Source organism: Mercenaria mercenaria, chromosome 16 (genome assembly GCF_021730395.1).
Source record: "Mercenaria mercenaria strain notata chromosome 16, MADL_Memer_1, whole genome shotgun sequence".
Taxonomy (NCBI): Eukaryota; Metazoa; Mollusca; class Bivalvia; order Venerida; family Veneridae; genus Mercenaria; species Mercenaria mercenaria.
The window spans coordinates 26,353,395-26,424,025 of NC_069376.1; the positions used below are offsets into that span (position 1 = coordinate 26,353,395).

The following is a 70,631-nucleotide window of genomic DNA, read 5'->3' on the forward strand; positions in this document are numbered from 1 at the left end:
TACTGGTCAATTTGTCCTTGCCATTTTCGCACTCGTTTTTTTCTTTCTTTTGGACAAGGATACCAAACCAAAACAAACTTTTAACGATGTTAACTGTAAGAGCTAAACATTGTAAGTCAAATTTATTTGCTGATTAGTTACTCAAATAGTGTTTAAAAATTTGCATAGTCTTTACACTGTCTTTACACTGTTTATGTATTATTAGACATTCTGTCCAACTGGAGCATAACATGTATCGCCTAATGTAATTTATACGTTTATTATTGTATACATACACTTCTGCTTTTTAACTATTATATGTGTACACCTGTATTGTATCATTTGTTCATATGCCATGTTCCTATTATATTTGTTAATGGCCAAAGGTATGTATAATGCCGAATTTGCCGGATAAACCTTGAACCTTGAACTAAATTGATGTGTTTTCACAACTTCATCAGCAAACTTAGTCAATCTCTTTTCAGTATAGTTTTAAAAACATAGATAAACAATTATCTTACCTTACAGAAACACAATGTGGGCTAAACTCGGCTTAATACATCAAATACTGTGCACACTGCTATATCCTTTAAATAAAATGTTTACACGTTAAATACATTGTCTTGGCCTAATACATGTCACTGTCAGTTTGTAACTTTCTCATTTTTATCATGCAAATCATGTATAATTACCATTATGGAACTACAAAAGGATACAGTTATTTTGTGGCGCGTCTTTAAAAGTTATATAGTACTGACAGATTGAGGTGAACACTTTTATTTGTAGAGGACACAATTCGGTATGTTGTGAAATGTGCAAATCAAAGGATACCCCGTTTAATACGTAATGTTTGGTTACACTTCATTACCTCTCATAACAAGACAATATCAAACCGAGCCGGCTCTTATATTTTTTGATCGCATTCTATGCTTCCAACGGATCTTTGTATATATTTTGTTTATTAGAACTTTACAGCTGATTTCTACTAATAAAAAGATAGTTATAGTGAACGGTTTTTCCGAACAATGGCAAGTATAATGATCACAATGATGTACGTAGCTTTAGCAACACAAGTTATAAATGTAAACATATACATAAACAATTTATAATTAAGGTCAAATATGAAATTATTCACGTTTTTCATCGTCTGCTAAATATTTTGTCTCCAGTTCCCGGGTAGTTATTTTGCCGCGTTTTCTTCTTGCAATTCACGATTTTCTCATGTTTTCAGTGCACTATTTAAGTGATTGTTAACTGATAACTCTTCACTCGAGGTTGAATATTTGATAGCACAACAAGTATTTTTATTATTTGTTTATTCCCTCCGACCCACCCTTACAGACTTGCTGAGTTTCTTGATAGTTATTGTTGATGGCTTGTAGCAGTATTCGTATTAAAGGCAGATTTGACTTTGTGACTGTGATTTAAACGAGTATTCATCTAGTTCTGGATAGATTCCTCATGCCAAACAGTACATCACCTTTTAGTTCTTATAACAAGTAAGGTTCACAGTTACGTATCTTACAGGTATATCCATATATTTTAAGGGTTTTTAGGTATGAAAAGTTTCTTGATAATTATTACTACTGAGTAAGTGGTCGTGTATTATTAGAACATTAAAAGCAGATACATTTAACATTATATATAAGATTATTAAGATTCTTCATGCCAGACTCGTTATCTACATTTAGAAAAGTAACGTTCACAAGTACGCATTTAATTTTATATTAATATATTTTATGCTGTTTTTCCCATACAATGGTATTCTTTCGTTATCAAATCAAAAGCTAGTTTGCATGTTATTTTGATTATAACTTGAAAGAATGTTTTGTTTTACACACTAAACAATTTTTGTTTTATGGTTGTTCAAAGAAGCTGCAAGAGACCTGAGTGGTCATCTTATATGCTGTTTAACTATTCTAGATTTAATGAGTTCAAGTTATTACATTTTTCTGTTTCATTTGGGGCATAATAGAAAACCCATTTATACCATGAACATCTGATTGTATATTTGCCTTAAATTTTGATAGTATGATTTCAGGCCGAGTGGTGTACAAAGATAAAGATAACCGCATTTTACCCACTTCTACTGGTCGATCGTATTACCACACCGCACAACATCATACCAACTGGCATTTACAAGAAAAATTTATCCGTATTTTTTGTACATTGGAATGCTGTCAAATACTAAGACCTGTATGCTATATTATACAATTATTGACTTTTTTATAGGTTGATATCAGGATTTATCAACCCGAAAAGAGTTATATTCACCGAGCCGAAGGCGAGGTGAATATAACTTTTTGAGGGTTGATAAATCTTGATATCAACCTATGAAAAAGTCAATAATTGTTTATTACATGAATAAATGTAAAGTCAGTCTTATTATTACAATTGTAACTTTAATAAAGAAATAAAGAATAAATTCAGACCAAATCAGGTTGATATTGGTTTTCCAAGCACCTACTTCGATCTATTTTTATTTTCCTACTATTTATAGCCCAAGATAAGTTGATATGATATGTACTCATTACTTTTCGAACCGTTTTCAGCCAATCAGAGAAACAATGTAATGCAGTCATGTAATAACATTGTTTGTTATTTTTGTTTGTAGTAAGGAACATGAAATTAGTGAATAATTGGTTTACTCACGACATAGAGTGAGTGAGTTTAATTTTTGACACCTCATTAAAAGTTTTATACGCTTATTAAAAGTGAGTGTTTTGTTCGGGATTGAGCGACACTTTGAGAAGTAAAGTCATATTTAGGGCCATAACTAACCATTTTTGCATTATTTTAGGCACATATATGCACCATAACCTTTCGTAAAATCAGTCACTGACATGTAGATTCCTCTATAAACTAAGCGAGGTAGTGGTTCAAAGTCTGAAGCAAAATCACTTCGATTTATGAAATATTCTAATATGCTTTCTCTGTTAAAACACTCTTACGCTACAATGACGTCACGTTAACGTGAGGTGAAGCCAATGTTTTTGTTGTGACCAAGAAAGAGCGCTTCTATATTATATCTACTGTTTTTGATTAAGGGCATATTAGAATCGAAATAATTTATAGCAAAACTCGTGAAATTGTTCCGCCCGACGTACAACCGCCCATCGTGCATAAATAGTGTTAAAACAATCTTTTATCAATAAATCCTTTCTTAAATATAGCACTTTCAAGTTACTGAATATATTGGAGGCTGTAAAATATGGCTCTTTTCTTGCAACCCTCAAAACATTTATTTTGATTAAAACGATAAATTGTATCTACTAAGGACAGGTTTAATCGTGTTTATTAGCATCTAAAAACAGCTTATATTAGTTTTCTTGTTTAGAATGTGCATCCAGACATATAAATTCGTAGGTTTTGTTTAATTAACTAATTTTTGAAAACTACTGCGTAATAAGCTGCATAAATGAAGGGAATATATTATAGAAATGAAAGATAAGAAGCTGGAATCTGTTATTTCTGAAGGTAGTTATTTGTTTTGATGTAAAATCTGTAATATACTGTGAAATCAGTTAAATTCGCTGGCATGAAATTTCGCGCAAATGTGAAAAAGGACTGTTTCGCGCGGGCTTTAATTCGCGCATTTTCAATTTTAGAAATGAAAAAATAAAATAAAAAATAACAATAGCGCGGTCTTAAATTCGCGCATCGGCCCTAGCGCGAAATACGCGAACATTCGTCCTACGCGAATAAAAATGATTTCACAGTATCCGCAAGTAGTTATTTACCGATATTAACATTAATTACGAAGAAATCATAAGTCATAACAGATTTAGGCTGTTAATATGATGATGTAAAAGTTTTATTTCTTTCAAGTTTGATTTAAGAGTGACAACTGACAAGTGTGATACAGTATCAAAGAGTTAATTTACATTCAAGAGAAATAAATTTCTCTAGATTGTACAAGACGTACCAATATATATCTGGATACAGATGATTGCAGTCGGTTTTAACTTTGGATTTGACAGGCAGCAATCGGCGAGTCGGTATAAAAGTCATCAGGGGTAAGTGTTATAATCACGATTCTTATCTTGTCTATTCCTGATTGATTCTAAAAGTCGTATTAGTAAACCGCTGTTATTTATTTTCACTCTTAAAACAGTGTGTTGCTTTGAGGTATATCACTCGTAACATTGACGGCAATATATTTTCATCATTGATGTCCGGTCAAACATTTGCGTATTTCATTGTACTTGTTTAGTCTTCAAACATAATGATCTTTAGTAGTTTTACTGTGAAGGAATTTGTTTTCTCAGCATGTCGAGGTGTTATTAATAATAACTTATTATATATTAATGTACAATTTATAAATGTTCATATTTGTAAAAAAGATTTAGATAAACGTTGCGATTTGTAGATTTGAATATAATTTGTATAAACGTTGGCATTTGTAAATATATTTGGAAAACGTTGATACGAAATGAGGAGCGGAGGGAAAATATTAGAACGTTTTGTCTTCCAAAACCGTTCAATATTTTTTTTTTAAGTTTTTTTATTCTTTTTTAAAAGTATTCCCAACGTAAGTCTACACACTTTTGTCATCTTCTTGGGAGCATTAATGTTCCGTCTGCAATTCATGAAGCAGACCTACTGCTGTGATACCAAGTTGCAGCTGAAATCAAAGCCGCCCTTATCAAATATTTTTGCCAGCGATTCCTTTCTTTTTCAGTTCTGGAAACTAATAAAAGTTGCAGAGGGGGATTGGGTGGGAGGAGGGGCAAATTACTTCTGAACAGTATCTAGCAGTCACAGTCTAACATTTTACCAAGAATGAGCCAGTATTATTCTAAACAAGAAATCCCAAAAGGCAATCAGCATAACCCTACCAGCAGAGGGATACAGCTTAAATTTCTTGGGAAGTGGGGAACAAGCTCCTTTCCTTTGCTTTGACAGAGCTTTTGTTTCAAGTTAAGCAAAATAAACCCACATCTCAACCCCAGTTATAATAAAGTTCAGAAATGTATTTACATCACAGTTTAAACGTCCCCCAAATATTCTTTTGCTACGGTCACCTTTGATGCATTTTGGTCTTCTGTGAGCTTTTTCTGAACCAACTTAGCACTTACCTTGTTCATGCCTAATTTGTGTGAGATATCAGATGTGCCGACGCTTTACAAATCCTAAGCTGATTAGCTACTCTTGCAATGTCACTGCGATCTTTGTTGACAAAAACGTCAACATTCGCCACATTGACGGGTCACTGCCTCGGCGGGCCTCCCTGTCCCAGCCTTGTCCCAAGCTTTTCTTTGACCTTTAAAAATGTGGTAAAGCTCCCACTCTAAAAGCAGGAATTCTGTTACAGTTCTCTGTTTGTCAGCTAAGAATCCATCATTTGTTTGTCTGTTTGTTTTGGGTTTAACGTCGTTTTTCAACAGTATTTAAGTCATGTAACCTAACCAATTTTTTTTGTTGTTGTTTTTTATTTAATGTCGCACCGATACATGATAGGTCATATGGCGACTTTCCAGCTTTAATGGTGGCGGAAGACCCCAGGTGCCCCTCCGTGCATTATTTCATCATGAGCGGGAACCTTGATAGAACCGCCGACCTTTCGTAAGCCAGCCGGATGGCTTCCTCACATGAAGAATTCAACGCCCCGAGTGAGACTCGAACCCTCATCGATGAGGGGCAAGAGATTTGAAGTCAGCGACCTTAACCACTCGGCCACGGGGGCCCCTAACCTAACCAGTTTTCCTGGATTCTGTACCAGTACAAACCTGTTCTCCGCAAGTAACTGCAAACTTCCCCACATGAATCAGAGGTGGAGGACTAATGATTTCAGACATAATGTCGTTTATCAAATAGTCACGGAGAACATACGCCCCTCCCGAGGATCGAACTCACGACCCCGAGATCTGTAGACCAACGATCTACCTACTGAGATAACCGGGCGGACAGAATCCATCATAGCCCTAACATTTAGCTTCTTTAAGTGCTGAAAACGTCATGTATAAACACTTAATTAAAAGTAAACTGACCGATTTATAATCTATAAAATGTAGTTTTCACTAATGTTTGATATGTGTAGGTAGATGCACATGGGAAGACAGTAGCATGACAACTCCGGATATTTTTCAACCGCCCCTCGTATTTTTAATATTTGCTTCTTACAGAGGTAACAGGAGTTGCTGCAAGAAAAGTATGAAGTATAAATATCTGATAGTACTTTTATGGGCAATCTTGGCAGGTGCAACATCACATTTGGAGCTACCTGAGATTTTATACGAAAACTGCCCTTATTCCGATTTTTGCAATAGGACAGCATCAAGTTCTTTGAACCAAAAAGGGTTAATTCCTTGTTGTTCATCCTGCAAATGTGACGAAAAGTGTGGACTACGGCTGGATTGTTGCTTTGAAGACATGGACAAGTATCGCCTAAAAGAGAAAGGTATTGTAGCTTGTATAACTCCATATACTGGAGATAAAACAGACACTCTTTATGACGAAGGATATATGATGATCCAGACTTGCAAAAACGAATCGAAAGACGGTTTCCAGAACGATAAAAACATTCCATGTGAATTGTACAATGGAAAAGGTCAATCCGTTGTTGAACCTGTGTCTTCAAAGGAAACGGGCAACATCTACGTTAACGCAGCTTGCGCTGAATGTAACAATGTATCTGCTTACACAAAATGGAATTACGTGTTCCGATCATATTATCGTCAGAGGGGATCTTTGGTTTGGGAAATAGGAAACAATTTAGAAAATCATGTCGGAGCATTTGCTTACATTCCTCCGCAACGTGAGAATTGGTCTGTGATGAGATGTTTTAAAAATGTTAAGGAGGTCACCTGCAATAATAATTCAGCATTTGAGTGATTATGTAAATCGATGCAGGCGCCTTACCGGACAAATTATGGTCTGCGGTCAAAGAATCCATTTTGCATATTGTGTAAACAAGAAAAGTCAAGGTTACCAGACACTAAATGCGAAAAGGAGATTACGAAGACTAGTGATAGCTCGTTTACCGTTCTAATTGACAATTCTGTCACAGAATCTTCCAATTTCCGCAAAAATATAATGATGAACAAAGGACGAAAATCTGACTGTTCGAATGAAATGACAATATTCCCGAATATGGTATGTGTAACTCTTTATACCATAACATCCCATTATATGATGACTTAATTGATATTTAAAGACATGTAGGTTACAAAATCATATTTTAAGGTTATGCCTAATGGCAGACAGTGTTCAAATTAGTGAAGCAATGGCATTCAATTTAGTAGCAATATGATCATTTTGTCTTCAAACTTTAACTTGTTTTGATCTTATAGCACTTAACATTAAAACTATTTGGATTAATTACTTTACGGTTAGGTTAAAGTCGTACAATTTATAAACATTTAGCATTTGATGTCAAAGTATTTTCAGAACTTTCAGAACGTCCAGAATAGCTTTATCAGCGCGTTAAAATATTCATATTAGTGATCAAAATGAAAATTTAAGATATGTATCTACTGTTTCGCAATGTACATTTATGTGGTTACTAACGCCTTGGTCGATATACAAATTAAGTAGAAGTGGAATCCTGTACGAAATTTTACAGCTGTAAAAGACCTGTATTTTTGTTCAAAATAACAGTCATGATTATTTCAATTTTACACCTGTAGATTTTATATAACAACATTGATTTTACAGCTGTAGATTTCAATATACAGCTGTAAAACAGGTGGAATTATGCGAATGAGATACAGCTGTAAAAAAACTTAGTTGTAAAAATAAAAAGTTACAGCAGTAAATATGCCGAAAAGTTACAGCTGTAGAAATAGAACAGATGTTGAAAAAGAGAACATTATTTTAAAGTTTTGTAAAATGCACTAAATCAAGCATAATTTTTAACAAGATGAACATTAAAATAACACCCACTAAAAGTTAATTGCTATGATATTGAAATACTTTCTGACTATGCTATTTAAATAAGAAGTAAAATGATGTAAAATGGACTAAATTTAGGAATAATATAAAACTTAACAAACTTTAAAATAACTGGCGTTAAAGAATTGTGATTTGTTAAATTTCATATTGAAATAGTTTCTGACAGTGCAAATTAAATTCAGAAACAGAGTTATGCAAATTGAACTAAATTAAGAACTACATGTATATAAAACTAGATAAACTTACAGATAATGCTCGTTAAAGAATAGTGATCTTTTTATTGAAAGTTATAGGAGGAATGATTAATTTTCATTATGAATAGGATCTTTCATTTATTCATTAGGAAGGAATTACAAAAAGGGGAAATAATTGCTGCCACATCCGCTCAAAAAAAAAATGTAATAAGTGAATAGAAAAATCTGGTTAATTTTAATGTAAAATAGAAAGATACTACACATGAATTATAATTACTCATAAATTACTTTGTTTTGTTTGTTTTTTTCGCGTGTCACTACGTAAAATATAATTATCTTGCTTCATGTATTCTGAAATCTGTTCTTGGAGGTACTCGAAGACCTAATTATAGGTAATTATTTATTCGTCTCGGAGTCACTCGAAAGAACTGCGTCAAGTGACACGGAAACAAAATAAACTAATAAGGTGTGTATTCCGCTAATTTTCTTGCATACCAGACGGGGATTTCTGGTATTTTTACCGGTGCTGGAAAAAATCCATCTTACACCCCGGGGTGGTGTAAGATGACTCCCGTGCTGTAAATGACGTATTACGAACTACATATATATAGCAATTTACATTTAAATTCATAAAAACGAAATAAAATTCCGATACCTTGACAGTTCCTCTTGTTTCCTTATAGTTTATTTCTCGATTAGAAAAAGATTATGTCACTGGTTGTAAACGCAGATGGGAATATCCGGTGTAATGTAATGAAGTATTTCGACCCCCATAAAATAAAGACCCCCCCCCCCCCCCCCCCCCCCCCCCCGGTCATTATCTTATAGAAAATGTGACTCCTTTCCTATAAAATATTAACTCCCCTTAAAAAATACTGACTCCCTTTGAAAACTATATAGAATAACGACCCCCCGGTCATTATTCTATAGAAAAACTGACCCCTCCAAGTAAAATACTGACTCCCTAAAGATGACTCCCTTCGAATCTCATAAAATAACGACCCCTGTTATTATTCTATAGAAAAAGTGACTCCTTCCATGTAAAATATTCACTGCCGAAATTACTACATTCGAACTCTCATACAATATCGATTCCCGGACATTATTCTATTTAAAAAAGTTACTCTTTCCGTGTAAAACACCGGCACCTAAAAAGACTTTCGACGATAATATCTATTAAAAAGTGATCCCCACCAAACTTAACGGACAATTTTACTAGATCTACAACTCTAATACCCTTATTGCCAATAGTTAACATTTTGATTGTACTACTACTACTGATGCCGCTACTTCTATTGCTATTACTACATGTACTTCTTCTTCTTCTTCTTCTACTACTACTACTACTACTACTACAACAACTGCTACTACTGATACTACTATACCTGCTTCCACTAATACGTCTTGTACATCTACCTCTTCGTCTCCTGCTGCTGTTGTTGCTGTCACTTATTCCTCTGCTGCTGCTGCTGCTACTGCAACTGCCGCTATCACTGCCACTACTACTACTACTACTACTTTCCATTGTTACCGCTACCGTGCTTTACTGCCACTGCTAAGTATTGCAACTTCTATTAATACTAAGTTCTATGCTGGCAGTTTGTTGTGCAGTTTTCTTCTGAAGAATTACTTCATACCGAAGTTTGCAGGGATTATTGACACTGGTGTGTTTTGTGAACGTATTGTGAATTGTTATTTTCCCGAAAAAAATGTATACACCAAGATACAGCGTCTAGAAATAGAATCCCTTTTCCCGTTGCGGAATGCTCTGATTTCTGTGTCAAGTGATGGTACCTGGGGCTAATGGTCAAACGGAAGGACGGACGGACAAGGGCAAATCTATATGCCCCCCTCCCCCGAGTGGGGGCATACAATGCAGCAATTATGCCTTAGATACATCAGTTATCACTAAATTTGACCAAATGACCGGGGGTCGTTTTTTATGGGAGTCAACATTCTTCGTGAGGTTCAGTTTACTTCACGTGGGGGAGTCATAGTACTTTGATCTGGAGGTCATAATACTATGACCGGGGGGTCACTTTTTCTATAGAATAATGACCGGGGGTCATTATTCTATGAGGGTCGCTGGTTCCTACCCTCCTTCAACATTCAGTTCAGGCTGTGGACAACAGTCGGAAATGGTTTCTGTATTGAAACCTTGAAATCTCTTACTTTCGAGGAACGCAACAATCCATTAATATGGATGAAAATACCATGTCGCAAAGTGCGACCAACTGTCATAGAAGTATTTTATGGAACAGGAAAAGACGAAAATGAGACAGTTGAATCGTTTATTGTTCGTTTATGAAAGCTTACGCCAGATGGAATAGATCCATCTGTTGTGATTCCTACGCTACAGAAGTGTTTGAAGTACAAGTGGTACATGGACATCATAGGGAACACGTACTCATTTCATGCTACATTAGATGAACATTCAGGATATATTCAAGATGGCCGGCAGAGACTTTATGATAAATTATCAAACGTTTGGGAAGATGCCCCAAGACCCAAATTATATAAGCACGTTGCAACAGGTCCTGTGCAAGTACATTCGCTGGTTGATATGGGTTCCACTATACTGAAAACGTTTTTCTGTCACCAGGTTTGCTTATTTTTTATGCTAGTTAACATTTATTTGTGAGTAACAAGTAATATTAAAAGGTAAGAGTAGATACCACTGACATAACCAGAGCCGTATATCGTGGAGTAGGCCAACTACAAATAGAAACTTGTAGGAAAATATTGCTGAGAGGATGCTTCAGACAAGTATATTTTAATTATATTGAAGGTATAAAAAATGGAAATGGGGTAAAAATGGAACAAGAGGGCCATGATGACCCTGAATCCTACACCTGAGTAATATGAACTACATATTTCAAATGTCAAAACGATGCTAAAATATTAAGAAAGTAGATCAGTAGGTCACATTCATGGCCACTGAAAGTCAGTTTTAAGATCGGTGTACAAAACTGTATAAGTCATCCAAATTTCAAGATTGTATCTTGAAAAAACAAAACAGTAGGTCAAGGTCAAGGTCAAAGTCCACTTTAGTCAAGTGACCCCTAATTACTTGGGGTCATCAGGTAATTATAATTAAACAGTCTAGGAAATATGGTAAGATAATTTATGAAGTATTAGTTACTATATAACTCTTAACAGGTGACCCCAGGGGAAGGGCCTCTTTTCACCTCGGGGGCATATTTTGAACAATCCTGTTAGAAAACCACTAAGCAATGCCTAATATCAAAGGCCTAGGCCTTGCACTTTCAGACAAGAAGATCTTTAACGTTTTTTCCCTATATAAGTCTATATAAAACTTGTAACCCCCGGGGCGCGTCCTCTTTTCACCACAGGATAATAATTTGAACAATTGTGGTAGAGGACCATAAATAATGCAATGCTACATAACAAATATCAAAGGCCTACGTCTAGTGGTTTCAGGCAAGAAGATTTTTTTCCTATCTATGTAAAACTCCTTTCACACCAGGGGCATAATTTGAACAATCTTCATAGAGGACCACTAGATGGTGCCACATGCCAAATATCGAAGCTCTAAGCCTTGCGGGTTTGGACAAGAAGATTTTTAAAGTGTTTCCTTTCGGTTGCCATGTCAACCAGAGTTCTGTGTGGAAATCAATTCTTTGAAGAATTTTTAAAGAGGATCATCCAAGGAACATTCCTGGTGGTTTAGGTGGAAATGTTGTTTAAATGAAAGTATGGACGGACGGACAGACGCCGGACGGTGAGCGATCACAATAACTCACCATGAGCACTTTGTGAACAGGTGAACTAAAAATGCAAAATAGGGTTATAAAACCTGTACGTACAATGCATATTAGCCCATGACAGTGAACAATTGTGAAGTTCCAATCTATTCCCATTGGTGGGTACTGAGATACCAGCTTACATACAAAAACTTAACCAAAAACTGCTAAGTAGAAAAAGAGGCATAATTTTGAAAAATGCAAAGTAGAGTTATGGAACCTGTGCACTGCGTGTCAGATCAGGACAGTGAAAAAGTGTGTGAAGTTTCAATACGTCCCCATTAGTGAGTACTGAGATACCAGCTTACATACAAAAACTTAATAGAAAAAAAATCTGAGTCAAAAAGGGGCACTGTTTTGTAAAAAAGCAAAACAGAGTTATGGAACCTTTGCAATGTAAGTCAGTTTATCACAGTGAATAAGTGTGTTTCAATCAATTCCCACAAGTGGTTTCTGAGATACCAACTTACATAAAAGAAATCATATCCAATTCTGGACGCGGACGCCGACGCATGGGTGAGTCCATTAGCTCTACCAATTGTTTGAATAGTCGAGCTAATAACACCAAACAGGCATAAAACAGGTTCAAATTAGGGACGCTGCCTCGCTACGGACAGTTACCTACATAAAAAAAAAATATATATATATATATCTTCAACTAGTAAAAGAGTAAATAAAATAATTTCCAGCTGAGAGAATTTATAATATCTTCAACTAGTAAAAGAGTAAATAAAATAATTTCCAGCTGAGAGAATTTATAACATTTCTGACTGCAAAAAGTAAAGTATACAAATAAGGTCAATCCGAAGTGTCGGTGCACCAATATATTCAATATCTTGTCTGAAGTCAGGGCACCAAGAGCATATCTTACAAGACAAAAGTCACCTCCTTAAATTCCGTACGATTTTTGCAGGATTTAGGAGAAAAACATCAAAGTCTCGCACTTAATTACCCTTCACATCATGAATTAGCGAAGTGTAGCGATTATCTGCAGAGGAGCCAGTCGCCAAACATGCACTGTGAATAACAGATTTTGCATTGTATCCTCATACAATAAAATGTCTATCAGATTTTAAAAATATTGGATTAAAATTAGCATGTTTAATTTCTGTGGTTTATGAACTATATGTGTGTGCAATACCAAAGAAGAGTTAAGGATTTTACCGAGCTTTGTTTAAAATTTTGGACTGTCAGTGACAGCCTTCCGTAATTTGTGATAATGGGTATCCTGCTGTAACACTGCTTCAGGAACATCGTCCGTGTTTAAAAATAGATACTTAAGTGGCAATGAATATGCATTTGGGTGTTAATGTGGCTGAAGTCTCTTAGGTGGCTAGCCATGTAAGACCCATACTAGACAAGAAAGAGCCATATACAAACTGTATAAATGGTATGGGAGGGTGTAAACCTTGCACACTAAGAATTAAGCCTCTTAATATATGGGATTAATGTTTCCATCTGGATGAACATCCAAAGTATCCATAAAGATTACCATGTGGCTGTCTGTCCAAATATTCTGAGGCTTAGCTAGCCTCAGAAGGTTGGACAGACAACCACATAATGAAAACAGCATTTTATTGAGTGCACACCTGCATTATCTACTAACATTTACCTTAGCTACATAATTTCTGCTAATAGCAATAACGTAGATCTTAACTGGAGTACTTACACTTGATTTTAAATTGAACAGCCACAGACAATATCGACAGTGGGAGCCACTGATACATGGAGGGTTTAGCCACATAAAAGTTATAGTCGCATATCTTTAGAGGCACATAATGTTTTAGGTATTTTAGCCACCTAAGTACCTATTTGTTGGTTCTGATGGGGAAAATGAACAAATCCGAAGTAAATATAGTCTTTTTGATCATATAAATTTGTTTCTAAATTACAAAAATCAACAACTGTCAAATTATGTCTAAATCTGAGAATCAGCTTTATAACCAGATTCATGTCATAACACTGATGATTTTGTAAGTTTAAGCGGGCTCGTAACTGACGCTCCGTGATTTACCGTATGATTATGTACTTCCTTTATGCAATGCGGCACTCTTCAGACGTAAATGTAGCTTAATGCGCATATTGCTTTCCCTATAAGTCCGAGAATGCCGAAATCGCATACGGGTAACAGCTGATTCCCGAAATGTCAGTACGTGTCGACTGCTTTAAAAGTTATTGTTTTTAAGTCAACTTTGAAATACTGTTTACTCAGAATACTCAGCACAGACACCATCAATAATGCTCTTCTTTCAGGTAATACTAACACTGGATGACGTGGAAGTGATGCCCGGAGAACTTCGGATACTGTCAAATAATGTCACCTTGTGAAACAACGAATTCACGGTTAACTTTTTCAGAACACAGCTTAGTGATGCAGAATACACAAACAACATCAACAAAACAACTTTCTCTGTTTGTTTGGAAGATTTCAGAGCATCTTACTATGAAAGAAGCACTATGGGAAAATTGTCTGTGGTCAGGACCTTGGTGATGGCACAATTGGTTCTTTACTTTGTAATTTGATTTTTGGTATCATTTTCAGCTGTATTTGTGAGATGAGTATATAATTGCTAGAATAAACTTTCGGAAGATTTTTTTCTGTTTATCACAGTTTTGATTTATTTTTCATTGTAAAGGAATAACTTTCTGTTTTCCACTGGTTTCCCGAAACTAAATTTTTATCCTGAAGGGTATATCTACCACAATTATTTTCGAAATATACATATTTTCAAACCGATTTTTCAGTATGATTAGTCAGTGAAAACACAACGATTACACTGGTCAATCATTCTGAAAATTGTTTACCGTAAACTGAACATAAATCCAACCTGAAAATCATTTATAAAATCAGCACAAAGTAGATACATGGGGCATACTATTTTGGCTATTGTAAAAGCACATATTTTCGCTGTGTCAAAATTTCACGAATTTGAAATTTTGAGTAAGTTCGCGAGGTTTAATAATCGCGAAATTGTTAAAATGGTATCCTACTTTATTTTGAATTATACCAATGGTAAATATTTACGCGAGGATTAATTTTCGCGAGATGTAGGGCCTCGTGAATATGGCGAAAATTAAACCCTCGCGAAAATTTCTGCTTTCATAGTACTTGAAACATTGTTCTAAAATTTCTAGAGATCAAAGGAATAAAATAACACACTGTCCTGCTCTGGTACCGAGCACTATTGACATTATCAATAGTTGATAAGAATCTAATGTCCTAAATATTACTAGACATACAATTGTTTCTGGTATTTATAGTCGGGTGTCAACATTATAATATTAGCTATGAATAGCTGATCTTAAATGGTTCCTCTCCGCCAATGTACATGTGATAAACTATCCCCAATAGGCCTTCCTTAAAGACTTAAAAAAAGGGTCTGCAGTATTGGTTAAAGACATAAAATCTGGTTAACCGTTACTAAGAATAAGTTTAAATTTCATGAAATTCAAATATAAATAATAACATTAGATTTTTTTTTTCAGTTTACTAGTATTTTGAAATTTATATATCCAGTTAAGATTATATATATATAGCTTAATTCTCCACGAGTCTTATCAAACAAACCTAGGTTAAAATTAAGGCAAGAAATATAACATGATTAACTTCGGAGATGTATGTAAACTTACCACAAGATTGTCGATTTTTGTATGCAGCCGCGTTGAGCACAGAGTATTTTCTTACATTGCAAGTGAAATAAAGAAAAAACCTTATGGAAGGAAAATGACTGCCTTGGGCAATAAAAAAGATCACATGATATTGTGGCAAGGATTTATTGTATAATATAATACATCAACCAGTAAAACAACAATGCAATAGATTGCACACAAATTGATAAAAAATGACAAAACAATATGTATATATAAAGTCAACAACAACTAGATGCGCGTCCATACGACACTCTTGCCCTCCCAACACTTTCTGTCACTTACATGGTTTCATGACTAGGTGAAAAAGTTTTAAGGTATAAGCAACGTAAGTTTTTAAGAATTTTATGTGTACTTTTCACAAAGTCAAGGACCATAACTCTGCTCTGGCTGGTTGAAATCCCAAACAGAGCACAAGATGCACAAGTTCACATGCTACGTAACAATCCCTTGATGTTTTATGACTCTAGGTCAAACATTTCTTGAGATACATGGGACACAACCTTTTATGCCCTTAATGCATATTTTTAACTAAGTCAGCTCTCATAGCTCTGGTCTGACTGAATGTATTCTCAGAAAAAAAACAGGTGCACCATTTCACATGATGAATATCATTCCTATAACGTTTCATAATCCTGGATCAAATACTTTTTGAGGTACATGCGACACAATCTTTCGGGCCCTTTTTATACTTATTTCTGATTACTCTTCTCTGATTGTGTGAAATTCCAATTAATATATATCAGGTGCACAACTTTACATGATGACTGGGTCAAATATTTTTTGAGTTAAGCACGACACAAATTCGAACGGACAGACATGGGCACTTATACATGGGCAATAAGTGCCCTCCCAAAAGTTTTGGGGGCCACAAAAATGCAAAACAAACTTTCAACATTCCTGCCATTCAACAATTTCTTTCAACGGTTCAAACCATATAATGGTGGCATATATACTCTTTAATTGCTCTAGCTGACCTTTTAGATAATCCACCATACTTACTGTAGCATATTTAAACACAACAGATCTGCATGTGCATGTTTATCTCATAATAGCAATCCCCAAATGAAAATATGAATGAATTTGCCCAACATGTATATTCCCTTAATGTGTTAGCAGCAGATTTTTACCTTTCTTCTTTTTAACCCGTTATCTTCAATAACACGATCATTGTATCATCAAATTACAAACCTTTGCAGCGGTAAAGACGATATTACAAAAACATGAAATGACAGTTCGAAAACCCGTAACATGATACAACAGCACATCAACAAATTGTGATAGCACGAAATTAACACTGAGCAACTGCAGAATCGTGTTACTGTCTTGTCAACAGTGTGACATCAATATTGCACATTTGCATTGTTGTCATGCTGTTGCATGTTTTCATGTAATCGAAATCTCAAAATGTTATCGAAATCTCAAATCATGGTATCATGTACTAGTATTACACTGGGTTGTCGCGCTGTTGCATCATGTAACCATGATGTCGCATCAGATTGTCATGTTGTCGCATCATGTTATCATAATATCAAATTTTGGTTCCACATCTCATTTACATCGAAATAAAATTATAAGGTATGGAATCAAAATTTGCATACCTGCTGGAATCACAGAGTTACTGCAAAACCAAGTGTTAAGACCCTACTAGTCGCCTCTTGTGATCATACAAGGGTAAGGCAGTGGTTCCAATTCTTTTCATACACAGATCGTCCCAGAACCACATGGGGCACAAATCACGGTAGAAGGTACTTTCTATAAATCCAATAGATGTATACTTAAACATTCCATGACTTAGTGTGACAAAAGTTGTAGAACTGTGTGATCACTGACATAGTTTTTACAAGATAAGTGTATCAAAATTGTTCATTATTATAGTTACATCGAGTATATTTCTATATAAATAATCTCATCTAAATAAGGACAGCTACAATAAATGTTTGTGGTTGTTATTGCTGATTCTGTTATGTAAGTTACGAAATACTTGTCAATAAATGTTCCTTATAAAAAATTGTAAATATAGTTGCTTTTTTTACATTTACAAGAAAGACAAACATTTTAAAGTATACATATTATGTATCACATAACATTATTATGTAAGGGTTTGTTGGTTTTGCCTCCGCTAATCTCATTTAAGGAGACAAGTTGACTTTAACTACCAATAAAATGTAAGCAAATACAAATACCTGCTGTAATTCACCAAAGTCAGCAAAAAATTAAAGTATTTCGCAGAAACTTTACTGGGTATACATCCAGATGTAAAACTATCAAAATTTTATAAATAAACAACACTCGAACATCATAAATCTGTCTTATCTTTAGTTAACTGTATGAACACCAGATAAGATCACTCCAAACTGTTGCTGCTTGATTATAGAAGAAGGCTCAGTTTCAAAAATATTTTTGTGAAACAATTACTTTTTTAAAAATAAATTCTGTACAAATACATTTTCACTGTTTATAAATCAATAACTGCAAATGGAAGTGTCTACGACATTTTGAAAACTTTAACGTAAATCTACAAATATCAACTTTAAATTCAATTAAAATTGTTATATCGGAAATGTCAATGGATGAAACACATTTGGAAAACACGATCGCTACTTCATATCCTTATTTCTTACAATTGATAGCCACCATAGATACAACTACTTGGAACCTTCCTTTACAATTTGCATAAATCCTTCAAAATCATTATCAAGCTTTAACTTTTCTCTCAGGCCTTTTGGTATGGGTAAGCTTTCAATTGTCAGATCAATGTTTCTTGTGTGTGCTAAACATTGTCGTATCTTGTAGCGGCACTGTCGGAAAAGACTTATCTGCTCACAAACTTGATGTTTAAACCATTTTGCTCGCCAGTCGGGATAGTTCGGAAATGTTCCAGTCACCCATATATCTCGAGGATCTAACATAGCACCCGCAAGAATGAGGTAAGCTCGGATTTTTGCTTCAACTATAAAATAAAATATGATTTGTTATACGAGTTTTTTCTGTGAATTATTGAAATGATATGTTAATTTGTATTTTATAATTCTTACTGGTATAGAAGTGCTAAACTGGTTAAAACATTGCACACACATGGCATAAAAAGAACTGTGATTTTGCTTTAAATGTAAGATCAACTACCTTTCACTTGTGGATAACCTCTTTTGATTTCCTTTCGTGGCTTTGTTATTCACGAAAACATTGCATATGTTCAACCAGTGAAAGATATTTTGATCTAACACCGACAAAATTAATCACAACAGCTGCATCAGTTTGCAAATATATATCCATGCAATACATCAATAAAGAATTTTTGTCAACAAGTTCGATACACATATAAGTTTCTTAATACGAGAATTCAAAATCTTACATAAATCACGCATAAATCTGTTCTTACATTTCTTATATTACAACTGACATTCATAAGTAATTCGCACAAAAACTTATCTTAAAATTCAAATTATAAAAAAAATCAAATACAGCTGTTCGTAATAAAATACATGTATACATGTTCGAAGATCATTCCAAAACCAGTCAAAATACATTGTAATGGCAGACTAGGTTTGATAATTTTGTCTCCTGACCTGTTTCCTCTGGTCCTCAGGTGCTTTTTCTTGTTGCTCTGCTTTGTGCAACGCCATTGAGTGCGTACGTTGTTCTTTATGTTGGTTTTATTCTATATATGTTCACCCTATTTTTTTTTAAAACAAACTGTATGCTTATCCGTGGGTTCTGAGTCTGTACACAAGCGGTAATTAAATGTGCACAAAGCCACGCCCCCTAGCACTGGCTCAAGCGGAATTATAGTTACAATGAAGGTTCTCCATGATCCAAATGAACCAGAAAACACAACACGGGATCCAAGTACGGGGAGACTTTCTACAGTCTCTACAGATCGCTGTTGTGACTTGTAAAAAAATATCATAAAGATCTTTTCAGAAGCATAGAACTTAACCAAGCAAAGTAGAAACAGACTCGGTATGGCCGATTATGTTCACTAGAAGTATTATCCCCACCCCATCCCCCCACCGGCACTTCTATTACTGCAAAACTGAAATTTCTCCACGATCCCAAAGAACCATAAAATACCATATATTTTAATACTAGTATTAATCACACATTAATACTAGCATAAATCAAACAAAATTGTTCTTACATTTCTAATATGAGAAAGAAAATCTTAATTTCAAATACAAGAAAACTAAATACATCATAGTTAAAAATGTTCTTAAATTTCTTCTGCCAGACAGGACAATCTTGAATAAATATCAAAGTTCGTCTTACCTCCAAAAGTGTTACAAGCCATTTCATCTGAGGGATACTCTTTCGGATCAGCTCCGGCATTGATTAACATTTTCACACAGCTGAAACATTCATGATCTTCCAGGAAAAACCTCTGCTCTAAGTCATAAATAAGGTCCAGGAACTCTTCTGACGGAATAGACTTACTCCTTTCATAGAAATTGAAAGACGTAGCTAACGCAACTTTCTCCGGAAGATGACCTTCATGCAACGGAGCAATATTGTTGTAACAAGCAAGTTCAAGAAGAGTTTTACCATATAAATCATGCAAGTCTGCTCTTGCTCCATTTTCTATTAAGAACTGAGCCATTAAATTACTGCTAAAGAAAATACTGTGAAATAAAGGTGTCCATCCGTAATTATCGGTTATATTCACATCAATGCCTTTATCTATTAAAATCTGAGCTACATCTCGGTGTTGAAACTCGCATGCCCGGTGTAATACAGTTCTGCCACAGTCGTCTGCTGTTAACATGTCAGCAGAGTTTTCTAACAGGTACTTTACCATATCAACGTGTCCGTATCTAGCGGCAAAATGTAACGGTGTTGCTCCTCCTTTATCTGCTGCATTGATGTCACAATCTGACTTCTTACACCCTTCCAGAAACAGTTTTGCCAAGTCAACCTGACCCACTTTAGCAACAATATGTAATGGCCTTAAACCCCAAGGAGTAAAGTCTGCTAGATTAGGATCTGTACCTTTAGCTTTTAATAACGTTTCTATAATGCTGTACGAAACTTCATTTTGTTCTAATGCCTGAGTGAGAGGGGTTTTCACCAATATAATTGTTGCATTTGTGTTCACTCCTTTATCAATAAGTTCTTGTAGATGTCTAGTGTCTCCCCTCTCTATTGCGCCAACCATTAGAAACTGCAACTCTTTCTGATATCTTTTCTCTGAAAGTACATACAAAATATTAATAAAAAGTCCAAATATCATCTCTTTCAAAAAAAACGAAGTAAAATACTGAACTAGTTTTAAATGCAAAATGGCTAAAGTTCTAGCGTTCACACTAAAATCCACACGAAACCGAAAATATACAAAGATGATTATGATTTTTATAAATGTCCAAAAACATATGGCAATGTTGTTATATTTTGTGGTCATTTGGGATCATGGTGTCCATTCAACATGTTAATAGAGTTCCGCTCAAGCCAGTGCTAGGGCGCGTAAGATATAATTGCACATTTCATTACCTCTCATGAAGAGACTCAGTCAAACAGTCTGCTATTATACTTGGTTGCTTTCTTTGCTTCCAAAGGATCTTAATAGAGTTCCGCTTAAGCCAGTGCTAGGGCGCGTAAGAGATATTTGCACATTTCGTTACCTCTCATGAAGAGACTCGGTCAAACAGTCTGCTATTACACTTGGTTGCATTCTTTGCTTCCAAAGGATCTTAATAGAGTTCCGCTTAAGCCAGTGCTAGGGCGCGTAAGAGATATTTGCACATTTCGTTACCTCTCATGAAGAGACTCGGTCAAACAGTCTGCTATTATACTTGGTTGCATTCTTTGCTTCCAAAGGATCTTTGTACAGACTTTACTGAACAGATAATGCCTAGCTTTAGACTAATGTAATTTAATGTCTGCGTTAAGACTTTTTTAACCGCTGTGGTATAGGAATTTCATCAGATGACTGCCACAGAAAACACGAACAATACGCAATAACGTACCAAATTTACAACAGGCTAGACTTTGAAAGGATAAAAGAAGACCGTTTTTGTTTCCAAATTGTTACAGAACTGGAAAACAAATTCCAGGATAGGTAATTTACACTAGGTTTCCCAAAAATTAGCAGCTTTGTATTTTATTTTCAGGGTGCAACAGAAAAATCATTTTAAAATATTTGATCGATTCACACATAGTTTCGGTCATATAGCACATTTAGAAATTCCGAGGTACAGAAAAATCCCGCAGTTTCTTTTGGATGGTATTTAAATCAAAAGACAGGCATGCGGCTAGAACCATCGGTGGGCAATGCGCCTACTTGATAGATTCCTCACATCCAATGGTGATGTGTTTGTTTGTTTTGGGTTTAACGCCATTTTTCAACAGTATTTCATTCATGTAACGGCGGGCAGTTAACTTAATCAGTGTTTCTGTACAAACCTGTTCTCCGCAACTGCCAACCTTCCCACATGAATTATCAGAGGTGGAGGACGAATGATTTCAGACACAATGTCTTTTTTCAAATCGTCACGGAGAACATACGCCCCACCCGGGCCTCGATCCGTAGACCAACGCTCTCCCTACTGAGCTAAGCGGGCGGGCATGGTGGGTGGGAACTGATTCCAATATCGGTGGTGGTATAATAATAATAATCTCTCGGCCACATAAGACAGAAACGTATTCTTTAATTTTGTACCTGTAAATTCATCGTCTTCCAGGAGTTCAGGAGGTAGACTGTATGGTTTAGGTAGTGGAGGCACTGGCGGCGGTGGAGGTATTACACCTGACATAGTCCCTAACTGACAACCAACTCATCCAGACAACAACTTAACAAGCTGAGGATACCTATGATGATGAGCTTTATCTGTCAGAATACGCCACAGAGGTACTTGATCGTCTGAAAATTAAAAAAAAAACATGAAAATTTGTTAACTATGTAAACCGACACATTTATTACAAGATGGAATGAACTGGATCACATGAAAAACAGCAAGCGTCATTTTTTATCTTTCCTGATTTCTTTACGTTTCAAATCTCTTATTACCGTATAAGTGAATTAATTTTGCATCACAAAAAATTACAGATGGACAAAACAGGACATTTTGAGCGCTGTAATATCCGTAAGTACTGTAATATTATAACGCTGTGAAAACAGCATTTCGTTCGGGAGAATATTATGCATACAATAATCGTAATGCTTGTTGGCTATTCTATTTATCTCCGGTTATGTCAAATTAGTGGGCTTTCATCATAGACATCAGTTGCATAAACTTCTGTAAGACCTTTTGACACGGTGAACAAAATCCAACATTTTAAAAATATGACCATCCAGTCTTATGTAAATTCTCAGTGTCAGACACTGTCTTCTCCCAAACATACCGTAAGTGAAGTACTTAAAAACTATGAACAAATAACTTTAACTCTCATGGCATTAGCCGGGGAACTTGCAGTAATTGTTTGATCCTCAAAATCCGTGCTGGATTTCTTTTCATAACTTGCCCTTTATTTTGCAAGATTCAGATTACATCAACAGAATGTCTCCTGAGGTTGTAGCAGGATACTTGTGAATATTCAAGACATTGTATCTATGAAAATTATATCTAAATTTTATTACCCTGTATAAAGCTTAAGTCAATGACAAAATTTGAAAGAAACATTTTTTTTTGCAATTTAATTCAATTTTTACAACAATTTTTAAGTTTTATAACAATCCATCAACAAATGAGATACAGCTAAACTAAAATGTTTGCAAGTTTTGTCAACTGAAACGAAAAAACCCTATCGTTTTAAACGTTAAATTCCGGCGGATTTTTACTTTTTTGGTGCATCAACACAATACAGCTTATAAGGAGCAAACAAAAACTAAAAATTAGGTCTTTTTTGGTGCATCAACACAATACAGTTATAAGGCGCAAAAAAGAACTAAAAATTAGGTTTCCCATTAAAATGTGAGGTATGTAATCAAACTTTTATGCCTGTTGGAATCAGAGAGACACCAAAAAACCAAGCGTTCAGACCCCTCCATCATATACATTTTAATACATATCAACAAAAAGCCTTAAATGTGCTAGCCGCCGGTTTCTACCTTCATTCTTGTTAATCCATTGTCATTTTCATCATCTCTCATTGCAACATAAACGCTTCCTACAAATAACTTAATAACATCAAGTTGTAACATTATCATTCATTACTATTATTATACAACTACATGTCAGTATAGTTGGGCACTGTGCTCACTGCTACAAGCACACACCGTCGTTTATATGACTGAAAAATTGTTGAAAAAGACGTTAAATCCGAACACACACACACATGTCAGTATAAATAAATTTCATCTAAATAAAGACAGCTTACAGTTCATTTTTGTATTAACTTTTTTGTGAAAATGATGTATATAAGTTATGTGATACTAGTCAATGTATATTCTTTACCAAATTGTGTGAAAAAAAGTGCAATTATTTACAAGAAATAAGACTTAAAAGTATACATAACTCGTACAGATCATTCTTTTGCTTCCGCATTTTTTATTAAAGGAAATCAAAACCCTATGCCAAATGACTTGAAGTGAAAATCACCTTACCAATAAAAATGTAAATAAGACTGCATACCACTAAACAAGCAGAACTAGAAGCTCTTACGGGGCATGCCTCCAACGGTACACTATCTTTTTTTTTAAATAGACTGCAAACATCTACAATATCCACAAGAGCTGTCTTCTAATGACAGCTTGCTCGACTATTTGAAGCTTTTCCATCTAATACTAACTTACATACAAAAGCTTTAGCCAATGTTCTAAGTTGAAAAAGGTATATAATTTTGCAAAAACGTAAGCCAGAGCTATAACACTTGCCACATCAGGGAAAACCGTGATGCCATAGAATCTAAAAACACTTGGTGAAGTAATTCTTGAGAAACTTGCTTACATGCAAAATTGTCACAATTTTTTTAATGTTAAAAAGGGCATAATTTTGATAAAATCAAAGCTAGAGTTATGTAACTTGACCGCGATGGTCAACTCATGGTTGTGCTTCTGTGAAGTTTGTAAGCTTAGTAGTTTAAAACAAGAGGACCATCATGGTCATGAATCGCTTACCTGTTCCCACATGACCCAGTTTTGAGTATGACGTCGTTTTTTTATTATTTGACATAGTGACCTAGTTTTTGAGCTCATGTGACCCAGTTTTGAAATTGACCTAGATATTTTCAAGATAAAAATTCTGACTAATTTTCATGAAGATCTATTGAAAAATATGGTCTCTAGAGAGGTCACAAGGTTTTTCTATTATTTGACCTATTGACCTAGTTTTCGAAGGTACGTGACCCTGTTTTGAACTTTACCTAGATATCATGAAGGTGAACATTCTCACTAATTTTCATGAAGATCTCATGAAAAATATGGCCTCTAGAGAGGTCACAAGGTTTTTCTATTTTTATACCTATCGCCTAGTTTTTGACCCCACGTGACTCAGTTTCGAAACTGACCTAGATATCATCAAGGTGAACATTCAGATTAATTTTCATGAAGATCCATTGAAAAATATGGCCTCTAGAGTAGTCAAAATATTTTTCTAATTTTAGACCTACTGACCTAGTTTTTGACCGCAGTTGACCCAGTTTCAAAACTGACCTAGATATCATCAAGATGAACATTCAGACAAACTTTCATACAGATCCCATGACCTACTGACCTAGCTTTTGAAGGCACGTGACCCACTTTCAAACTTGACCTAGATATCATCAAGGTGAACATTCTGACCAATTCTCATGAAGATCCATTCAAGGGTATGGCCTCTAGAGAGGTCACAAGGTTTTTCTATTTTAAGATCTACTGACCTAGTTTTTGATCGCACATGACCCTGTTTCGAACTTGACCTAGATATCATCAAGATGAACATTCAGACCAACTTTCATACAGATCCCATGAAAATTATGGCCTCTAGAGAGATCACAAGGTTTTTCTATTATATGACCTACTGACCTAGCTTTTGAAGGCACGTGACCCACTTTCGAACTTGACCTAGATATCATCAAGATGAACATTCTGACCAATTTTCATGAAGATCTCATGAAATATATGGCCTCTAGAGAGGTCATAAGGTTTTTCTATTTTTAGACCTACTGACCTAATTTTTGACCGCACGTGACCCAGTTTCGAACTTGACCTAGATATCATCAAGGTGAACATTCTGACAAATTTTTACGAAGATCCATTCACAAGTATGGCCTCTAGAGAGGTCACAAGGTTTTTCTATTTTTACACCTACTGACCTAGTTTTTGACCGCACGTGACCCAGTTTCGAACTTGACCTAGATATCATCAAGATGAACATTCAGACGAACTTTCATACAGATCCCATGAAAAATATGGCCTCTAGAGAGGTCACAAGGTTTTTCTATTATTTGACCTACTGACCTTGTTTTTGATGCCACGTGACCCAGTTTCGAACTTGACCTAGATATCATCAAGATGAACATTCTGACTAATTTTCATGAAGATCTTGTGAAATATATGGCCTCTAGAGAGGTCACAAGGTTTTTCTATTTCTAGACCTACTGACCTAGTTTTTGACCGCACGTGACCCAGTATCGAACTTGACCTAGATATCATCAAGGGGAACATTCTGACCAATTTTCATAAAGATCCCATGAAAAATGTGACGTCTAGAGTGGTCACAAGCAAAAGTTTACGCACGCTCGCACGAACGGACTGACGGACGGACGACGGACGCTGCGCGATCACAAAGTGACAAGGTGAGCTAAAAAACAAGCTTATAAGCACAACTTTTGTGACACCAACGCCGACGAAATGGTGACTATATAAAACATTTCAAATAGCCCAGCAGAAAATCGACAGTCAATTTTATCTTTAGTTTGACTTTAAACAAGAGCTGTCAGATGACAGCGCTCGACTATTCGAAAAACTGATTGAAGAATGGGGTCAAAATATTACCATAGATTTTCAGAAAAAAGAAAAAATGGATTAAACACAAAAATGTTCCTGTACTTGTGAATTTTGATTAGTCTTCCACTAAATGGCAATGTGTGACCATGATGGCAAGTATGTTTGATATATGTTAGGCAAAATATGGACTTGTATGAAAAATTTAAGAAATTTCCAAGTCCAAAAGGGACTATAATTCAGTCAAAATAGTTGACAGAGTTATGTACTCTCGCCTAAAAATGGAAATCATGTTGATAAACTAGTGTTAAAAGTTTCAAAGACACAGATCTAATAGTTTTGAAAAAAAACGCTGACTTGTTAGAAAACCTGAACAAATTTCAAAGTTCAAAAAGGGCCATAATTCAGCCAAAATAGTTGTCAGAGTTATGTACTCTTGCCTACAGATGGAAATCATGATGATAAACTAGAAAATGCTTTTGTAAAAAAGCGCATGTCTCCCCCAATGCAAAGTCCTATAGGCAAGAAGTCAATAGGGGTCAGGAGCGAAAGTCAAAGAGACACTGATGGTTGGCTGCAATAGGGATCATCTACTTGGCATGTCCAGTCATCCCGCTAAATTTCAACACTCTTGGCCTAGTGGTTCTCAAGTCACTGTTCAGGCTCCTGTGACCGTGACCTTTGATCAAATGACCTCAAAATAAATAGGGGTCATCTACTCTGCATGTCCAATCATCCTATTAAGTTTCAACAATGTAGGTCAAGTGGTTCTCAAGTTATTTCCAAAAAATGATTTTACATGAACAGGCCACTGTGACCTTGACCTTTAATAGACTGACCCCAAAATCAATAGGGGTCATCTACTCTGCATGTTCAATCATCCTATGAAGTTTCAACATTCTGGGTCAAGTGGTTCTCAAGTTATTGATTGGAAATGGTTATCAATGTTCAAGCCCCTGTGACCTTGACCTTTAACGGAGTGACCCCAAAAACAATAGGGGTCATTTATTCTGCATGAACAATCATCCTATGAAGTTTCAACATTCTGGGTCGAGAGGTTCTCAAGTTATTGATTGGAAATGGTTTTCCATGTTCAGGCCCCTGTGGCCTTGACCTTTAACAGAGTGACCCTGAAATCGTTAGGGGTCATCTACTCTGCATGACCAATCATCCTATGAAGTTTCATCATTCTGGGTCAAGTGGTTCTCAAGTTATTGACCGGAAATGGTTTTCAATGTTCTGGCCCCTGTGACCTTGACCTTTGACGGAGTGATCCCAAAATTGTTAGGGGTCATCTACTCTGCATGACCAATCATCCTATGAAGTTTCAACATTCTGGGTCAAGTGGTTCTCTAGTTATTGATCGGAAATGGTTTTCAATGTTCAGGCCCCTGTGACCTTGACCTTTGACGGAGTGACCCCAATACCAATAGGGGTCATCTACTCTTCATGACCAATCATCCTATGAAGTTTCAACATTCTGGGTCAAGTGGTTCTCTAGTTATTGATCCGAAATGGTTTTCAATGTTCAGGCCCCTGTGACCTTGACCTTTGATGGAGTGACCCCAAAAACAATAGGGGTCGTCTACTCCAGCAGCCCTACAACCCTATGAAGTTTGAAGGTTTTAGGTCAAATGGTTCTCCAGTTATTGCTCGGAAATGAAGTGTGACGTACGTACGGACGGACGGACGGACAGGGCAAAACCAATATGTCTCCTGGGGGAGACATAATAAGTGTTTAAAGTTTAAAAGACGTATTTCAAAATTTCCAAGTCCAAAAAGGACTATAATTCAGTCAAAATAGTTGACAGAGTTATGTACTCTCGCCTAAAAATGGAAATCATGTTGATAAACTAGTGTTAAAAGTTTCAAAGACACAGATCTAATAGTTTTGAAAAAAAACGCTGACTTGTTAGAAAACCTGAACAAATTTCAAAGTTCAAAAAGGGCCATAATTCAGCCAAAATAGTTGTCAGAGTTATGTACTCTTGCCTACAGATGGAAATCATGATGATAAACTAGAAAATGCTTTTGTAAAAAAGCGCATGTCTCCCCCAATGCAAAGTCCTATAGGCAAGAAGTCAATAGGGGTCAGGAGCGAAAGTCAACGAGACACTGATGGTTGGCTGCAATAGGGATCATCTACTTGGCATGTCCAGTCATCCCGCTAAATTTCAACACTCTTGGCCTAGTGGTTCTCAAGTCACTGTTCAGGCTCCTGTGACCGTGACCTTTGATCAAATGACCTCAAAATAAATAGGGGTCATCTACTCTGCATGTCCAATCATCCTATAAAGTTTCAACATTATAGGTCAAGTGGTTCTCAAGTTATTTCCAAAAAATGATTTTACATGAACAGGCCACTGTGACCTTGACCTTTAATAGACTGACCCCAAAATCAATAGGGGTCATCTACTCTGCATGTTCAATCATCCTATGAAGTTTCAACATTCTGGGTCAAGTGGTTCTCAAGTTATTGACTGGAAATGGTTATCAATGTTCAGGCCCCTGTGACCTTGACCTTTAACGGAGTGACCCCAAAAACAATAGGGGTCATTTATTCTGCATGAACAATCATCCTATGAAGTTTCAACATTCTGGGTCGAGAGGTTCTCAAGTTATTGATTGGAAATGGTTTTCCATGTTCAGGCCCCTGTGGCCTTGACCTTTAACAGAGTGACCCTGAAATCGTTAGGGGTCATCTACTCTGCATGACCAATCATCCTATGAAGTTTCATCATTCTGGGTCAAGTGGTTCTCAAGTTATTGACCGGAAATGGTTTTCAATGTTCTGGCCCCTGTGACCTTGACCTTTGACGGAGTGATCCCAAAATTGTTAGGGGTCATCTACTCTGCATGACCAATCATCCTATGAAGTTTTAACATTCTGGGTCAAGTGGTTCTCTAGTTATTGATCGGAAATGGTTTTCAATGTTCAGGCCCCTGTGACCTTGACCTTTGACGGAGTGACCCCAAAACCAATAGGGGTCATCTACTCTTCATGACCAATCATCCTATGAAGTTTCAACATTCTGGGTCAAGTGGTTCTCTAGTTATTGATCCGAAATGGTTTTCAATGTTCAGGCCCCTGTGACCTTGACCTTTGATGGAGTGACCCCAAAAACAATAGGGGTCGTCTACTCCAGCAGCCCTACAACCCTATGAAGTTTGAAGGTTTTAGGTCAAATGGTTCTCCAGTTATTGCTCGGAAATGAAGTGTGACGTACGGACGGACGGACGGACAGGGCAAAAACAATATGTCTCCTGGGGGAGACATAATAAGTGTTTAAAGTTTAAAAGACGTATTTCAAATAATTTTGACAAAACGTGGACATGTACGAAAACAGAACCAATTTCCAAATCCAAAAAGGGTCATAATTCAGCCAAAATAGATGACAGAGTTATGTACTCTTGTCTACTGATAGATACTATTATAATGAACAAGTTATAAAAGTTTCAAAGCCATATGTCAAACACTATACACAAAATATGAACTGGTACGAAAAACTTAACCAAGATTTCTAAGTCAAAAGGGGCCATAATTCAGTCAAAATGCTTGACAGAGTTATGTACTCTTGCCTACAACTGGACATGGTGATGTTAAACAAGTGTTGAAAGTTTCAAAGCTTTATCTCAAAAGACTTTGTCAAAAAGTGGACTGGTACAAAAAACTTAACCAGGGTGTGACGCCGACGCCGACACCGACACCGACGCCGTGGTGAGTAGGATAGCTCTATTTATTCTTCGAGTAGTCGAGCTAAAAATTTAGCTGTTTCTTGCCTGATTGTATCAGTAGACAGTTTTCTTTCCAAACTATTTTAAAGAATGAATAACAAAATTCTACATAAAAGCCACTGAACAACTGTATCTATACTTTGACTTACAATTACTAGTGAATGAAAGTTCAAATGAGGCTGTTAAACAGCAATGTCAATAGATGGAACACATCTGACAACATGATCTCTTATTCAAATGTCTTTTCATTTTAACACAATTACTGACGCCCTTCTTTGACAATCTGCATAAATCCTTCAAAATCATTGTCCAGTTTTAACTTTTCTTTCAGACCTTTAGGTATGGGTAAGTTTTCAATTGCTAGATCAATGTTTCTTGTGTGGGCTAAATAACGTCGTATCTTGTAGCGGCACTGTCGGAAGAGACTTATTTGCTCACAAATCTGATGTTTAAACCATTTTGCACGCCAGTCAGGATTCTTTGAAAATGTTCCAGTCACCCAGATATCGTCAGGATCTAACATAGCGCCCGCAAGAAGTAGGTAAGCTCGGATTTTTGCTTGAACTGTAAAATAAAACATATTTTATCTAACTGTTCATAGACAGCTGAATAGATCAAGAGGATGATGGATCACAGATAGAAACATTATGTTAAACAGATCAAGAGGATGGTACATAAACACAGCAAAGACTTTTGAAACAAGAGCTGCTTGTAAAACACACACACCCCTCCCACAATGCTGACTCAACAATCCTACGGAGACTGACAGCCAAAGCATTCTTTGACGTTCCGTATGGTTTTTAAATTTTATGTTAAAAACAGATAAAGAATCTGTCCAAATAGATAATACGCATAATTAAATGGTTAGAACAAGAGCTGTCTCCATAGGATGACACATGCCCCCGATGGCACTTTGAATGAATATATAGTTATGGCCGATGTTAGAGTTTAGGACCTTTGACCTACGGAACTGGGTCTTGCGCGCGACACGTCGTCTTACTGTGTCACACATTCATGCGTAGATATTTTAAAATCCATGCATGAATGACAAAGATATGGACCGGACACGCCTATCAATGCACTATCATGAAAAATGACCTTTAACGTCTAAGTGTGACCTTGACCTTTAAGCTACGGACCGGGGTCTTGTGCGCGACACGTCGTCTTACTGTGGTACACATTCATGCCAAGTTATTTGAAAATCCATCCATCGATGACAAAGATATGGACCGGACACGCCCATCAATGCACTATCCTTTAACGTCTAAGTGTGACCTTGACCTTTGAGCTACGGACCCGGGTCTTGCGCGCGACACGTCGTCTTACTGTGGTACACATTCATGCAAAGTTACTTGAAAATCCATCCATCGATGACAAAGATATGGACCGGACACGCCCATCAATGCACTATCCTTTAATGTCTAAGTGTGACCTTGACCTTTGAGCTACGGACCTGGGTCTTGCGCGCGACACGTTGTCTTACTGTGGTACACATTCATGCCAAGTTATTTGAAAATCCATCCATCGATGACAAAGATATGGACCGGACACGAAAATTGCGGACAGACTGACAGACAGACTGACAGACCGACGGACCGACAGACGGTTCAAAAACTATATGCCTCCCTTCGGGGACATAAAAACACTCCATAAACTCTATACAGTTTAACAAGAGATCACAGACTGATCTTGGCGCCCACCATTTAGCCATTTTTGAATGTTCCAAATTTCAAGACTAGCTCAAGGTCAAAATTAAGGTCAAAGTTCCTTTCAGTACACAAAACTGTTTATGTGGTACATGCATGTGGTCCATATTTGAAAGCTGTAGCTTGAGAAATGTAAACGTAGGTCACTAGATCAATTTCAAGGTCAAAGTTCATTTTGATACATAAAACTATGCATGTGCTTCAAATTTGAAGGTTGTATCTTGAGAAATGCGAAAGTAGATACTAGTACTAGGTAGAAATCAAGGTCAAATTTCAATTCAGAACACTTTATGCAAGAGGTCCAAATTTGAAGCATGAAGCTTCAGAAATGTGAAAGTAGGTCATTAGGTCAATCTCAAGGTCAAGATTTATTTCGGTAAAGAAAATTATGCATGTGGTCCAAATTTGAAGGCTGTAGCTTGAGAAATGTAAAGGTAGGTCACTAGGTCAAAATCAAGGTCAAATTTCATTTCGGAACACGAAACTATGCACGTAGTCCAAATCTGAAGCCTGTACCTTCAAAAATGTGAAAGTAGGTCACTAGGTCAATGTCAAGGTCAAAGTTTGTTCGGTACACAAACCTATGCATGTGGTCCAAATTTGAAGGTTGTAGCTACAGAAATGTGAAAGTAGGTCACTAGGTCAAGATCAAGGTCAACTCATGTCAAGGCTCATCTTGCCACTCAAAACTATACATGTGGTCCAAATTTGAATGTTGTAGGTTATGGACATGAAGATTCTAGAAAAAATTCCCTATATAAGTCTATATGAAACATGTGACACCCCGTGCGGGGCCATATTTTACCCTAGGGGGATAATTTGAATAAACTTGGTAGAGAACCACTAGACTATGCTACATTACATATCGAGGGCTTGGTGCAAAACTATTGTAAGTGTATATAAATAAAGAACAAGATACAATATTTTGCGCCAAGCCCTCGATATATCAAAGCCCTGGTCTTTGTAGTTTAGACAAGAAGATTTTCAAAGCTTTTCCCTATGTAAGTCTATGTAAACCATGTGACCCCTAGGGCGGGGCCATGTTTGACCCTAGGAGAATAATTTGAATAATCTTAGTAGAGGATCACTAGATGATGTCATATACAAAATATCAAAGCCCTAGGCCCTGTGGTTTTGGACAAGACGTTTTTCAAAGTTTTTCCCTATATAATAAACCATGTGACCTCCGGGGCGGGGCCATATTTGACCCCTGGGAAATAATTTGAACAATCTAAGTAGAGAACCACTGGATGATGCTACATACCAAATATCAAAGCCCTAGGCCTTGTGATTTTGGACAAGAAGATTTTCAAAGTTTTTCTCTATATAAATATATGAAAATTATAAAAATAAACAAAGGGCCATAACTCACTCAAAAATTGTTGAACCAGTCTGATTTTCAGGGGGACACAACTAGGGTAAAATACATCATTCTGACAAAGTTTGGTCAAAATCCCCCCAGTAGTTTCTGAGGAGATGTGATAACGAGAAACTGCTAACGGACGGACGGACCACGGACGCAGAGTGATTTGAATAGCCAACTATATGATGATGGTGGGAAAAAAATATACCAAGCAAATGCCATTTTTTAAACATTACTATTAACGGTCTAATACCTTAAACACAACAAATAATTTATTTTATGTTCATAACAAAATATGTTGCAGCACATTTTAAACAAAAGTATAATGACTCTTGAATCATTCAGCAGCAACCGTTATCAGTCTTGATATCACTGTGACCTTGACCTTTGACCTACTGACCCCTAAAACAAAAGCAGTCACCTACTGACCATAGGATATCCTCTTATAAAGTTTGACAACTGCAAACCAAATTGTTAATTAGTTAATGGGTGTAAATTGCTTTCATTCTGGAGGACAGTACGATATTGTCCATCCACTTACTGACTGCCAAAACAATAATGGTCATCTACTGACCATATGCACTTATCCTATGAAGTTTGAGCACGGGGAGACCATGCATACTAAAGAAAGACAGTGGAAACTGTCAAATTTTTCAATTTTAAAAATTTCACAGGCGTTTACTCCACAGTCACTTCGCCAATCTGAATGGTTATAAAACTTGGCCGAAATATTGTAAAAATTGTGACCTAGACTCCTATTAAGTGTGCTGATCACTTCTTAAGTTAGAGAGCGGACACTGTCATTTTTGCAATTTTGATCAAATAAAGGGCCATGTATATACCTTCAAAGCAATGACCCAGCTGGTTATCAATCTTGACCGAGATATTATGCTCATAAACATTGTGACCAAGTTTGGTGAACATCAGATAAAAATTGCTGAAGTTAGATAGCAGACAACTGTTGTTGACACCTCTTGCCACATGCCCACCTTCCACAGTTTGAAGGTAAAACTGTGCATGTTGTGGCTTATTTATAGGACTAATCACTTATACTACAAAATCTATAAGAATACCCTTTGGAAGCATGGAATACAACCGATTTGAATAATAGCAGACTCGGTTGACTGTCTGTTCATGTGAAGTAATGGAAACTGCAGCTCCTCTCAAGCCCCCTAACACCTTAAGTGGAATTCTATACCATAGATACTGAACAAACTTCAGAAAAAAAATGTTTCATAAGTTAGAAATGAATTTTTTAACAAAAATCACAAATCAGACTGCTGTTACAATCTCTTATGCTAGAAATGAATGTCTTGCATACTAGTAAATAACAAAGTCGATCTTACTTCGAAATGTATCAGAGGCAATTTCATCTGTGGAATAGTCTTTCGGATCAGCCCCTGCATTGATTAACGTCTTCATACTTTGGAAACATGCATGATCTTCCAGGAAAAACCTCTGCTGTAGATCACTAATAAGGTCTAGCAACTCTTCTGATGGAATAGACCGACTCCTTTCGTAGAAATTGAAAGACGTAGCTAATGCAACTTTCACCGGAAGATTGTCTTCATGCAACAGTGAGACCTTATTGTAGCCAACCAGCTCCAAGAGAGTTTTCCCATAGAAGTCATGCAAATCCACTCTTGCACCATTTTCTAATAAAAACTCAACCACTGAGTTATTGTTGAAGAAAACACTGTGAAATAAAGGTGTCCATCCATAGTTGTCGGTTATATTCACATCAATACCTTTATCTATCAAAGTCTGAGCTATATCTCGATGCTGAAATTCGCATGCCCGGTGCAACGCAGTTCTGCCACAGTTGTCTGCTCTCAGCATGTCAGCAGAATTTTCTAACAGATAATTTACCATATCATCATGTCCGTACCTTGCAGCAAAATGTAACGGTGTTGCTCCTCCTTTATCCGTTGCATTGATATCACAATCTGATTTCTTACACCCTTCCAAAAACAGTTTGGCCAGTTCAACTCGACCCACTTTTGCAACAATATGTAATGGCCTTAAACCCAGTGGCGTAAAGTCTGCTAGATTTGGGTCAGTACCTTTAGCTTTTAATAAAGTTTCTATAATACCGTACGAAACTTCATTCTGTTCCAACGCCTGAGTCAGAGGGGTTTTCACCAATATAATTTTTGCATTGGTGTCAACACGTTTATCAACAAGTTCTTTTAGCTGCCGAACGTTGGCCCTCTCTATTGCACCAACCATTAGAAACTGCAGCTCTTTCTGAGTCTTCTTCTCTAAAATAAAACAGGCAGGCAACTTACACATTATTTGTCAATATCTTAACAGTTTGTCAATGAATTTCAAAACTGTAAAATATGGTTCAATATCATTTAATATTGATTTTTTTCACATTACAAGTATATCAAATACTAGTACGGCCCAAATTTCCAAGAATGATTTCTGAAATTTACTGTAAAGCCATAAATGAGTCATCTAGAGAGTGACCGAACCATAATTTTATCTTGAGAAAAGTACACTAATAATAAGGAAACACTATCCATTGTAACTGAGTGGGTCATCACTACCAAAAACACTTTGTTAGAATGTTGCTTTCCTATGAAAATGGTTTCCTTTGAAGGTAGATATGTATATGCTCTTTAAAGACATAACCATGCATTGTTAAAGGTGGTCAATCAAATTTGAGCAACATTTTATGACATTTTTCACTTTCATATATTGTTAGAAATTTATTTAAGGAACAAAAACTGACCAAGTACATATTGTTAGATCCTTATTTTAAATGTATATAATTTTGTTACTTTTTAATGAGTTCGAATCCAGTATCTGCATTAGTTTTGGAGATAGTAACTTGCATGCAAACTTTAACAAGGAGTTTCTAAGTCCAAAAGGGGCATAATTTGGCCAAAATAAATGTCAGAGTTATGGGACTTGATGCTATCACATAGTTTTAGAACCCTGCACACAAGCGAAGTTTCAATTCAGTATCTGCATTAAGCTGAAGATAGTGACTTGCATGCAAAATGTTAACAAGGATTTTCCAAGTCCAAAAGAGAACATAATTTGGCCAAATACATGTCAGAGTTACAGGACTTGATCATGTGAGGTTGGTTATTGGCATATAAACTACTTTGACAAAGGAGATGAGACATTTTTTTATATCTGAGGTTGTGCAAGTATGCAGTGCATTAGCTTACACTAAAACATGTGTTTTTACATATCTGCTTCTGACATGGTGATCGATCGTTTGCATCAAGTTTTACTGAAATAATAATGTTTAAATCTTTGAAAGGAGTTTGTGCAAGAAAACTTTCCGCAATATATTGAATGCCTGACCATCTATCATTTTTTGTCTATAAGATGAACCTTGAATTTGCTTACAGGGGTACAATTACAATCTACCATTTTACTTCAATAAAAAGATTGAAAAACTATAAAAACAAGAGGGCCATGAAGGCCCTGTATCGCTCACCTGACCTATTGACCTAAAGATCATCAAGATAACATTCTGACCAAGTTTCATTAAGATATGGTCATAAATGTAGCCTCTAAAGTGTTAACTAGCTTTTCCTTTGATTTGACCCGGTGACCTAGTTTTTGACCCCACATGACCCAGATTCAAGCTTACCTAAAGATCATCAAGATTAACATTCTGATTAACTTTCATGAAGATACAGTCATAAATGTGGCCTCTAGAGTGTTAACAAGCTTTTCCTTTGATCTGACATAGTGACATAGTTTTTGACCCCCACCTGACCCAGATTTAAACTTGACCAATAGATCATCAAGATTAACATTCTGACCAAGTTTCATTAAGATATGGTCATAAATGTGGCCACTACAGTGTTAACAAGCTTTTCCTTTGATTTGACCTGGTTACCTAGTTTTTGACCCCAGATGACCCAATATCAAACTCGTCTAAGATTTTATTGAGGGTAACAGTCTGACCAAGTTTCATTAAGATTGGGCCAAAATTGTGACCTCTAGAGTGTTAACAGGCTTTTCCTTTGATTTAACCTGGTGACCTAGTTTTTTACCCCACCTGACCCAGATTTGAACTTGACCTATGGATCATCAAGATTAACATTCTGACCAAATTTCATTTAGATATGGTCATAAATGTGGCCACTACAGTGTTAACAAGCTTTTCCTTTGATTTGACCTGGTTACCTAGTTTTTGACCCCAGATGACCTAATATCAAACTCGTCTAAGATTTTATTGAGGGTAACAGTCTGACCAAGTTTCATTAAGATTGGGCCAAAATTGTGACCTCTAGAGTGTTAACAGGCTTTTCCTTTGATTTAACCTGGTGACCTAGTTTTTTACCCCACCTGACCCAGATTTGAACTTGACCTATGGATCATCAAGATTAACATTCTGACCAAATTTCATTTAGATATGGTCATAAATGTGGCCTCTACAGTGTTAACTAGCTTTTCCTTTGATTTGACCTAGTGACCTAGTTTTTGACCCTACATGACCCAGATTCAAAGCGGACCTTGAGATCATCAAGATTAACATTCTGACCAAGTTTCATTACGATACGGTCATAAATGTGGCCATTACAGTGTTAACAAGCTTTTTCTTTGACTTGACCTGGTGACCTAGTTTTTGACCCCAGACGACCTAATATCAAGCTTGTCTAAGATTTAATTGAGCGTAACATTCTGACCAAGTTTCATTAAGATTGGGCCAAAATTGTGACCTCTAGAGTCTTAAGCTTTTCATTTGATCTGACCTGGTGACCTAGTTTTTGATCCCAGATGACCCAATATCGAACTCGTCCAAGATTTTATTGAGGGTAACATTCTGACCAAGTTTCATTAAGATTGGGCCAAAATTTTGAGACCTCTAGAGTGTTAACAAGCTTTTCCTTTGATTTGACCTGGTGACCTAGTTTTTGACCCCAGATGACCCAATATCAAACTCGTCCAAGATTTTATTGAGGGTAATATTCTGACAAAGTTTCATTAAGATTAGGTCAAAATTGTGACCTCTAGAGTGTTAACAGTCAAATTGTTGACAACGGACGGACTGACGATGGACACAGGGCGATCACAAAAGCTCACCTTGAGCACTTTGTGCTCAGGTGAGCTAAAAAAGAAAAGGAGAAAATATTGAACCTGTAAATCCATTGTATTTTGGTAGGTCTGGAAAGCAATAAGGTGTTGGTGGTGATGGTACTGGAGGGGGTGGTGGTATTACACCCGACATAGCCTCAGACTACCAATACCCTGACAATTCCTTCAACACAGGAGTATAGTGATGAGCTGTATCTGTCAGCACAACAGCATGCCCCTAAGGTACCGTACTTGGCTTTCTGAAAATTAACCACATAAATGTAGGTACCTGTACACTGTGTAAACCAAAATTTTGCTACAAAATAGATGAAATGGATCAAAATGGTAAAAGGAAGTGGTATTTTTTAAAGTTTTATATATATGAACAGGTCTTAAATGACCATTCATTTATTGTACTATTTTATATCTTCTATTTTACAGCTATGTGGCAATTAGGTGAAAAATTAGTGAAAAAATTGGAATAAGGATTGATAGAAAAATTTACCTGCCATTCAGAAATAACAAAAGATTGCAAAACCATGCAGATCGAATGTTTGATTGTGTTCACCATTTCAATACATCTCAACACTTTGTCCGCTTCAACTCGATTGCATGTTTCTGTATTTTACATGGTAAATCAAGTATTATATTGAAAACATTATTAATGCCTATTTTACATTCAAAAGCAACTTTAGAAATAAAGATAGATTTGAGCAGAGACTGACATCCTTCCAGTGAAATTGCTCGTTAAATAATGACTTCTTCTGCTAAATTACACTGTATATCAATTAACAGGGTCAAGCAGATGATTCGTTACTTAGTATTGTTCGCCTCTGAAGTAATCTTTGGCTGGAAAGCTATGTTGGTGTTACAAGAAACCTTGAGTGTAATTGTATTACAAATGTACTCCTTATTACATGATTGTTCATTATCAAAACAGAGAACTGATTCCGGACAAATATTAAGTTTGCTGTCTAAGGAACCGGTTCCGGTTCTCTAGCCAGTGCTGAACGTGAATGCTATTTCAAGTGGTTGGGATAGCCGGGCATCATGCATACTTGTCAAGTCTGATGCTTGAATCGTGAGTCTCACAAATTCAAGGTTTGATCACTACTTAACGACTATGGAGCATTTTCACACCCTTTCTAAAAAAAAAAAAAAACAGACTAAAAAAATTGTGGCCCTCATATTTTGTCTAATTTGCCATCTGGCATCGTTACTGCGACACACGACAATCAACGCAACACATGACACAACACACAACACGACAATGAACAACGACATGCAACTTTTAATGCAACATTTTTTGCCAAAACTGACAATGAGACATTCATATGTTAGAATCCCCTACGGAAATATTAACGTTTGCCGCGAACACTTGCTGCGATCATGCCGTGAATATCCGGCGAACATGCCGCGGCCACTTTTGATACAATTGGTATAAAATTTGTTCAAGGGATGTTCGTTTGGTGTTCACTTTTCACATGCAAATTAGTTTTGCCGCAAACAAGTTGCCGTGAACTTCCCGCGAACAGGTAGCTGTGAACTTCCCACCGAAAAATTGCTGCAATCATCCCACGAACTAGCTGCTGCGATCATCCCCTGAACTAGCTGAAAACAATCACTAATCTCTACATACAGAAATTGTGTACAAAAAAGCATTGTACAGAAAAAGTGCAAAAAAAAAATAAATTAATAGGAATCAGGGATATAAATTTATTGAATAAAGTTGAACACTGAGGTTGTAACAAATTCAAATTGTCAATGTCTGAACTTTTTCATATCATATTTGGAGCATTTGGAGCATTTTGAATTTTAATGATAAAACATGTTTGAATTTTAACTGTTAATTGTCATTTCAATAACAGTGTCTGAGTGATTGTATTCATTTCATCCCAATGTTTTTTCTTCACACTGCTTATAAGTTATTATATGTATCACTACAAATCTGTCATAGTTATGTTAATTATCAGACTTATGAAGCTTAGAAATTGTCAAAATAAGCTAGTTTTATATTTCATTTTAGATAATCTGATTCAGCTCTGCAAAAGTTAAAGCATATCTATTTCATTTTCAAAATTCCTTATGTTTATTGAGATATATGATAATACGAGTATAGACATTAAACATAAACTTTCTGACTTAAATTACCACAAAAAAGAATATATTCCTATCAACCTCTAAGAATCACTTAATATGAAAACTGTCTGTAATGCACACAGATTTCTTTCTAAACATGTCCAGAATATCTGTTTGTAATTAACTTATCAGACTCATACTGTGACAGATAATGTTACAAATTAATAATATTGATCTACAATTACTTGCTCTTATAAAAGCTCTCCATTAACAGTTTACCAAAAGATCATAATCTTTTAAGTTCTTCTCGCAAACATGCCGCGATCATTGGTCTTCCTGCGAATATCCCGCGAACTAGTATCAAATCAATCGCGGCATGATTGCGGTAGCAGCGAATATCCCGCAAATACTTCCTGCGAATAGGTATGTTCGCAGCATGTTTACGGCATGTTCGCAGCTTTTCAGATAATTTCATAAGGAATATGCCATGTCAGGCTTGTACATTGTCGTCCGTCGCATTGCAATGTTGTGCATTGTGTTGTGCATTGCCCTTAATAAACTATCTCGACATGTGACAATTTCGAGCCATTTGCGTGATAGACTGTTGTGTGTCGTTTTCGTTGTCATGTGTCACGTTGAATATTATGTGTCACCCTCAATATATTATACTTTGACATGCAACAATTCCAGGACATTTGCCTAATATAATGTTGAGTTTTGTTGTACATTGTCGTGTGTCATGTTGAATGTCATATGCGCACCACACAGCAACTCTGCGCAACACCACAAACTACATACGACACTCAATTTTTACTTCAATATCTTTTGCAAAAACCTTAAATGTTAACATGTCATTGTTCATTGTCGTCCGTTGCGTTGCAATGTCACGTGTCGCGTTCGGGCGACACAGGACATTCAATGTGGCACTAACCGGATTCCGTAGTTTAGTGCAGAATATAGAACTAAATAAGGCTACAGAGGACCAGTAGATATACTAAACTGTAAGGAGTTATATCGTATATTTGACTGAATACAACAAACCTGAATGAAATGGTACGTAGAATATTACATTCTTTTGTGACAGAGCATTTAAAGCAGATGTTACTTTCTTAACGTTGCAAAAATACGAAATAATAGCAGAAATTCTTTTCATTTACCTTTGCCGGAAGTAGTTTTTAGCCGGTGAAGGGGTTAAAAACACACATCCGGTAGCGTCCAGCACACAAGTAAACATGGCATTAAGATTAGCACCAAATTTGCTTCGTTCATTAAGACTAACAAGGTATGACAGTGCTTATATATTTCTTAAAAATATGCCATCTATATCCAGTCTTTTTTTAATGTTGACAATCGTCATAATCGTAAGTTAATTATGGGTAATATAGTCTTAATAGTGGGTGGGGTAACGAAGGTCACTAACTTTCAGTCGTAATTCACGTTTTACTGCCAATATATTCAGATTAATTAAAGTTTTATCAATGACAGGCCTGTGAAAGTAAGTTTCAGTGCTCATAGCAGTGGACCCATTTGCAGGTGCTCATAAATTTGTAAAAACTAGGTTGTTGTTGTTGTTCCATAAAATTGTTTTGGCATCCCAATTCGTTTGCATGACAACCCAGTTTTTCTTTGCTAAAGACATATTGTTCAGTTTTGTATAGGCAGTAATGATCTGAAAATCTGTAGCTTAGGGCAGTTAAACATGTTAGGCTTCTACGTTTACATGTTTTAAAGGAATGTGTTGTGTTTGATTGGTAAAATGCTTACAAAGTTACAACATAGTGAGTTAAACAAAATGCATGATTATTGTCGCACTACGTAATTTTATGCACACCTATTTCGACGCCATTTTTGTTTTGATCTCATTTTCGATTAACTTGGGGTTTCCGATGACGTTGTTATTCGGCGTAATGACAGAAGACATCATTCATGGTTAATTTACTGGTAAAAAAGGTGGAAAGTTCGGGATTTGAAAATATTTATCAACTTACATTTACAGTGTACATGATTTTTAGCGTTTTTCCATTATAAAAACGTCCTTGTGGAAGCTTACATTAAAAAAATATTGGAAATTTTGTTGTACGTCTGCAGTCGACTTTACCATGGTGCTATCAAGGTCACATCACTGCCATGTGACATATTTAGTCAAACTATTTTATGCACTCTTTTGGAAGGTGTATGCATTATATATCAATGCAATTATTACTACACACAATTTTTTTTCTCTTGTCAAGTAGGCTGCGAACATTGGATCCATCTAAAGTTTTGTATAAAACGAAATGTGCCAAATTCCTCTGTAAACACTGCAGTCCAGAAGAATGAAAGAAAAAACATCCAACAGTGTGTATTAAAAAAGCAGGGTGACTATTTATGTTCTTGGCCCCATATATTCATGAAAGTTTAAAATGTTTTCAGATATTTATATTATTTGGCCTTAATATTGATTATATAACTACCTGCATCTGCTTTTGTGTCAAGTTTTGTGGCAGCACCCCTGACAGTTATGGTGTAGCACATTACTTACAGTGATTGCACAAATATTTAAGCCAATCAAAAGCATCGTAACAAGCATCATGTAAAATGCGTCGAAATAGGTGTGTTAGAAAAAAGTACCACACTAGTTGTTGTTTACCTTTTAATTTCTGGCAGTCAGTTGTTCAGAATAAGATGTTATTGGTATGATTCAATGCATAAAAGGTTAGTGCACATGCAACATCTAATAGAGTCACATATGTTACTGAATAAAAAAGCGCGGCCAAGTTGCCTGTTATGTGTGTCGAAACTGGTAAGGCTGGGATATATACATACACTTTCAACCATTAAAGACTCGTTGCTGATAAAGCTGACTTGAACAGATCTTTTTCTGCCAGTTAAGCAGTGACTGGGAAACCAATGAGACATGAGCCATAGTCACATAAAAATGAAAAATGTCTCATAAGTTTTAATGCTGATGAGCCCTGTGTCATATATCTAAATTGTATTGAATGCAAAAGGATGAAACTATTTAATAGTGCAAATCTTACACAAAGGAATGTATTCAGTGTGCAGATTCAAAGTGCTTCCAGTGTTTAAAAACATGTTTTAACATCGTATTTTATTCTAGACTTTCATTTTTTTGTCAGTTTTTAATAAATTAAATTTCTTTATTGACAAGCTGTAAAGTTGTTACAGTTTTAGTTACTTTTTTTTACTGAGAGCTTCTTTAATCTGACATGGGTACATACTACAGTGCCAGTTCCTAGTTTAAGTCGCAATTGTCCCATACAAATTTCTGAATGTCACATAAAATTTTTAAATGTCACATAATTTATTGTGTATGACGGGACATTGTCCCATGGACAAACATTCTTTCCCAGTCACTGGTTAAGGATATTACATATCTCTTCTTTGATAAACAGGATCGAGGCCGATGTTTTGCACACTTATTTTATTAGGGATAAATTCTATGAAGGAGATGGAATTGCACCATTTAATAAGGCTGTATACAGTGCTAAATTTGATTCAGTTAAAAGAATTATTTCATTTCTCATTGAAATTGCATAAAACAGTGCCAAAAATAGCGTGGAAATGTCAAAACAGCCTGAACTTGTGAAAATATTACCAAACATTACCTTGTTTATTAGAGAAAATAAAAATTGTTGTTCCCCATTATAGAAAGAAAAAAAAGCCGTTCAGAGTCATGACTGAAGGTAGTAATTGAAAGCCAGCTTCTAAACAGTATCGTTTCGTGTTTGAAAGATCGTATAAATGTTTACAAAAAATTATGTGGGAGCCTTAGAACAGTGAAAGAGCTGCAATCCTACACATTCAATATCCATCACAGAATGCAAAAAAGATGACTTACAGATACCCTTTTCTTTATTTACGTCCCATAGCCATGTTAGCAGAGCATTCCCTTTTCTAGAAAGTGGCATCATTGGTAAAGTAAGAGTCTGAAATTTGTTTTGATGTACAGACCTGTGAAATGTTTGTGCAGATGAATAATGTATTTTTAAAAAAACTGATTTAGTATAGAGTTTTTAGCTCCACTTTTCACCCTGGCGTTGGTGTGAGCTTTCTTGGTGAAAGTTTTTTGGCAAACTTTGTTTTTCTTTGTTACTTTTGCTTATATCTTACTGTAACTGCACACTAACATTGTTCAGCAATCAGCATGCAAACAAAATATCATTATGTATAGGGGCTGGGCCCATTATACCCAAGGTCAAGGTCACCAAGGTGTTATACTTCGGTTAAGGTTAAAGTTTTTTGGCAACCTTTGTTTTTCTGTCATATCTTTGTTACTATTGCTTTTATCAAACTGTAACTATATATATAATTATAAACATTGTCCAGCATACAGACAAAGTATGTGCAGGGGCTGGGCCCATTATACCCAAGGTAAAGGTCACCAAGGTGTTATACTTATTGCTTATATCTTACTGTAACTTCACATAAACATTATATAAAAATGTATTCCTTTTAAAGTAGAGGTCTCTTATGGAGACATAAATTCATTTTTATTTAATACTGTCAAATCGCTGAATAGTGGAGCACGCTGTCTTACGTACAGCTCTTGTTCATGTGGCAAGCAGTGGCCTGATGTTGTTTTTTACTTGCAATGGTCCAATGGTGCATAATTTACACAGCCAATACCTGAACTCTTTATACTAACTAAACTTTCTGTGGAAGTCTGTCAAGTTGGTTTATTTCAACTAGTATGGTGCTAACCTCCAGTATTCTGATCAATGTAGCCTTGATCAGTAAATCAGAAGTATGATATGCCCACTTGGCCAGAAAATACAAAACCATTTGTTCAAGTCTTATTAATGTCACACATGTCAAATGTGTATGCAGTTTACATTATTTCCATGTTAATTATTATAAAAAGATAATGGCAAAAGTGCTATGTAGGTAAAGTCATATTTATTTATGTATGCTGGGCACCATGTCCAAGTGATTAACTTAAGGTCCTTGACTTTTAATCATTTTCTGAACAATGTGGGTAACACTTTGGAAATTGAATTGTTCATGTCAGGAAGCTGTCCAACTGGCTTACAGGAGGGCTTGTTTCTACTCAGGTGCGTGCTTAATGTAATAATGCACAGAGAGTCAACTTGGATTTTCTTCCACCATCAAAAGCTAGAAAGTTGTCATATGACCTATAATTGTGTCATAGTGACATGAAGCCCAACAAAAAAAAAACGTTTTTTGTTGTTTTTTCGGATATACATGTATATGAAATTCATTTTAGGAATAACTTCATCATGTTCATGGTGACTGCATTTCTTACAAAATGGTAGTCAAACCTCATCATTGTGTGACAATATTACTGTACATATATACATGTACTTAAAAGTCATTGCAAATACTTTTGAAGCTAATTTGCGTTTTTTTGTAGTGTAGAATTTCATTTCTTTAATATCATTTTGACAATAACTGGAAGTTGGTGTGGATGGGACAAATTGTTTCTGGTGTACCAGTGCTGGTATCACATGACAGGTAGTTCCAGTGATTGGTAGTCTGGACAGTAGGAGTAAAAGTCGGTAAAATCTGTGTAATTGACTCATGTTAGAACTGTCTTTAATAACCAGGAATATCAACTAAATGTAGGAAGAAGTGCTGTTCAATTCAAACTTAAAGCTTTGAACTTTTTATACTTTTTTGTCACAAGTACTTGTGAATGGTAACTAGTCAGTACTTTATATTATAAATGATGATGTATATTTGCAGTGTCAGAGCAATGTCACAAGTTGGAGGTTTTGGTGAAGGAGCTGGAAAGGTAACAAATGATACTGTATTGTCAGACTGTGTCACAACCAGTGTGGGGCTGCAACCACTGAATTCAATGTGTTTCATATATAGTAACTTAGATAAGTCCAAGTAAAATATAAACTTTGATTTTACATCTACCAGACTGACCTTATTGAGCCTCAATCGTTGTCGTTCTTGGAGGGCGGGTGGGGTTGGAAAAAAAAATTTGATGTCAGCAGTGAATTTTAATGATAGTTTGGTAACATTAAAAGACATTCATTAGAAGTTTGATTAACTACTACTAGTAGCAATATTTATTTCACTTTTTAGGACACTTTTAGCATGAAATAACAATTAGAAAAAAAATAGAAAAGAAATATTTGCTTACCTGCCTGCCCTATTTTTATGCCCTCAAAGGTGGGCATATTAAAATCGCACTGTCCGTCCGCCCGTCCATGCGTCCTGTAAATTCTTGTCCGGGCTGTAACTCTTCCATGCATAAAGGGATTTTGAAATAACTTGGCATAAATGTTCACCATAATGAGATGATGTGTCGTGCGCAAGCCCCAGACCCCTAGCTCCAAGGTCAAGGTCACAGCGGTCAAAGGTTAACCTGGTCTGTTTCGTGTCCGGTCCATAACTCTGCCATCCATGAAGGGATTTTGAAACAACTTGGCATAAATGTTTACCATAATGAGACAATGTGTCATGCGCAAGACCCAGACTCCTAGCTCCAAGGTCAAGGTCACACTTAGACGTTAAAGGTTAACTGGGTATGTTTCATGTCCGGTCCATAACTCTGCCATTCATGAAGGGATTTTAAAATTACCTGGCATAAATGTTCCCCATGATCAGACGATGTGTCATGAGCAAGACCCAGACCCCTAGCTCCAAGATCAAGGTCACAATTAGAGGTAAAATGTTACGAGGTTTGTTTCTTGTTCGGTCCATAACTCTACCATTGATGAAAGGATTTTGAAATTACTTTGCATAAATGTTCACTATAATAAAATGAGATGTCATTCGCAAGACCCAGACCCCTAGCTCCAAGGTCAAGGTCTCACTTAGAAAGTCAGTGGTGTTTCTTGTCTGGTCCATATAACTCTGCCATTTATCAAGGGATTTGAAAATAATTTGACACAAATGTTAACCATATTGAGAAGATGTGTCACACTCTTAGGTCAAGGTCAAGGTCACAAAATGATATTTGGTTTTTTGCGCATACAAGTTTACAACTGTGGCATTCTTGGTTCTGCTTCTGGGGCATTTGTCACCAATAGTGACAGCTCTTGTTTTTAATCAAAGTAATCCTAAACAGAATATTTTTAGCTTGACGATTTGAATTTTATTTTCAGAAAGTGGAGCTTTTGCACTGAACCATTTGTTAGGATCAGCATATTGATTTAAATTTGTTTCACTAGTGGGAAAGGCATTGCTCTCCACCAACAGTTCTTGTTTTATTTGGCCTAAACAAGGCAGCTCGCTAATGCTCTGTTATTGTCAATGATATTAGGGGATTTTGGAGACCAGATTTGACTCTTACTGGGACTTTATTGCAAATAATGACAACTAGTCTGATTATAAGCATTTAAATGAAAAATAGCTGATCGACTAGTGTCTTTAAAGAGATTTAAGAGTTGTGGACCAGTAATCAATGTTATAGCTGACTGACTAGTGTCTTTAAAGAGATTTAAGAGCTGTGGACCAGTAATCACTGTTGTGTTGTTTTTGCAGGGTGGTGGCGCCGGAGGATCAATCAGAGATGCTGGTGGTAGTTTTGGTAAAATGGAGGCTGCACATGAAGAGGAATATTTCAGAAAACTGGTAAGAATACTTTGTATGACTTACCCTTTAAAAACTTAATAAAATGAATGGAAAATGTTGATTTTACAATGTTATGAGATTTAATATATGATGAAATATGAATTTAAAAATGTTATTGGTGTACTAGTCTTCACTTAGCAAATTTTATTCAAATTCAAAAGCAACATTTCTTATGCATGTTGTATCAAGTTAAACTTTACTCTGTCCTCTGTTAAAATTCTCATATTTCACTTTATCCTCTAAAAAGTAGATTAAAGACAGTATTTTATTAGAGCCTACTTGTCTAGCTTAAAGGATGTACAACAACAGATCCTGAGGCTGTGTTTTATACTGGGAATTTCCCCTTTGAAGAAAATATTATATAGTGTTATTATTAATTACCAGTTGATACAGATATTCTGTAACACGTTGTTTTTGGTTATGGCATGGACTTTAGTTCACATGATAAATTTTATGTGCAGTTATTTCAAGTTGTAAAAGGCTACTAAAATACTTGGTGAGAACTACAATGTGATTCCAACAAGAAATTTGCAATGAAATGACGGAAAACCAAGCAAAAAGACGGCTATTAATTATTTGAATACGCAATAATGCGACAATTATTTGGTTATTTGGTGTCTGTATACCTCTGAAAATTTGAAGAAAATTCACTTAAAACACTCAGTTTACAGAATATGTGAATCAAATATATCAGATTGGCGATTTTGTCAAACATACGATAGAGTAGATATAATATGCATGCACATGCCTGAGAATTCCTATCTAACAACTTCCTAATGTCGTCTTACTCTGAGACATTATAATCTCCGTTATCTTACAGACCAGCATCTTGGTTCAGTAGAGACACTGCTAGACTGCATTGTAATCCAGATTTCTTAGAAATAGTCTTATTAGTGTATACTGGTTTGCAGACAGCTCCATGCCTGATTATATATATACATATCAGGCAAGATATCACAGACTCCTTTCTTTCAATAGTCAAACATTTTAGTTTATGTTTGGGTGAAATTTTTATCAACCTTTTACAAGTACAGCTGGTTAACAATTGATTCTAAGAGGATTTATTTCCCTATCAAACAAAGAAGACAGAAACTGTGTGGTATTACCCAACTTATTCACTGTATGTATCAGAATTAGTATGGAAAATTGCTGGAAAAGAAAACTGCACAAAAGCTGAGCTTGTTGATGAATAACTAAGGAAGTAAATAATAATCCTTGATAACGTGTTAGAATCAAAATAATACATCTGAAATGGTGATTTGTTCTTGAATAAAATTGTCGTTCAGATGCGTATTATGATATCACTCCTTCACATGTGAACTCCAAACAATGATTTTATTCAACGACAAATCACTGTTCTAGATATACTTTTTCTTGAAATATTGTACTTGATTTTTAATCACAGAAAGGCATGGGGTGTGAGCTTTGTCTGAATATATAACACGTCGGCAATTTGCATTCATTTCCCAGCTGTATTTGCAGTATTTTTCTCACCAAGTTCCTTTTAGAAAACCTACATATATTATATCCTTGAATGACTTAACATTTTTTCTTCAGCAGGTCTATGGATACAGACATTCTTCATCAATGTGGTGCCAGTTCTGCACCTTTGTATCTTACTTTGTGATCTTCATAAATATATATCTTATTAAATATTAGTACAGGAAGGACTGGAAGTCTTCTTACTAGTGTATCTAATGGCTAGTAAATTTTTGTTTCATATTTAAGCACTTTGACATGAATTTATCTTCTAATTCTTGCAGCTGCACATTTTTAGCTTGACTCTCAGAAAAATACTGAGGGCTGTTCTACTCGCCTGGGCTTCGATGTCCAGTGTTGTTGTCACAACTTGGTTAAGGTTTTTCATGCAAGTTCTTAACTCAGTTACCAATGCTTGTTTTGAACTGAAACTTTACACTAGGGTTTCTAATCACAAGACTGAAATATCCAAGGAAAATAACTCTTGGTTAAGTTTAATTCAAGTTATAGACCTTTTTCTACACAGAAAGTTTGGCAGCTAACTATGAAGCTGTTTCTCAGTAACAGCTATATACATGTATATTGGATTGAACCTTGAGACAGTGCTTCAGACCTAGTGAAATAACCAAGTTAGATAACTCATGAATCATGATGAAATTTAATTCAAGTTATAGCCCTTTATCAGCATAAAAAAATGTGGTTAAAATTTTGACTTCATCTCAGTAACAGACTAAGAGGTACTGGTACATGTATTGTTGGATTGGATATAAATGTATTGAATAGTCAAGCAAGATGGTCAGTTCTTGTTTGTTGAAATAGTATTCTAGTACTCGGAGCTGTAATAAACTTATCACTTTCTGTTGTTCTAGTTGGTTCCTCACATTGGCTTTCTCATGGTTAAAAAATAGAAGCAGTTTTGGAGGGGGTATATATTAAGAAGGATTTGAAATCATTAATATTCATGGGAGACTTAATTTCATGGTTGAGTAAACCCATGACGTTAAATCCCATTGATCAAGTGAAACTTCCATTCGTTTTACATTCAAAATTTTAAATCCATGAATTTGTATCACCATTAAAATGGACGTTTTGACCAAATCAGCAAAATAGCATGCTCATGAAAATAAATGATTTCGCAGCATATGTACATGTTACACATTCATGATAAATAAATAACTAGCAAATTACATTCATTAATATTCTTAAAATTATCTACCAGCACCATATACTCAACAAAGTATTTGAACCTTAACTTCTTTTCAGTGTCATATTTCAGTTTGTTTATGATAATTCAGAAAATTCAGACTTAAACTTAATGATGAAGATATTTTTGTAACCATTGTGATTGATAGTTAGCACCGTTTGCTTATATTAATCACGGCTTTTACTTCTGCTATGTGTAATTCATTTTCCAGTTTCAGATTTTTGTCGTTCAGCTGTAAACAAAGGCAGTTGAATTTGCCTTACCAGCCACCTGTATTCAGCAGCTAGTCAATTAACTGACTTCTCACATTCTGTTAATTTTAATTAGTCTTAAGCAGCCAGTGTGTTTTGCTTCCATGGCTGGCTACTTAATATAGGCTTGACTGTTTATACCTCATTATTCAGACAAAACATTGGCATAAAATCATTCTTAGCTAAGGGGGGCAATGGTGGCAAAGTGGTAAAGGTCGCTGACTTCAAATCACTTGCCCCTCACCGATGAGGGTTCGAGCCTCACTCGGGAGTGTTGAATTCTTTATGTGAGAAAGCCATCCAGCTGGATTACGGAAGGTCAGTGGTTCTACTCAGGTGCCTGCCCGTGATGTAATAATGCACGGAGGGGCACCTGGGGTCTTCCTCTACCATCAAAGCTGGAAAGTCACCCTATTACCTATATTTGTGTCCGTGCGACATTAAACCCAACAAAAACAAAAAACATTCCTAGCTAAAGTGATGAAGTCTGAATGTAACACAATAACCCTTAATTTTCAGAGAGAGAAGCAGCTTAAAGAAATGCGAAAATTTGTTAGTGAAGAAACAGGATATCACCATGATGAAATAAACAGGCTCGAGGTTGGAAATTATGACCGGCATATCAGAATCTCAATATGCTTATAGCATGCACATACAGCTTATTTTTTATTTATTGTATCTTTATCTGTAGTTGCCTTGATTGCTTTTCTGCATCTTATAAATAACACAATTAACTTTTCCACTCAAACTATTCCATTTATATTTCCAAAATGTTCAGTTTTAGCAAACTACTGGGTAAAAATTTTCGATTGTAAACAATAAATGTAGTGGTCATCAAGGCAAGCATATGAAAAATGTTAGAGAATATTAAATGGAATGGTGTCTCTTTATTCTATGCATGTTGATATTCTTTTTAGTTATGCACATAGTGCAAAGGTAGCAAGTACAGGAAAACAGCTTCTTACGATTTTTAAGTAAAAGAATTTTCAGTGAATTTCGGATAATTGAATAACCTATCTGTCAGTACAAAATATTCAAATAACAGGAATATTCAAATATCAGAATGCTATGTACCGGTACTGCTTAGGATCAGCCTGCCCTCCAGAATATGTAGACATAGAAATAAATTTTGAAATTGAACCTGCCTGCCCGTTTAGCAAAATAGGGAGTGAGCAATCTGGCAAGACAAATGTTTTCCATGAGGGTTTATAAAAGACACTGTGTCTGAAATCATTTGTCCTCCACCTCTGATTCATGTGGGAAAGTTGGTAGTTCACTTGCGGAGAGCAGGTTTGTACCAGTACAGAATCCAGGAACATTGCTTAGGTTAACTGTTACATAACTGAAAAATTGTTGAAAAACGGCATTAAATGCAAAACAAAACCAGTAAGCTTTCTGTTTGCTATTTAGGTAGAAAATTAAAGTAAAAGTTTGAGTCAGAAGTTTTAAAAAACGGACTTTGGCAGTAGTTTTTTTAGAAGCTTGCAATGCTTTTTATAAACAGATGAAAAGTAAGTGGTGTGTTTCATTGCATTTAAACATTAAGTTTGATGTAAACATTTTCCCAGATACTTGCTGCCTATGCTCTATATGCTACCAACCAAGACTTAGTGTAGACCAAATGATCAAAGAGGTAAGAGTTTCTGGTTTAGTCAGAAAGTACATGCTTCAGAAATTTCTGTCGGCTTAATCAGGACTGTTAGATCGTTAGTTTCTAAATGAACACCTGCTTTTATTTTGACATGAGAACAGCTGGTGATTTTTTTTTAAGAATTTGTTTCAGGACATGGGAAAAAGAGGTGTTATATGAACTAAATCACACAAACATTTTTTACAGGAAAAATGTAAGAAAAGTTATAATAGCCAATTTAACTTCCCATAATTGTGACAACTGAGTAGAAAGCCTAATAAAGGCTGACTGAAATTACCCTGTTTTGTATTTGGTACTTTTTCCTCAAAGTCAGAATAATAGCAGGTGTCCATTGTTGTGGGCTTTTAACAAGTATATCAAGAAGTTTACAGGCAACACCTGGAGGAGGAACAGTCAGCATTAGTTGTGCAGTGGAAGGGTTGTTTGATAGCATTATTCAAGGTATTTTTCACTTACACCTTTTTGTCTCTCCTTTCTGTAATAGAACGCTGCACACATGGAGGAAATTAAAAAGCACCACAAGGAGGAGATGGAGGCACATATTAGAGATAATATAGAACATTTGGAAGCAAATGTTAAATCAGCTGAGGTCTGTAAACTTTGTTTTATTACCAATAATAGTTGTCAGTAATATTGTAATATATGTTCGACAGTTGGAAAGATGGATACTTTTTAGCTCACCTGTCACGAAGTGACAAGGCAAGCTATTGTGACCGCTTGATGTCCGTCGTGTGTAGTACGTGGTCCGTCAACAATTTGTAAAAAATTTTCTTGAAAACCACTGGCAGAATTACACCAAACTTCACAGGAATGATCCTTGGGTGGCCCCCTTTCAAAATTGTTAAAAGAATGGAATTTCATGGAGAACTCTGGTTGCAATGGCAGCCGAAAGGAAAAACTTTAAAAATCTTCTTCTCAAAAACCAGAAGCCCTAGAGCTTCGATATTTGGTGTGAAGCATTGCCTAGTGGACCTCTACCAAATTTGTTCAAATCATGACCCGCCCCTGAGGTCACTTGATTTTACATGGGAAAATCTTAAAAAATCTTCTTCTCAAAAAGCAGAAGCCCTAGAGCTTAGATATTTGACATGTAGCATTGCCTAGTGGACCTCTACTAAATTTGTTCAAATCATGACCCCGGGGTCAAAATGACTCCACCCCAGGGGTCACTTGATTTTACATATGAAAATCTTCAAATAATTTCTAAAAATAAACCAGAAAACCTAGAGTTTAGATATATGACATGTAGCATTGCCTAGTGGACCTCTACAAAATTTGTTCAAATAATGACCCCCAGGGTCAAAATTGACCCCGCCCCAGGGGTCACATGATTTTACATAGGAAAATCTTAAACAATCTTCTCAAAAACCAGAAGCCCTAGGCTTAGATATTTGACCTGTAGCATTGCCTATTGGACCTCTACTAAAGTTGTTCAAATCATGACCCCGGGGTCAAAATTGACCTCGCCCTAGGGGTCACTTGATTTTACATATGAAAATCTTCAAAAAATTTCTAAAAATAAACCAGAAGGCCTAGAGCTTAGATATTTCACATGTATCATTGTCTAGTGGACCTCTACAACATTTGTTCAAATCATGACCCCCGGGGTCACTTGATTTTACATAGGAAAATCTTCAAAAATCTTTTTAGAAATAAACCAGAAGGCCTAGATCTTAGATATTTGACATGTAGTATTGCCTAGTGGACTTCTAAAGACTATGTTAAAATTATGACCCCCCCAGGGTAAAATTGGCCCCGCGCCAGGGGTTACTTGATTGTACATCGGAAAATCTTCCAAAAAAATTTCTAAAAATCATCAGTTTGACATTTGAAACATGTAGCTCATATTACTCAGGTGAGCGATCCAGGGTCATCATGACCCTCTTGTTTATAATTGTGAGGTTTTGGGCTCCATTTTGCAAAACAAAAATGCTTAAGGATTAGATGTTGCCACTTTATTTTCTATATCTTAAAAACTCTGCAGAATAGCTATGGCGTTTCTGTATAACCACATTATTCACAAATAACCACTTGATACAACATTGACTTAGCAAGATATTCACAATGCCACACACATTGAAATATTTTTATATGCCATATGGATAAGGCTATATTTGATTTCTAAAGTCATTTCAGGAACTTCATCTTATTTGCAATTTTAGGTGTCCTTTATTGAATATTTGAGAAAGATGCTTTTTTAGAATCATACCATTTATCTGTTGTTAGATGTAAGACATAAAGGTAAGGTCATGCATGCTGACTTTTACTTGACTTTGACAGAAAAATTTACTGCTGGCTATATTATATTTGATAACGCATATGTGATGGCAGGCTTTATGTTGTTCACTTGTTTATATGGGAAATACTCCATGGGTAGGTAAAGAGTGCATGCTAGGGTTTTTAAAGAATTCTGGTATTTAGTAGGGGCATCTGTGACTGAGTGGTTAAGGTCGCTGGCTTCAAGTCACTTGCCCCTCATCGATGTGGGTTTGAGCCTCACTCAGGGCGTTGAATTCATCATGTGAGGAAGCCATCCCTCTGGCTTACAGAATGTCAGTGGTTCTACCCAGGTGCCCGCCCGTGATGAAATAATGCACTCAGAGTACCCCAGGGGCAATTATTCAGGGATAAATGGTACCTCAAGTGTTCGGGGGCCACGTGGTTAAGGGTGGTGACCCTCACTCGGGGGTGTTGAATTCTTCATATGAGGAAGTCTGCCAGGTGGCTTACAGAAGGTCACTTGTTCACTCAGGTACCCGCCCGTGATGAAATAATGCATGAAGGGGCACCTGGGGTCTTCCTCCACCATCAAAACTGGAAAGTCGCCATATGACCTAAAATGTGTCGGTGCAACGTTAAACCCAACAAAACAAACTTCAAATGTTTCTAAGTTTATTTGCGAAACAGATTTCATAACATTACACCATGAGTTACGTATAACAGGTGATTTTCTTTTTACCTCACAGTGATCAATGTTCTTTTTTTTTTCTGTAGGAAGCAATTAAAAGACATAAGAAGAGGTTGGCAGAACTTCGAAAAGATGATTCGGATTCCGATTGATCTTCTACGTGTTGACATTGCATGGATATGAACGAGTGATTCTATATATATTTCGAAACTTCTACTATTTCCATTCTATAAAATTTAGATGTAACTCAGGAGTAGTGCTGATACAACGTTTTTGAGGTGAAATCTGTGTTACCATAGAGTTGATAAAATATTCACTGGATAGGTAATTTAGTTACAATGTTAAATTGTGAACATTGTTGTAAGGTGTCAAATACAGAAAGTGCTATTATGTCTTGTCTCTTGTAAAATAGAGTTATTGAATGAAAAATGTTTGTTATTCCTTGTATCTTGGGATGTGGCAAGTTGAAATATATTTACATGTTTTTGCCTCATCATGAAAATGATGAATGTAGACACTGCTTCTTGTTATTAAAGATCTTCTCAGGTCAAGTGATTAAAATTGCCGACACGAGTACTGTGGGAAAGAACCTTTCCAGTCGCCCATGATATAAATCATGAAAATTCTGATTATTTTATGGTGATGACTGTCAGAACAGTCTTCTGCACTAATATTTAGTGAGAATGTTTGTATAAAAGATTTGCTTTGCTAATTGACCAATAAATTTCACAATTGCAACCATTGTAATTTTAGCTCACCTGTGCAAGATCATGTTGTGTGCGTCTGTCCGTCCATTGTCAACAATATGTTTAAACAGCAAATCTTCCAAAACCACTGAAACTTGGCTTGGGTGGTCCTCTACCAAAATTGTCCAAACAGTTCCCCTTGGTTGCACATAGAGGCCGCTAGAGCTAAAAATAGAAAAATCTTCAAACAAAATCTCCTTAACCGCTGGTCCAATATTGAAATAATTTCACACAAATGGTCCTTATGTAACCATTTACCAAGAATTATTCCTATTTGTCAAAAAACATGGCTGGGAGAGGGTGTAATCACTTTAACCTATATGTATATACCCGGTAGTTGAAACTTAAAAAATCTTGTGTGAAACTGCTGGCCCAATTTTAAAATAATTTTACACAAATAGTCCTTGTGTGACCTTGTACCAAGATTGTTATGTCCTCGCCCTTTCCCCCTCCCCCCCTTCGAAGAAATAGCAATATATTGTTTTGCAGATGTAGACCATTTGGTTTCCGGATGATAACTCAAGAATGCTTGAGCCTATGATCATGAAAGTTTATAGGAAGGTTGGTCATGACCAGCAGATGACCCCTATTGAATTTGAAGCCAGTAGGTCAAAGGTCATGGTCACGGTGACCTTGAACAGTTAAACGGTTTCCGGATAACTCAAGAACGCTTGTGCCTAGGATCATGACCAGCAGACGACCCCTATTGATTTTGAGGTCAAAGGTAAAGGCCACAGCGACACGGAACAGTTCAACGAATTCCAGATAATAACACAAGAACTCTTGGGTTTAGGATCATGAAAGTTGATAGGAGGTTGGTCATGGCCAGCAGATGACTCCTATTGATTTTGAGGTCAGTAAGTCAAAGGTCAAGGTCAAAGTGACTCAGAACAGTTAAACCATTTCCGGACAACTACTTGAGAATACTTCGGCCTAGGATCACGAAACTTGATAGGGAGGACCAGCAGATGACCCCTATTGATTCTGAGGTCAGTAAGTCAAAGGTCAAGGTCAAAGTGAACCAGAACAGTTAAACGTTTCAGGATGATAACTTGAGAACGCTTGGGCTTAGGATCACGAAACTTAATAGGGAGGTTGATCATGACCAGCAGATGACCCCTTGAGGTCAAGGTCACATTGACCCAGAATAGTAGAACTTTTGTGTATATTGACCAAATAATTTCTGTTCCTTGTGCAATTACTGAATGCATCAAGGGGGGTATTTTGTGTTCTATGAGCTCTTGTTCAAATAAAAACATCACTGACAGACGGTGGGTCTATTTTCCCAGTATGTATATAGTAGAAACTTTGTATGAAACTGCTGGCCCAATTTTGAAATAATTTCACACATGGTCCTTGTGTGACCTTCTACCAAGATTATTATGTCTCCCCCCCCCCCCCCCACGCACTCTGGGAGAGACGTATTGTTTTTTGCCTTGTCCGTCCGTACGTCAAACTTCATTTCCGAGCAATAACTGGAAAACCATTTTACCTAGAACCTTCAAACTTCATAGGATTGTAGGGCTTCTTGAGTAGACGACCCCTACTGTTTTTGGGGTCACTCCATCAAAGGTCAAGGTCACAGGGGCCTGAACATTGAAAACCATTTCCGATCAATAACTAGAGAACCACTTGACCCAGAATGTTACAACTTCATAGGATGATTGGTCATGAAGAGTAGATGACTCCTATTGATTTTGGGGTCACTCCGTCAAAGGTCAAGGTCACAGGGGCCTGAACATTGAAAACCATTTCCGATCAATAACTAGAGAACCACTTGACCCAGAATGTTAAAACTTCATAGGATGATTGGTCATGAAGAGTAGATGACCCCTATTGATTTTGGGGTCACTCCATCAAAGGTCAAGGTCACAGGGGCCTGAACATTGAAAACCATTTTTGATCAATAACTAGAGAACCACTTGACCCAGAATGTTGAAATTTCATAGGATGATTGATCATGAAGAGTAGATGACCCCTATTGATTTTGGGGTCACTCTGTCAAAGCAAGTTCACAGGGGCCTGAACATTGAAAACCATTTCCGATCAATAACTAGAGAACCACTTGACCCAGAATGTTGAAACTTCATAGGATGATTGGTCATGAAGAGTAGATGACCCCTATTGATTTTGGGGTCACTCTGTCAAAGGTCAAGGTCACAGGGGCCTGAACAATGAAAAATATTTCCGATCAATAACTAGAGAACCACTTGACGCAGAACGTTGAAACTTCATAGGATGACTGTACATGCAAAGCAGATGACCCCTATTGATTTTGGGGTCACTCTGTTAAAGGTCAAGGTCACAGGGGCCTGAACATTGAAAACCATTTCTGGTCAGTAACTTGAGAATCTATTGACCCAGAATGTTGAAACTTAATAGGTTGATTGGTCATGCAAAGTAGATGACCCCTAACGATTTTGGGGTCACTCTGTTAAAGGTCAAGGTCACAGGGGCCCGAACATTGAAAACCATTTCCGGTCAGTAACTAGAGAACCACTTGACTCAGAATGTTGAAACTTCATAGGATGATTGGCCATGCAGAGTAGATGACCCCTAACGATTTTGGGGTCACTCTGTTAAAGGTCAAGGTCACAGGGGCCTGAACATGGAAAAGCATTTCCAATCAATAACTCAAGAACCTGTCAACCCAGAATGTTGAAACTTCATAGGATGATTGTTCATGCAGAGTAAATGACCCCTGTTGTTTTTGGGGTCACTCCGTTAAAGGTCAAGACCACAGGGGCCTGAACATTGATAACCAGTTCCGATCAATAACTTGAGAACCACTTGACCCAGAATGTTGAAACTTCATAGGATGATTGAACATGCAGAGTAGATGACCCTTATTGATTTTGGGGTCAGTCTATTAAAGGTCAAGGACACAGTGGCCTGTTCATGTAAAATAATTTTTTTGGAAATAACTTGAGAACCACTTCACCTAGAATGTTGAAACTTAATAGGATGATTGGACATGCAGAGTAGATGACCCCTATTTATTTTGAGGTCACTTGATCAAAGGTCAAGGTCACATGAGCCTGAACAGTGACTTGAGAACCACTAGGCCAAGAGTGTTGAAATTTAGCGGGATGACTGGACATGCCAAGTAGATGGTCCCTATTGCAGCCAACCATCAGTGTCTGTGACTTTAGCTCCTGACTCCTATTGACTTCTTGCCTATAGGACTTTGCATTGCGGGAGACATGCGCTTTTTTACAAAAGCATTTTCTAGTTCAAATTATTTTGATTCATCAAAAAACATGGCCGCCAGAGAGCATGATCATTTTTCCCTATATGTATATAGTGGAAACTTTAAAATATTTCTTGCCAGAAACAGCAGGCCCAGTTTTTAAACGATTTTACACAAATGTTTCTTGGATATTTGGCTTGTGATATCAGGGTTTGACTGTCTACCGTAACTGTTCAAATTATTGCCATAGGTTCAAAAAAGGTCATGCCCATGTGTGTGACATGTATATAATATAGGCTAATACAAAAGAAACTTTGAAGATCTTCTTCTCTGAATCCAGGATAGGTAGAGCCTTGATATTTATATAAACCTAACTCTGTACTTGTACCGTTATGTTATACAAACACATTTGAAGCCTTTTACACAGGTGAGCGCTTTAGGATTAATGACCCTCTTGTTTAATATCCTCATAAATGGGTCATCTGGGGTCAAAAACTAGATCACCTGGTCAAATCAAAGAATAACCTTGTGTATGCAATAGGGGCTGCATTTTACACTGGATATTCATAAAATTTAGTGAGAAAGATTGCTTGATGAAATCTAGGTCAAGTTTGAATATGGGTCAAAAACCAGGTCACTAGGTCAAATCAAAGAAAAGAAACCTCGTGTATGCAATAGGGACTGCATTTTAAACCGGATCTTTATGAACTTTGATTAGAATGTTTTACTGGATGAAATCTAGTCAAGTTCGAATATGGGTCATCTGGGGTAAAAAACTAGGTCACCCGGTCAAATCGAAGAAAAAACGTGTACGCAATAGGGCTGCATTTTACACTGGATATTCATAAAATTTATTTAGAATGGCTGCCTTCATGAAAACTAGGTCAAGTTCGAATATGGGTAATCTGGGGTCAAAAACCAGGTCACTAGGTCAAATCAAAGAAAAAACCTTGTGTATGCAATAGGGACTGCATTTTAAACCGGATCTTTATGAACTTTGATTAGAATGTTTTACTGGATGAAATCTAGGTCAAGTTCGAATATGGGTCACCTGGGGTCAAAAACTAGGTCACACGGTCAAATCGAAGGAAAAACGTGTACGCAATAGGGCTGCATTTTACACTGGATATTCATAAAATTTAGTTAGAATGGCTGCCTTCATGAAATCTAGATCAAGTTCGAATATGGGTAATCTGGGGTCAAAAACTAGGTCGCTAGGTCAAATCAAAGAAAAATCTGGTGTATGCAATATTGACTGCATTTTACACTGGATCTTCATGAAATTTGATCATAGTGTTTGTCTGGATGAAATCTAGATCATGTTGAATATGGGTCATCTGGGATCAAAAACTAGGTCACCTGGCCAAATCAAAGAAAAACCTTGTTTATGCAATAGGGACTGCATTTTAAGCAGGATGTTCATGAAATTTGATGAAAATGTTTGCTTTGATGCAATTTAGGTCAAGTTCAAATATAGGTCATTTGGGTCAAAACTAGTCAGCTGATCAAATCAAAGAATAGAGGCTGCATTTTAAGTGGATCTTCATGAAACTTGATCAGAATGTTTGTCTTGATGAAAGCTAGATCGAGTTCAGATATGGGTCATGTTGGGTTAAAAAAACTAGGTCACCTGGTCAAATCAAAGAAATACTTTGCCAATGCAAAAGGGTCGCATTTTAAGCAGGATATTCATTAAAGTTGATCAAGCTGTTCTCGGGTGAGCGACCAAGGACCATCCTTTTGTTTGAAGGTGTGGCTAGTTTGTCCATCCAATTTGTGATGTGCACATATCTCGAACAGTATTTTGAGAAGTCATCAAACCTCACAGGATTATTTTTTCGGCTTGTTGTGTAGCTGATGATTTACTTGGGATTTCACACAGCCAGACCAGGGTTATGGCCCTTGACATAGTCAGAATATGCATGCAGTACAGACACAGGGCACTGTCTAGTTTTTCAGGCATTTTTCTCAGAATTCCACAAGCTGGAAATCATTGAAAATTCTCAAGAAGCTTCACTACCATTAAAAAGATATGAATATATCCTAATATCTTTGGCATGTCCCAGTGGGATTTTTAGCTCAACTGTACGAAGTAAATGAAGGCTATCTTACTTTCTCCCAGCATCTGCGTCAAAACCTTTGAAGTTTTGATGCATTTCCACTGGTACTTGATGGATTTGCATAAAACTTAAATAGTTATTCCTTATCATCTCCAATATCATATGATACAAGGCCATATCCAATGAAACTGAAGGTACAGGATGAGCTATTCGTTTACCGTCCACAATTACCATAAATATCTATAAATTACAGGTCGAATTACACCAAACTTGGTTTGTTGCATCTTGCAAGTTTCTCTCTAGTTTATTCAAACAGTTTATGTTGATCCTTTTAGGGACTACAAGAGCTAAAAATGGGAAAAAAACTTCTGATAACTTCTATGTTGAATCTTCACCAAACTTGTCAAATATCCTCCAGTTAAGGACAAGTTTTGCACACATGTTTTGAAAACGTTGCATCTTACGCACTTCACCCTTCGCGACACTATTAGTGCGATCAATTCGTAACAGAAAATGCCAAAATACTTCAGAAATGGGAAAAGAATTTTTCATGATACTTGGTACATGGATAGATGGCAATGCAGAGAATGCCAATGTCATTTAATTTGTTCCTATGGCAACAAATGTTGTTGCTATGGCAACAAATAGTGCACGAATATGACACAAAGTGTCATCCGCATTTCTTCAAAACAAGGAGAGATTGTTTCTTGAGAAATTTTACATAGACAGAGGGACAAATTGAGAACATGCTTGTTATCTTATTTTCTCTTCTTGTACATCATTTTGTCCGTCTGTATGTCGGTCCATCATTTGCAATGGCGGATTCTTCAATAACTTCAAAATTGCAAATTCTAAAGACTTCTTTATGAAACCTTGTTTATAGATGGTAGTAATATGGAGAATGTGAAGGTCAATTAACTTAGTTGCTATATAAAATTGTAGTTTCTTTGACACAAAGTACGACAACTACCCCTTTTAGTTTGGGACTTCGAAATGCAAGAATAGATTATAGCGACGGGCTAGTAGGATCAAATGAACAATGTTCCTTATTATGCACCCACAGTCACAATGTCTGCATAATAAATTGCTAACTGTGTAACAAAGAAAGTAAGGCTGAAAATATAAAAGTTGCTTTCATGGACAACACTTTGTAACTATTCTGTGAAATATATTACTCTGAACAGTGAGCTGAAATCTGAAATAAGGTACATGTCAGATACTCTTGTCAGTACACACCAAGCACGAGATTGTCGACAACTTTAGTTAACTTGCATAAGGCAGTGCAGAGCATTTCAGCACGTTTGACAAATTACGTCTTCCTCGACAGACTTTATTGAGGTTGCAAATGCACTTGAGGAGCTATTGGTACAGAGACTCGGGTACTTGAGACAAAAACTATTGGAAAGGTTCCAATATATCAAAGATCTCTCTGGTCAGCCTTATTTATCTTGACTAGGAATTTTAGGAAAGTGATAGAACACCCGACACCCATATGTGCCCGACCTAATGGGCAACCTTTTTTTTAGTATGTTCAAGAGGTGTAGCGACGATGCAGGAATGCACATTATAGTCCTAATCTATATGTGAACAGATGGTTGATCAAGCTACTTGACATGTTTTGCTGTAAAGAAGAGTATCGAAAGCCTCCATTTATACCCAGAAATATAATACGAACAGTTTGCTTGTAGGAAGATGTAGAAAATGCATTTAAAAGCTTGATTCACCGGTAAGCGCGAGCTGTCCTGGTTAGTTTTGTTTGACAAGACAGTGTTATTCTTACATTGGACTGCTTAACTGGAAGTACAAATGGTAATTAGATAATATTTGTCGTCTTAAAACTAGTAATTTAAATTGGTATTAAAATTGTGTTTCGAATGTACCTGTGCTCATTAGAAAAATCCTCAAGTACTCACATTTAATTTAATTTTATTTCAGTAAAATGTCAAGAAATAGATATTAGAGCACATTTTTCTTGTAGAAATGATAGATTCTGCTCTTAATTTAACCCCCGTTACACTCAGCCACGTTCCCACTACGTCGTAAAAACTAGCAGGACGCAGTAAGAACTTGTACAATGTAGAAGAAATACAGTAGACTCCGATAAGAACATGATAATTAATAATTATGGTCTCCATGAGTGTAGAGAACGCGGTCGAATTTTGGACATGTTCAAAACAAATGTAGTGAGAACGCGGTCTAATCAGGAAGCAGGAAGGACGTAGTAATGATTAACTAAACCTAGTAGGACATAGTACAAGCGTGGTGCGGACGGGAAAGGCTGCATGTTGTGCTCACTGCGCTGTCATTGGGTTATCACTGCGTTCTTGCTACGTCAATGGAGTTCTTACTACAACTTATCTACGCTTGTGTGCTATGACCATGCTACGTGCATGCCACATTGTAGTATACCGCATAAGGTTATTAATATGTTCTTTCGGTTGCTTAACACATCTATGTTCACATTTGCAGCAGGTTCTCACCATGATTGGTTCAGATTCTGAAAATTTAGTATGAATACTGGATCCAGTTCCCAATCACTTCGTTTTCAATCAGCATTGGATATCGAACATCATCAGGAATTGCCACATAGTCATGGACTCAGCAGACACGGCAGCTTGTAGTGGACTTTTGGACCTCCGTATATCCTTCACACTGCTTTGCTTATTCCACCGCAGTCTCTCTATCAGACTGCTCTTTTTTCTTCTTTGGGGCGTTGGGGTGGGGGTGGGTGTCGTCGTTTATTGTAATTTATGGTTGTTGAGTGTAGATGCGGACACAATTATGTCAATATAACTTGCATAAGGAATGAAAAAAGAGCGCATGGCGTAGTATTTATAAGTAGCCAACGAATGCAGTGAAAAGGTGATAAGCAATACGGTTAAAGCATGGTAAGCGAGAGGTGCAATCTGACTGATCGTACTAAGAATGTAGTAAGAACACACTGGACGTGAAGAAGCGCGTGTTAAGGAAATTAGTGTGAACGTGTTAGCCCCCGTGAGAACCTGGCCAGGGTGTTAAAAGAGCGCAGTATGAACTTTAGAACTGCACATTTTTCGAGATTGATCCCCGTCCCCACCGCGTCAAAATTTTCAGGAAGCAGTATGATCTTCATGGTCTTTGCCTGAGAGTGATCAGGGCATTAGTGACTGTACATTACATGCTTATGACATTAAACTATAAAACCATTGTTATGGCACAATGTGCTACAATTTGACAAAAACAGGGACATGCAAATGTAATTTGATTACGCTGATCAACCGGCAATGACTTTTCCCCAAAGAAATCATGATGATCTGACAGGCCAGGATGTTCACATGGTCTATCACACTAACATAATTAATGAATTATATAGTTTTATTAAGTGTCATTAGTTTCTCTTAGTGTAAATAAATTGAAATGAATACAGCAACACTTTCAAATTCTGAGTCACGAAAACTATGACAAAATGAAACACATGTCATTTATTCACTAATACACATTACAGACTAAAACTTCGTTTGCTCAAACTCTGATAATTCGAACACCATTCTTCAATTAATCTAATCGTCAGGTCCCAAACAAATTCCTTTATAATATATTTTTCGATCACTCATACTACCGATAATTCGAATAAATTTAGTCGGTCCTGATGGGTTCCAGTTACCGAAGTTCGAATGTATTATAATTAATTAATTTACAGTTGTTGTAAAGTTCTGCACAGGACTGTTGCCATTTTAAACATTCTTGATATGCCAGTTACCATTATATACTTAATTTTGATTCATATAAATGCATTATGACTTTTCTTCTGCTTAATAGCACTTTTATCCCAAGGGAGACAACTTTTTCATTTTGCTGGAAGAGCGGTATTTTTGTTAATATAGTATGTTTTGGATTTATTCAAGCAGGTGGTTTTAGCTTATATACTGATGACTGTAAGTGTCAAGAAATTTTATATATATATTATGTATTTTTGAAAATATATACATATATGGCGGCCATCTTGGATTTTTTGGCCATATTGGATTTTTCGGAGTGGGTCTCATGCTCATTTTTAGTATTTTGCACTAAAGTAGTTATGTACCAAGTTTCATGCTTTTCCCATTTTCTGAAGTATTTTTACACCATTTTACTGTACTATATACAGAAAGCCCCCCCAACCACCACCCACCGCCACAGCACAACGCTTCCCGGCATCCAATACACACCCCAAAAACTTCTAAATGTTTCGTCGTCCTCTGATCAAAGCGTTCCCAATTTGTACTCCTGTTTGGCGCCATATAACCTATACTGTGTTGGTGCGCCGTAAAACCCAATAAATAAATAAATAAGTCACTTTGTGGTGGAGCTCTTGCTTATTATATCTCCCACCACATAGTGGTGTTGGAATAACGAAAAACGCTCTGTAACACTTGTCCGCACTCTAAGACGAACATTTCTCATCCGATCTTCACCAAACTTTAACAAAATGTGTTTGCCAATAAGTCCTCGGCCAAGTTCGATAACTAGCCAAATCAGCCCAGACACTTCAGAATTATGGCCCTTGAATTACCGAAAATCACTCTGTACACAGATGCCAGTGATACATGTACATGTATTGGTGCATGGTTGACTCAGATACATAACTATTGAGAAGAGCAGTTGTGGGAGACATGCGCTTTTCCTAAAAGCAGCTCTAGTTTAATTTTGTAATACTCTACCTTTATTACGAACATATTAAAAAAGGTGGTCTATTTCTTTTCATTTCAATATAATTAAGTCACCTGTCACATAATGTAGGCATTGTAACTAAAAATACAAACTTCAAGTAGGCACTATCTAATTTAAATATATATGTAGCTTACTGCATAAAAGTAAGCAGTCTGAAAAAATATTTTAGATATCATTTTCTGAAAAAAGAGTTATTCGAGCTGAAAAAATGATCCTGGGTAAAATATCTGGAAAAATTGGTGACAACTCCGCTAAAACTTTATTGTAGGCTTAGGTGGCTATGTGCATAGTATCTCGTGCAAAGCATGCACTTCTTACCTCTAGGCACGAAAAAAAAATCATGCATAATAAGTAGCAATTACTGTAAAGATCAGCACTTCTAAAAGAAAAATATGTAAAGATCAAATCATTTAATGCCCTGGGGGAAAGTATGATATTTTTGTGGTGAAATTTGTCAACAAACAGACGATTTTTTTAAATGTTAAAACCCACAGAATTTCACAAGGTAAAATTTGTAGAGAAAACTATTGCTGGAAAGAGAATGATCTCTGCTACCCGTATATATGTATGGGAAAAATATCTAGATATATGAGAAAATCAAAGAAAACAATTTCAGGACCGTTAAATGCATGTGTTACCATGTATAGCAGATAACATAGATAGCTTACTTTTCTATTGCAATGGTATAACATGGACAGGATCATGGTTGCCAAACGGTGTTCACTCAACAATTTCACTCTATAAACAGACTGTTTCCCTTGTGCAAAGAGGGCTTAGGGTAAGTCTCTACATAGTGACAGGGTGAGCTTTTGTGAACACGATAGAGACCACATTTTGCAACCGATTTTAATCAAACTTGCACGTTACTTGTATTGGCATAATATCTCGGTTCCTTTCGAAAACTGGCCAGATCCCTTCATGGGTTCCAGAGTTATGGCCCCTTGAAGGTCCAAAATGTGCTATTTTGGCTTGTGAACACGGCAGAGACCACAGTTTGCAAAAGATTTTAATCAAACTTGCACACAACTTGTATTGCATAATATCTCGGTTCCTTTCGAAAACTGGCCAGATTCAATCATGGGTTCCAGAGTTATGGCCCCTTAGCGGGCCAAAATTTGCTATTTTGGCTTTTGCAGCTATAAAGAGACTTCATTAATGGTTTGATTTGATACAAACTTGCAAAATATCTTTAACAACAATAGATCTTGGATTCCATGATGAATCTTGTCATATCCAATCATACGTTCCGGAGTTACTGCCCCTGATTAACCCCTGAAAGAGCCAACATTTGTTTATTTTTACCTTGTGAACACGATAGAGTTGACATTTTACATTCGACTTTAGCCACACTTACACTCAACTGAACTCACAATAAGATCTCGGCTCCTTTGCAAACCGGCTAGATTCCATCATAGTTTCTAAAGTTACTGCCCCTGAAAAGGGCAAAATGTTCTATTTTGGCCATTTTAGCCGTATAGAGGTTTCATTTATTCTTTGATTTGAAACAAACTTGCACAGAATGTTAATCTTGATCATCTCTAGGACAAGTTAGAAACTGAGTCATGTGGGGTGAAAAACTAGGTCACCAGGTCAAAACAAAGGAAAAGCTTGTTAACAGCCTAGAGGCCACATTTATGACCCTATCTTCATGAAACTTGGTCAGAATGTTTGTCTTGATGATTCCTATGCCAAAATCAAAACTGGGTCAAATGGGGTCAAAAATTAGGTCACCCGCTCAAATCAAAGGAAAAAGCTTGTTAACTTCAGGCCACATTTATGATCCTATCTTCATGAGACTTTGTCAGAAAATTTATCTTGATGATTCCTAGGCCAAGTTCGAAACTGCGTCATGTGGGTTCAGAAACTAGGTCACCCGCTCAAATCAAAGGAAAAGCTTGTTAACACACTTGAGGCTACATTTATGATCCTATCTTCATGGAACTTGGTCAGAATGTTTATCTTGATGATTCCAAGGCCAAGTTCAACAGGTGAGCGATAAAAGGTCATCATGACCCTCTTGTTTTTTCATTGTGGACCTATACTTGTCATTTTGGTAGCATTTTCAAGGAGCTTTTTTAGCTCACATGTCACATAGTGACAGGGTGAGCTTTTGTGATCGCCCGTCGTCCGTCCACAATTTTTTGTGAACACGATAGAGACCACATTTTGCAATCAATTTTAATAAAACTTGCACACAACTTGTATTAGCATAATATCTAGGTTCCTTTCGAAAACTGACCAGATTCCATTATGTGTTCCAGAGTTATGGTCCCTTAAAGGACCAAAATTTGCTATTTTTGGATTGTGAACACGATAGAGACCACATTTTGCAATCAATTTTAATAAAACTTGCACACAAGTTGTATTGGCATAACAGCTCGGTTCCTTTTGAAAACTGGCCAGATCCCATCACTGGTTTCAGAGTTATGGCCCCTTAAAGAGCCAAAATTTGCTATTTTTTGCTTGTGAACACGATAGAGACCACATTTTGCCATTGATTTTAATAAAACTTGCACACAACTTGTACGGGCATAATATCTCGGTTCCTTTCGAAAACTGGCCAGATTCCATTATGGGTTCTAGAGTTATGGCCCCTTAACGGGTCAAAAATTGCTATATAGAGACTTCATTTATGGTTTGATTTAATACAAACTTGCAAAATATCTTTAACAACAATAAATCTTGGATTCCATGATGAATCCGGCAGATCCAATCAATAGATTCCGGAGTTACGGGCCCCTGATTGACTCCTGAAAGAGCCAACATTTGTTAATTTTACCTTGTGAACACGAAAGAAGTGACATTTTACATTGGATTTAACTATACTTACAACTTAAGTCACAATAATATCTCGGTTCCTTCGAAAACCAGCTAGATTCCGTCATGGGTTCTAGAGTTACTGCCCCTAAAAGGGGAAAACATTTCTATATTTGTCCTTTCAACCACTTTGAAATCAAAGAATAAGCTTGTTTACACTCTAGGGCACATTTTTTATTCTATTTTCATAAACTTGGTCAGAATGTTATCATAAATCTGGATGATTTCAAATCTGGGTCACGTGGGGTTAAAAACTAGATCACTAGGTCAAATCAAAGGAAAAGCTTGTAATCACTCTAGATGCCACATTTTTACTCCAGTTCTTCCCAAAACTTTGGTCAGATTGTTTGTTTTCATGAAATATTGGACAAGTTCGAATCTGGGTCATGTGGGTAAAAAATAGGTCACTAGGTAATATCAAAGAAAATGCTTTGTGTACACTCAAGAGGCCACATAGTTGGTCCAGTCTTGATGAAAATTGATCAGGATATTTGTTTTCCATGAAATCACTAGGTAAAACATGTTTACACTGTTATGATGTGTTACTCAGGTGAGCGACCTAGGCCATCTTGGCCCTCTTGTTGCATTTGTAGACATGTAAACAAACTTGATAAATCTTGTGTTCATACCCACATTTTAGCTGTCCGATTGGAAGATATTCCATAGTTTTGACCTGTCGGACAAAAGATCTCTGTTTGTTTTGGGTTTAACGCCGTTTTTCAACAGTATTTCAATTATGTAACTGCGGGCAGTTAACCTAACTAGTGTTCCTGCATTCTGTACCAGTACAAACTTGTTCTCCGCAAGTAACTGCCAACTTCCCCACATGAATCAGAGGTGGAGGTCGAATGATTTCAGACACAATGTCTTTTATCAAATCGTCACAGAGAACATACGACCCTCTCGAACTCGCGATCCGCAGATCTGCGCTATTGAGCTTAGCGGGCGGACACAAATAATCTCTCTTAGAAGATACATGACCCCTACTTTTCTTTGTGTTTTTGGTGGTTTATAGATCATGTAAGAAGATAATGTTAATAATTGAGCCGTGCCATGAGAAAACCAACATAGTGGGTTTGCGACCACAAGGATGAACCAGACCATGCCTGCGCATCCGCCCAGTCGGTCAGGATCCATGCTGTTCGCTAACGTGTTTCTCTAATTGCAATAGGCTTTGATAGCGAACAGCATGGATCCTGACCAGACTGCGCGGATGCGCAGGCTGGTCTGGATCCATGCTGGTCGCAAACCCACTATGTTGGTTTTCTCATGGCACGGCTCAATTATCTTTTTTTTAAATGGGACTGGCTATGTGTTACAGCCCTCAAAAGACTGTTAATTTTATATAGAACATGTACAGTCTTGTACCACTTGATAGCGATTAATAGATAAGAAAGCGGATTCGTTACATTTATACAATGTACTCGATGATCAACCGTATTTCATTATTCTCTTAATCATTAAGTAGAGATCAGTGAAGTAGCCGAGCAACTGACATGTGAGCAAGTGCTTTTCCGTGGAATTGTCTTTTAGACCACTCTGTTTATCATATAGCAAGTTCAAAATTTGTTAAGCAACTCATAAGTGCATCACGCACGTCTAAAAAATTGCGATAGGTCTGTGATTGGTCAAGGTCACCAGTTTTAAGCAATGGTCTAACTTATGCACATTTTCCCCACACAGTTACTAAACCTGTGCAATGCTATGAGATAATGGGTCAGTCATTTTCAACTTTGCCCACGTAATATGGTCCTGCGGATTTAAAGTCTTCGAGCTTTTGCAAACAGTCTTACACTTTAAAAACTAATGCAATTTGGGATGGA

The 70,631-nt window shown here is 36.5% G+C and overlaps 3 protein-coding genes across 4 annotated transcripts; 1 reads left to right on the forward strand and 2 right to left on the reverse strand.

Annotated features, from left to right (window-relative positions):
- Positions 1-15,596: 15,596 nt before the first annotated feature.
- Positions 15,597-41,437, reverse strand: LOC123541119 (poly [ADP-ribose] polymerase tankyrase-2-like). Its single transcript, XM_045326519.2, has 4 exons — positions 41,304-41,437; positions 22,131-22,331; positions 19,748-20,662; positions 15,597-18,431 (listed from the first exon to the last, which is right to left on the reverse strand). The coding sequence occupies exons 2-4, from the start codon at positions 22,222-22,224 to the stop codon at positions 18,127-18,129; spliced, it is 1,314 nt and encodes a 437-aa protein (XP_045182454.2). The 5' UTR covers positions 22,225-22,331; positions 41,304-41,437; the 3' UTR covers positions 15,597-18,126.
- Positions 26,193-41,443, reverse strand: LOC128545853 (poly [ADP-ribose] polymerase tankyrase-like). The gene is made up of 5 exons (XM_053526455.1): positions 41,420-41,443; positions 38,689-38,801; positions 38,247-38,443; positions 34,484-35,398; positions 26,193-30,632 (listed from the first exon to the last, which is right to left on the reverse strand). The coding sequence occupies exons 3-5, from the start codon at positions 38,335-38,337 to the stop codon at positions 30,328-30,330; spliced, it is 1,311 nt and encodes a 436-aa protein (XP_053382430.1). The 5' UTR covers positions 38,338-38,443; positions 38,689-38,801; positions 41,420-41,443; the 3' UTR covers positions 26,193-30,327.
- LOC123541120 (ATPase inhibitor mai-2, mitochondrial-like) lies at positions 41,398-55,735 on the forward strand. Of its 2 annotated transcripts, none has more exons than XM_045326525.2 (5): positions 41,398-41,544; positions 45,969-46,017; positions 47,724-47,813; positions 51,267-51,347; positions 55,393-55,735. In XM_045326525.2, exons 1-5 carry the CDS (start codon positions 41,495-41,497, stop codon positions 55,456-55,458), a joined length of 336 nt encoding a protein of 111 aa, XP_045182460.2. In that variant the 5' UTR covers positions 41,398-41,494; the 3' UTR covers positions 55,459-55,735. The 2 variants fall into 2 exon arrangements, with proteins under 2 accessions (XP_045182460.2, XP_045182459.2); XM_045326524.2 differs by lacking the exon at positions 51,267-51,347 and adding an exon at positions 52,883-52,987 and having other exon boundaries at positions 41,405-41,544.
- The last annotated feature ends 14,896 nt before the right edge of the window (positions 55,736-70,631 follow it).

Coding starts and splice junctions, on each gene's coding strand:
- LOC128545853 (XM_053526455.1), bottom strand. CDS start 38,337: ATGTCGGGTGTAATACCACCACCCCCTCCAGTACCATCACCACCAACA. Junction 35,399..38,246: donor AAAATACAATGGATTTACAG/GTTCAATATTTT, acceptor GTTTTATTTTAG/AGAAGAAGACTCAGAAAGAG. Junction 30,633..34,483: donor TGCCTCTGATACATTTCGAA/GTAAGATCGACT, acceptor TTTATTTTACAG/TTCAAGCAAAAATCCGAGCT.
- LOC123541119 (XM_045326519.2), bottom strand. CDS start 22,224: ATGTCAGGTGTAATACCTCCACCGCCGCCAGTGCCTCCACTACCTAAA. Junction 20,663..22,130: donor GGAAGACGATGAATTTACAG/GTACAAAATTAA, acceptor ATGTACTTTCAG/AGAAAAGATATCAGAAAGAG. Junction 18,432..19,747: donor GGCTTGTAACACTTTTGGAG/GTAAGACGAACT, acceptor TTTATTTTATAG/TTGAAGCAAAAATCCGAGCT.
- LOC123541120 (XM_045326524.2), top strand. CDS start 41,495: ATGGCATTAAGATTAGCACCAAATTTGCTTCGTTCATTAAGACTAACA. Junction 41,545..45,968: donor CGTTCATTAAGACTAACAAG/GTATGACAGTGC, acceptor GTATATTTGCAG/TGTCAGAGCAATGTCACAAG. Junction 46,018..47,723: donor TTGGTGAAGGAGCTGGAAAG/GTAACAAATGAT, acceptor TTGTTTTTGCAG/GGTGGTGGCGCCGGAGGATC.